The 71,237-nt window shown below is 40.8% G+C and overlaps 1 protein-coding gene across 1 annotated transcript; it reads left to right on the forward strand.

Annotated features, from left to right (window-relative positions):
• Positions 1-9,560: 9,560 nt before the first annotated feature.
• On the forward strand, positions 9,561-59,966 carry USP54 (ubiquitin specific peptidase 54). Its single transcript, XM_010195115.1, has 22 exons — positions 9,561-9,839; positions 12,561-12,653; positions 23,077-23,211; positions 25,505-25,618; positions 25,779-25,861; positions 28,212-28,317; positions 30,502-30,648; positions 32,084-32,233; positions 33,711-33,879; positions 35,824-35,994; positions 40,089-40,220; positions 40,523-40,903; positions 42,428-42,659; positions 43,518-43,657; positions 44,807-44,980; positions 48,045-48,164; positions 49,322-49,514; positions 51,762-53,218; positions 55,566-55,684; positions 56,818-56,958; positions 58,390-58,576; positions 59,308-59,966. The coding sequence occupies exons 1-22, from the start codon at positions 9,693-9,695 to the stop codon at positions 59,964-59,966; spliced, it is 5,250 nt and encodes a 1,749-aa protein (XP_010193417.1). The 5' UTR covers positions 9,561-9,692.
• Positions 59,967-71,237: the final 11,271 nt, after the last annotated feature.

The raw sequence follows: 71,237 nt of genomic DNA on the forward strand, positions 1-71,237 counted from the left end.
GAAAAAAGACCTTGAAATCTTGTTGCGGTAGCTAATGGCTGCAAAATACAGAATTTGGCAATGAAAACGTTTGTTTCTATCTGGAGATTTAATCAAGTACTGAATTAATCTTGAAGCTCTCCTTCGGAGATCCAAAGTGAAGATTTGGAAAGGGAATAGCTGGCAGCAGGAGGCTGGCTGAGCATTCGCTAGAATCAAACCAGAACCTTCCATTCCACCATATGGTTGACAGCTGCCCTGTTCCTATTTGTTGTGATTTTCTGTGTTACACAGGATTGATTGGTGGTGTTTAACTGCCTTTGAGCACTTGCATAACATTTGAAGCTGCTGTATTTTCCCTGTTTATCCAAACTCCACAAGTTCCATCTGGAGTGGGATGAAAAGCTGGTTTCACTCCACCCTTCCTCCTTCTGAGGTGACCAGCACCAAGCCTAGGGGTAGGCAGAGCACTTTTTAAATACAGGCTTGGGAGAATAAACTTAGATTTCATGTAGAAAGTAACACAAAACTTGAGGAGAAGTGCTTCAGAAATCCAAGTGTGTTAAGGTGCATGCTTTATCATGGACAGTAGCCTTAAAGAGCTGGGCAACTCTAAAGGGGAGACCTGAAGGAACTGCTAAATTATTTTGCAGTGGTTTGAATTTACTTCAGGCTGGGCAGGCTTTCTTAATTTTATATCTATTTCTTCCCCCTTCAACTGTCAGAGAAAAGTTGTTGAGGTAACAGAGCCTTTGGGCTGTGTAGCAGAAAGGGGGAGCAGTGGCTTCCGAAGGATTTTGGAAGTCAGACGCAGAGCTGTGGGCTTGGCTGCCTCTGTTCCCTGTAACCCCCACAGCAAATGCATGTGCTGAAAGTACCGTGATGCATGAGATCAGTGGTTATTAATATCGTGTTTTTGATATGAGTAAAAGTTTTATCTGGGGAGTGAAGTGTGTTTTGGCAATGAGCCCCACTCAAAGTAAATAATGTGGCCTTTGCGTCTCTCGTTCTGACCTCATCTGTCATTGTTTGTATTTGAACAGAAGCCCTTTATTGCTTGGTTATCCCACATCGTGGTTTTAGAAATTGCAGGCTCTGAGAAGAGAGATCCTTTCCTCCAGAAACTTCTAGATCATCTTGCAGGTTAAGTTATTTTTGATCAGAAAGGGCTGTAATGCAGGCTGTAGATATTTAGAGCTGCGTGTTCGGCTTTTTTGTTTATTTTATTGTAATTTGCCTTTGAATGGTTGTCCTGTTGTATTAGAGCTTTTTACAAGATGGAATTTAATAGCTTTTCTGATGATTTGGGAGCCGGCTGGGTGCTCTGAGTCCTCTTAACTGCTTTATGAAAGTCTGGATGTGGGTACCCTACTGTGGCTTGGTAGCTCTGTGGGATAAGTGAGACACTTCTCCACTCTTTTGGACAAAAGTCTGTGCGGTTGTAACTTTGCCCAGAAGACAGGTGCTCATCACCTCATGTCCGCCTTTCAGGAAGGGGCTGCAGAAATGACTGCAAAGACTTTGTAACCCTGGAGAAGCACCTGCAGGCAGTTGGGAAGAAGCAGAGAGGTTCCCCTCAAGATCAAGTAGGTAGAAATTTCCAGCCCTCCACCATCTCTAAACTTTCTGCAGTTCAAAGCCAATGGCTTTCTGCTGCTTTTTTACTGTGAGAGAAGCTCTTTAAATAGATTTGGCTGACTGTCAGGCTTAAAATCAAATGATTCAGATTAGGTAAGTGTTCACAAGATTTCATTATGCTGTTTTAAGAGGCAGTCCACTATAGTTTTATAAAACCCACAAGCATTTTGGATGAAGTTGGAGAGCTGCTTGCTGTAAAGAATATCTTTGTGCATTATAAAGCTATGCCTGACCCCGGCAGCGTGCAGAGCCTCACATTGGGATGTTTCTGCAGGACGTGGTCTCTCCACGCTCCTTGTTGGTCTGAGCAGTTAACAGGAGCATAGAGTGCCTTTGGCTTTGTTTTTCATGGGTTATTTGTTGGTTTGAAAAGTTGGTATAAGAACGTATTCTTTCTTCATAAAAAAACTTCCAGTTTTCTCCCTCCTGTCGCTGTAGAAGCTGTAAGCTGTCTGCTAGCTCGAAATGCCAACATTGCCACTTTAAGGAGCTATCTTCCCAAGAGACAATTTGGCCCATCAGTTACCTGCCCACAGTTTCTTCTAGTGGTTGGTAGGCTGTGCAAATACAGTGGTGGTGACTGAAATTACTGCAGTTTTAGTCAAGGATATGTGTTATCCCAGTTTCCTCAGTGTTTTGTCTAGTCCCTTCAGTTTTGGTTTCCATTATCTTGAGGCGGTCTCAGAAATGGCCTTCATTGTGTCTTCTGGGAAACCTGTCGTGTTTGCCACAGGCTTGCTGTACTCTTACGCTCTAAAGAAGTACATCTGTGGTTTTGGGAAAACTTCTGGTTTTAGTCTTTGGTCTGAGATAATTTTCATAGAGTCATAGAATCATTTGGTTGGAAAAGACTTTTAAGATCATCAAGTCCAACTATAACCTAGCTCCACCAAATCTGGAGTTAAACCATGTCCTTTAGTACCATGTCAGTGCGTCTTTTGAACACCTCCAGGGATGGTGATTCACCCACCTCCCTGGGAAGCCTATTCTAGGATTTAATCACCCTCTCGGTGAAATAGTTTTTTCTGATATCCAGCCTAGACCTCCTCTGGTGCAACTTGAGAACATTTCCTTTTGTCCTATCACCTGTTACTATGGAGATGAGACTGACCCCCACCTCACTACCCCCTTGTTTCAGGTAGTTGTAGAGAATGAGGCTCCACTCAGCCTCCTTTTCTCTAGGCTAAGTAATCCCAGTTCCCTCAGATGCTCCTCGTAAGTCCTATGCTCCAGACCCTTCGTTGCGCTTCTCTGCACCCACTCCAGCACCACTCCAGCACTTCAATGTCCTTCTTGTAGTGAGGGCCCCAAAACTGAACACCACTTGAGGTGCAGCTTCACCAGTGCTGAGTACAGGGGAAAGATCACCTCCCCAGTCCTGCTGGCCACACTATTCCTGATAGAAGCCAGGATGCTGTTTGCCTTCTTGGCCACCTGCGGACACTTCTGACTCATGTTCAGTCAGCTGTTGATCAATACCTCCAGGTCCTTCTCGTCCAGGCTGCTCTCCAGCCACTCCTCCCCAGACCTGGAGCACTGCATGGGGTTGTTGTGACCCAGGTGCAGGACCCGGCACTTGGCCTTGTTGGACCTCATGCGAATGACTTCGGCCCATCTCTTCAGCCTGTCCAGGTCCCTCTGTAGAGCCTGTCTATCCTCAGGCAGATCAACACACTCACCCAACGTAGTGTCATCTGCAAACTTACTGAGGGTGCACTCAATCCCCTGGTCCAGGTCATTGATAAAGATATTAAAGAGAATTGGCCCCAGCACTGAGCCCTGGGAAACACCGCTTGCGACTGGCTGCCAACTGGATTTAGCTCCATTCACCACCACCCTTTGGGCCTGGCCATCCGGCCAGTTTGGTGGTCTTTACTAGCAACTCTTAGCCTAAAAGTTGGCTAATTACTGTACCATCAGGTAGGTGGAAATGTTTCCCTGGTGCCTGAAAGATCATTTATTATAACTTTGTGCCGAGTCTGAATGTATTTTCTAACATGGTCCTAGGGTGTTAGCCTAAGGTTTCTGATACTCGCAGCTTTGTTGTAACTTTACAACATGCACAGTTCCTAGTCCGTGCAAATAGCAGAATGAAAAATAAGGAAGACCAATATGAGACAGGCATGGGCATCAGTGGTGCTGTCAGTTCCTGGTTCCACCCTGTAGGCATAAGTAGCACAGAGCCAGGTAATTAAGCTGTTATTTAAGAGGAAGACTGACAAATGGGTGTAAGCTTGACAGCAAAAGCATCACAGGCTTTTTTTCCCTTTTTCTCCCAGTGTAGCAACTAAGACTAAGAAATTGCATGCATAAAGCAGAAAGTGTTTTGGTTTGGTTTTTTGGTTTGTGGTTGTTGGGTTTTTTTTGGTTGTGGTTTTTTTTCTTTTTTTTTCCCCTCTGTTGTCCCATTTGCACTATAGAAAAATTAGAGATGAATGAAAATAATTGTACCTTTTTGTAGTTATACTGTGTCATCTAGATGGGCAAAAGAAATCTCTCCAGTATTTCTGGCTAGCTAAGAATCAAAAAAAGAGGAGTCATCCTCAAGAGGAGGAAATAATCTCTTTGGTTGTGCACCACCTAACTTGCCAGGGATGTTCGCTCTTACTATCGCTGCCCTGTTTGCTCTTTTCTTCATCCAGCCTCATGGTTAATCCAAGCAGAAATTAGCAAATACTCTCGTCATTTCGGCTGCATGGTGGAAGCATGTTCTTAAGCCTGCAGTTCTGAAAACCTTTTCCCTCTAGAACAGCCATGGGATCAGGCAGGGGGCTTGTTCCTGTGCTCCTCCATTGTCCTGGTTTCACTGGGATTGCATCATAGAATCAGTTTTGTATTCAGTGTGATGTGAGTTAGTGGGAACAAAGTTGGTAAGACACTTCATTTTAGTTTTTGGCCATCACTGGTATGCAGTGATCAAGGTCTTCAGCAGTTTTGAGTGAAATGGCTGCAGAAACTGGGGGGAGCAAAAGCTAGGGCAGCTGACCCAAGCTGGCCAGAAGGATCATTCCTTGTGGATAGGTGAGGTTATAAGGAGCCATCTGGGTAAAAACTTTCACCAAGATCCATTGCCTTGGTCAATTCTTCCTTCTCTTTTGTTATGAAAGATATTTAAATAAGGGATTTAAAAGCCATTTCTCAACTGCTGAGGCTTTCAAAGGTGGTGTGGCATGTGAAAGGACAATTTGCCCTCAACACCATTAATCTGTTCCCTACTGGCAGAAAAGCTGGGAGGAGCTTGGGGTTGGGGGCAGGTGTCTCTTTCTCTAAAAACACACATGTTCACCTACTGAAGCTTTCACTTTGTCCTGTGCTTTGAGAGTTTCTTTGGAAATAGAAGTAGCAAAAAATAAGTTCTGGACCTGTGCTCTTATTTGCCAGTGTGATAAATACTTAAGTGGTTTTTCAGCCATACCGAGTGCTAAATGGAAGCATCTCCTTTCCTAAATAGGTTGTTTTAATTCGGCCATGTGCCTGGAGTGGTTCATCAAGCAATAGCCTAAAACGTTTGGTGAGGCTGCAGTGAGACAGGAGTGTCACACTTTTTGCCCCTAAAATGAAGAGTGGCAGTGGGGCCTCACCGGAGAACAGAGGGTGCGACTTGAGTTGTTGTGTTGCCACGTGATTGATTTAGCAAGCAAATATGAGAGTGAATGGGGACTTGAACTCTGCTGTGGTTCGTGTTTTGTAGAGTGCTGTGCTCTGCTGTTCCGAGGACAGACGTGGGTTTTTCTAGGCCAGAGCCACGTGCTGAACTGTGGCCAGCTTTGCTCTGGGGTTGCGTTGCTGGAGATGTGATGGGAGAGGTGCCCTGTGCTCTTCTCTTGTCTGCTGAGCCTGTCTCTGGGGACGGGAGCCTTTCCTCTTTCCTGAAGAAAGCTGTTGGCAAACAGCATGAATTCAAGGCAAGATCTAGAATGCTGGATGTCTCCTTTAGTATATACTCTTTATCTATATATTTAATATATTAATTGCTCTTTGTTATAACATTTGTCTGACATTTTTGTAAGGCTGTGCAACTTTTCAGGGATATAGTTAGCTTTTGTAATCACACTGGGTAGATTAACTTTGGGCCTCCTTCCAGTGAATAGTCTTCTTAATATGATAAAATTCGAGAACCTTAAAAGTCCTTAGGCTTTCTGCCTCACTTCATTGTGTCTCCGAGAGAATGTTTTGAGTAATGAACCAAGAGCATAATTTCTGCTTTTGCATCTGGCGCTCCTCCTGTTTTGGTCGTATTTCTGTATTAGTAAAATTTTCAGCAATGAGATTCCTGTCTCTTTTCTGTGAGAACAGTTTTCCAAAGTCTGGTAATACCTTTCCCTTTTACTTCAGATTCAGTTTTCTGAAGTCATGCCGAGATGCCACTGGGACATAAAGTAGCTACAGCTTTTGTATCTGCCCATCTGTTCTGGTTTTTGTGGCTTTTTGGTAGGTTTTTTGTTTGTTTTGTTTTGTGTGTGCTGATTTGGATTTTTGGAGGGATTTTTGTGGTTTTGTGGGGGGTTTTGTTGTTTTTTGTTTAATACAAGAGTTATGAGGAGCTGCAGTTGTCACCTAACATTAAAATGGTAAAGAAGGCTGGGAAACTCCCGTTGGCAATTCAGCTGTAGGGGTTTTCCTTGTACCGTTAAAACGCTGTTGGCTTGTGTGTGCTGTGGACAGGGGAGCAGTCTTTCCCAAAAACTTCTTTAATTGGAAACAATACCTGAAAATGTTTTCTTCTCACTTAACTGGGGAATTCTCTGAAGCTTGTGGCATCTATCATGAAAGTGTTGCTGCGTTGTCATTTCAGAGAATACATTTAGTTCCTTCTTTAGTCCTGTGGTAGGGACCGCTGACGAGCTGGCGCAGTGTCTGGGAGAATGAGCATGTCTGGAGCACACCTGCATCTGCTGACAGTCCTGCCCAGCAGCGGCCTGCCTCTGCCCTTACGACCACTGCTGTTTTCTCAGCAATTGCGTGTTGAGTGTTTGAAGTATGGGAAGGTTTGCTTTTTTCCTACTGATGGTTCATCAGTGGGGGTGGAAACAAAAGAGGATATTTTCATAACGAAGGCTGGTTTTTACAAAAATTCCTTTTTCCTGCTTGCTTCTTGTTACCCTTTTTATGGTAGAGCAGAAGTTAAGCGGGTCTGTAATGGATCCATAGGAGCAATGTTTAACATCCATTTTGGATTCATCGGGATTCTGTTTTGTAGCTGTTACAGAACATTGTCAAGTTTTTAGAAGTTGGCAAAGCGTGAAGCTGCCATTAATCTCCAGAGATCTGGGTTTGTCATCACTGGGTGGTTACCAGCTGAAGTGTTTTCCTCTTGTTCTCAGCTCTGCAGAGGCCGTGTCGCCAAATGAGCAAACTGAGCTTGCTCCTGTGAGCGATCGCGGCGGACGTGTGGTGCAGAGCTCAGTTCTGCTGAGCCTGTGCAGATGCAGGGCAGGCAGTAAGCCTGCATCGGGGGAGAGTCCTGGCCAGCTCGCAGTAGTCTTGCTGCAACAACAGGCGAGCCACAGAGCCTCTCATCTCATTCTGGTTCCAAGACAATAAAAATCCAAAGCAAAAATGTATTCGCTTTGTCATAATTGAGACAGCTGGGCTCAAAAAGTACTTCAAGTTTTATAGCCTATTTTGGGAGCAGAATCTTATTTTGAACTTAAAGTTCACTGTTCATGCTCACAGCTGTGCGTCTTGAGCATGTTTTGGGTTGTGTTTTCCATCTTCTCGTAGGTGCTGTGGAAAGGAGAAGACAGAGTGCTTGGCTCAGGGGTTTTTGGGAGTGAGCACAAAGCCTGCTTGCCTCAGCTCATTCCATGCCGCGTTCTGCTCCATGGCTGCAGCGCAGGCTTAGCCACTGCACCTACTGCAAGGGATGTTGGTTTACGGAGATCCTTAAATTGTTGCTTGAAACCAAATTACCTCACACAGTATGGTTGGCTCATGGTTCATTAAGGGATTGAGCAAAGAAAGGGGGCTCAGGCTGAAATTGCTTTGAAATGAATCCCGTATCCGTTCAGCGCTCAGGAATGCTGCGCGACGGGCATGGGCATGGTCTGTGTCTGCAGGCTTGCAAGCACATCTGAAAATTTTGCATGGCACACTGGCAACTAAGAAGAATATTCATCTGTATAAAGATATTTGCCTGCCCTACAGCAATGCTGAGACTTCGTTAATATTTTTCTTGAGTTTAATAGAAGCACAAACAAAATATTACTAGAAAGGAATAGGTTAGGCTGCTGTAACACATTCGCAAATGTTGAGGAAGTTCTTGCTGTGTTTTGACAGGAGATGAAGAATCCATGATTGTGTGGAAGGTGATACCCTGGGTATCTGTGAAGGCAGATCGTTGTAGAGAATTGTTGTAGAGAATTACTCTCTTAGTTCATTTTTGCTGATGCACAAACTCTTTGTGCCTATTTTGTAGCGACTGCAGTTAATACTGTAATACATGTGGAATAGTCACCTTGCTTTATACCAGCCATAGTCAGTACATTCAGTTGTTATGTGTATAAAAAATGAGATAATCCTCAGTGTCATTAGGAATATCCCTGGGAAATACTATACAACTGACTGTAAATGAAATACAGGTGGGCTACACTTACAAGAACTTTAAAAACCGTTTTGCCACAAATCTTGTAGTTCCTGTCTTTAGGGATTTCTTAGGTCAGATTCTGTTTTACATTTCCTGTGAGGTGAGGAGAAAAGTGAACTTGTGGTGGGAAGAGCAGTTTCTGTGGAACGATTCTTCCAGTTTCTTCAGAGGCATCAGCATCTTTTGGAAGACATTGTATATCCCATGTGCCTAGATGAAGTAACATTTTATAGAGAGAGACATCGTTTCTGATTAAGAAAACCGTGGAGACTGTTTTGTTCTGGAGAGAGCTGTGGGCTGCTGAGTCCAGGGAGAGCGTTGTGCCCTTGTCCTTCTCGTTGTCCAAGTTCAGTGCAGAATCCCAGCTCTAGGGTGGGCAGTGTGCTAGGATGCATTCACAGCTTCACAAGTCCTTGTACTACTCTTTGAATGACTAAGAGATCCTAAAGAAATACAGTGCTTTAGGATTGTAAAGGATACCTATGAAAACTGCCATGGAGTTCGCATGAATGTTGTGGTTTATTTTTTTTTAACCTAACTTCCTCCTTAACCTTTCCAACATACTCCAGCCATCTCGCTCTTACATACTTTCCTCAGAATTCTCTGTTCTTTCCCATGTTGTTTTACTTTTTGGGTGGAGGAAGGTTTGTCTTTTTTGCTTTGTCTCAGAAGATTCAGTGTATTGTGGGAGGTGAGGCAACACTGGTCTTGGCAGAACACCACAAAACCAAGAGAGTAATTAAATGACGCAAACCTTTGATTATTTTTCTCTCTCAAGCTTTCTGGCACGGCTGGGCATTCCGATTGCAAAAGGAGGATCAGGAGAAGAAACTTATAAAGCTCACAAGCAGAACTAGAAGAACTGCATCAGAGACTTTTTGCTACTTTAAAGCTCTTCGCTCTCGAGTCCTGGAGTTGCTGCTTTTTCCCCTGTGAGGAGAATGTCTCTTTCATCACCCAAGACAGATGTAACTGAGAGGGAGCTGCCAAGGTTTTGTTTTGGTTTTGGTTCCTCTGCTCCCTTACTAATTGGATTTTTCCCATCTTCTGCAGGAGGATTATAAAAGGATTAGAGAGACTGGGATTTTTGGGGTGTGGGAGGTTGCTGTGGTTTTTCTCCTTTCAGTTCTGGGACCTCCCTGATTTGCCGTTTGTTCCCTGAAGTCACTGCCTGGTTGCAAAAGGGGAGTAGCAGCAAAACAGATGAACTTGCACGACCATGGATTCCTTCCCTTTGCAAACTTGGTATGTGGCTGCTTGTAAAAGAGGGTTTTGCATACATAAGCATCAAATGAAGAATAACATCCTGGGCTGCATTTAGAAGAAGAAAACTGCTTGTGTCCTGATGAAAGGATAAATTCTATTTGAACTCTAATTTAAAGATTGGATGTTGTTCCAGTTTTGAATTTTGGTGAAAGAAAGGAAGGGTCTGATCAAGTCAAATACTCTGCCAGCCTGAAACTGCATCCTCTACGGCTGAAACTGGAAGATGTCTTGGAAAAGAAATTACTTTTCTGTGGGCCGGGGAAATGTACAGGGCATGTTTACTCCACGAAATACAACCTCAATAGCACCCAGTAAGGGTCTCAGCAATGAACCGGGACAGAACAGTTGCTTCCTGAATAGCGCACTGCAGGTAAGAGCCCTGAATAAAAGGTTTTTTCTGTCTGTGTCCTCTGTCTGTTGCAATATTTTCTTAAGCTTGACTGTGCAATAAGTGTAGCCAGGCTTGGCTACATAATTGTGGGCCTAGGTAGAATAAAGCTACATTTGGCAATGCAGATGAGTTATAGAACAGCTTTTTTAGTTTTCATGTTTTCCTGGTGAATTTGACAGCATTAACATAGTCATCACTTAGTGTACTTGAATCTCTTGTTTGTGTAAACTTGTAATATGCCAACCGAAGATGAAAAGATATGTAGAAACTTTGTTTTAAAATAATAGACTGTTGCATAGCTTGCAGTATGTCTACTCACTAAAAGTAAATGTAGCTTTTTTGTTGAACCAGTGAAGTTCAAGGTTTGAAAATACCTATACAAGATCCTTTTTCTGTAGTCCAGTTTTCTTTCTAACTTCTGATTGGTAGCTTTGTTTAGATGATTGAGTCTTTACCTTTTGATTTAAAAGAAAAACCTTTTCCTCTGTCAAAATGTAGTGGAGTGGTGTGGCTGCTATAGCAGTATTGTCACCATTTGGGTATTCTGAATGTCTGACAGTTGAGATTCAGTCCTTCTGGCTGCAGGGTTTAAAACCCTTTCTCCACATCGGTTTCCATCCCTTCATACGACTTGTCTGTGTAGCACAGACTGTGTCACTGTGTGTTTGGTTTTTGATTGTTTGGTTTTTTTTCCCCTGTGGGCACGGTTAGGTTCTCGAGTAACTTCAGGCTGCAAGATACCCCCTGATGCAAATATACAAACAGAAACACCAGCAACCCTCAATAGGCTTAATATGCCATGAAATACAGGAGCAGGTACAAAGAGAATTTATAATAAGAGAAGTGGGGTTTCCAGTGATGTACTCAATTAATTGCTTCTGTGAAGCTGTAAGGTGTAATGATTGGCTGCTCTCTAATGTGGAGTCAGTGAACGTAGGTCAGAAGTAACTGGAGCCTAACAGCAGCTGCGTGCCAAACTTGAAGATGAAAGTGTATGACCTGGCCTTTAGTCTTCTACATAAACCGTTTTATTCAAAAGCTCAAGAGAAGAGAGGATGCCAAAAATATTTACAGTCAAAGCTGAATTAAAAAAAAAAAGCACGATGGTAATGATTTCATAAAATATATACTTCTGGGCTTTTTTATCTTAATTTTTTAACATTCAGTGCTAGTCTGAGAGGCTCTTTAATGTTACAAAAACACTTAAGAGTAAGGAGCAACAAACATTCAAGATAAACTCCAGGGGCAATTACATGGAAAAATTGGACTCATTCCTCAATGTTATTTTTTTGTCCTTTTGTGAAGTCTGCAGTAGTTCTTCAGGAATGCTGTGTCTAATCAGATGGTTCCAAGGCTTGTGTTGCCTCCCAGGCCCTTAAGTATAGGGAGGGTCTTGAATATAAGCACAGCCATGACAATTCTTAAGTTTTAGGAAACTTTATAGGTTAAATATTCAATAAATGTGTTTTAAAATAAATTAATGAAATTAAATTTTAGGTCGCCTTTGTGTGCTATGGTTAGTTAACAGATTGTTCCAGCTGAAAACACTTCTTGAAACCAGCACAACTTTTTTCAGAGTGCTGATTTTCTCCAGCCAGTTGCTCTGGACAAATTCATTGGAAATGAGAAGTTTTGTTCCTCTGTTAGTGCCAGGGAAACACTGAGGCAGTCAGATGCCGGCCTGGACCTTGCTGCGCTGTCCGGAACCTGGCAGGACGCGATTTAGGTCAGGGCTTCTTTCAGTGCAAGCTTCTGCCTCCTGAAAGGCTGGTGGCTTTGAGGCTTACAAGAAAGTCCGGTTGTTGTTAGTTGAAGGTGAAATAGCCAGCACCAGCTGCATTTATTTATAACGCGCTGATTGCAAAATACCTCAGAGATTAGGTTTCGTTGTGATTTTACAGGTATGAATTTAGATCGATGCCCAAGATTGCACAGATTTAGTGGTAAAACTTAAGAATAAAACTTGGTGCTGTCACAGCAAACATTGCCTCTCCCTGTTGCTAGCAGAACATACAACAGCTTGCTTGCCTTTATAGGCTGTGACCATACCTGGTGTTACCTCTGTACTTGTCCTGAGAGAAAGGTATGACTGCACACACAGGTTAGGGTTAGAAGGCTGCCAGTAATCGTGGCATGTGAATATGCTTACTAGTGATAGTACTGGGCATGACAGCTTTTGGTAATCTATAGTTCTGCCTTGCAAGAACCTGTTAATATGCTGGTGGTGCTCCATTTTTCCAGCATTTGGGCTTTCTGCTCAGAATAAGACTGCTTAGGAGGTGGAAGGATGGACAGGTTTTCTCCCAGCGGTCGGTGGGGTGCCCTTGGCAGCCCTGCCCGGCCCCATGATGTGGCTGCACAATGTCCCTAGTGTCAGTGCTGGGAGCGGTCATGGCAAGCGCTGTTTAAGCTGGCTTTGCCACAGGGACAAAGCAGCAAGTTTTTTAATCTAAAAGCACGTGGCAAGAAGTTCAGAGGGATGTCCTACTGTAAATTAATGTATGGGAATGCTACAGCTGAGAAAGAAAGATGAAAATGTCAACTTGCAGTTAGATAAATGGCTTCCTGTTTTAATAGTGATGTTCACTGACATTAGTGTATTTCTGGGATTATTTTTCATGTGCAACTGTAATGAGACGTTTATGCAGTATTTTATATTCTATATTCATAAAATTGACTGTGCCCTTTTTTGCGTTTCAGGTTCTCTGGCACCTGGACATTTTTCGCCGCAGTTTCCGGCAAATCACAACGCACAAATGTATGGGCGATTCTTGCATCTTCTGTGCTCTTAAGGTAAAAGTTGGAAATAAATTACAAACAATTATTTAAAAAGTTGAGCAGGCATGTTTCTGTTATTTGTTTAATATGTGTAATCAAACTTGTATCTGGAAATCTGTGAGAGCAAGGTTAATCTGATAGGGACTGGCTCAAGACACTTATGGTACTGTTTTCAAAATACGTTCAAGCCAGCAAGTTGTGGAAATAGTATAGGTAAAGTTTCAGATAAAATGACTTATCAATGCAGTGCAGATCATTGTGAGCTTCCATGTCGTTTGAAAGATCAGTTCAGCCAGTAGAGCGTCAGTTTGCTTTGTTTTTTTCTAATTTATCATTTGGTTTATAAGCATCATACTGAATCCAGTGAGCATGCTCTTCAGAAGCTAACTTTGCTTCAGAGCTACTTTAAATGTCAGCATGGAGAAGGCTGTTTAGCTTTGAGCCTTTCTGTTCAAAACTGTTGGTTACGTAAGACTAAAAGGTATTTTCTACTGTAAATATTGATGCCTGCATTAAATGACTCAGCTCTTTGTGGTCTCTGTTTTAAAAAACATCAATTCTGTTTGTAGATGGAAATACGGTGGCTGTCATAAATGCTGCCTGGACAGTAAGATCTAGACACTAACTCTAATTCCGAATACTGTTATGTACTTGAGTAAACGGTGCAATCCTTCATCCTCGTTTGTCTCTACCCATTAATTTTTAGTGCTTCTGGGTTTTTGTGCCCTCTTTTCTAAGTTTTGCTAGATCAAACCCATGGCTCCCTCTAACCTTGTGGGAGATACGAGGGTGATGCAAACACGATGAAAATACCGACTTTCATCTTCCTGAACAGTGATTTTTCTTTCCGACATTGGAACTGAGGCATTTTCTTTGATCACAAATGAGTTGTAAAATCCAACTAAATGTATCAGTTCATTGTGGGAGAATTTATGATGTTGTGAATTCCGTGGGCAGTAATGAAAAGGACAGACAGCATGTCGTATAAATATGGCAAAATAGAAAGTGCAGTGTTTAAATTAAGATCATCTGAAGATCACAGGCAGTATTTATAGTGTAATTGCTGTCTTGCTACTCCTGAGTGACTACAGGTGCTCCCGTAGAGGCAGGCTTGAAGAGAGTTTAGTGAGGTTTTGGACTGTTGTTGAGGGGTTTTCCCTTGCAAAAGAAAAGCGAAGAGGAGACTATTAAGGCATGAAAGAACGTAAGTCACTTCCTTCTGAAGGGAAATTTATCTTAGGACATTATTTGTTGAAATGATGACACAGGATGATATTTACAGCAGTATCATCAGAAGAGGATATAGCAGTGGGTTAGGAACAAGACAGCACATCTGAAGTGAGACATACAGCTATCTAGACAAAGAAAAGATGGAGTAGTAAATGTATCCCCTTCCTTATAGGAAAGTGGCAAGACTTAGGCATGATCTGATTTGGGTTCATTAAGTTCAGTGGGATAAATAATTTGAAGCTAATTCTTGGATCATACCCCTGAGTGTTGCCAAGTGATTGTTGGCCACCTTTGGTAGCTGGGATGAGGGCAGCAGGAAAAGGATTTAGAAAATTTATCAAGAAGGTCAGTTTTTGCTGTTCCGAATTTTAACCAAACAGCAAGAGACAGCAAGGAAATACCAGATCAGACAGGTCCTGCCATATGAATGGAAGTAAACTGAACTCTGAGGCAGTTGGGAGGTTTTAATGTGAAAATAACAGTTAAAAGTCTTTTCCTGAATGGGTATACTGAAAAAAAGGAGGGGAGGGGGAAGATGTTATAGGAAAATACAGATGAACCTTTGTGGAACTGGTATGCAAAGATGAAATCTGAGCAAAGATGCATCTGGATTAGCAGTACCAGTATGAGAGGGGAAGGCACTACAGTGAGACTGGAAGATGGCAGGATATCTGTATCATATGTATTAAAGCAGACATTGGGTTGAAGAGTGTTTAGTTTTGTTGATAAAATCCTTGCTTTTGATGTCTTGCTGAAGGGTACAGTATGCTATTATAAACTTGGAAGTGACAGGTAGAGTGTCAGAATTCACAGATTATATGCTGCAGCCATATGGTCATCTTTTAAATTAAGCAGCATTTGAAGAAAATTGCTGCTCTCTCTTCTTGCTCCCAGATATCTGTAAGGATTTTTTCGGTTTGCTTCCTGTCTGAAGTTCTTACCAATGCCATGCTTAGGCAGGAGGTGTTGATGTTGCACCAAATCCTCTAGTGCTTTTGCGCATTTTAGAAAACTTGTATCTGGTTATGTGCAGGATTCCTATAGCTCACAAAACCCAGCGTGCAATGAAAAACTCTGAAGAAATGCGTGAACGAATAGAGAATTATCTGTACAAGTATTTCTGAATACGGATGGTAAGCAATACTTGATAAAGCAAATAAACTAATTCCAACTGGCTTTAATCCAAACCAAAATGTTAGTGTTTTCTTTACCTACAGTCTGTTCTCCATGGGTGATTTCAGTGTGTTCTGCCCAAGCCTATTCCAGAACCTTCAGAAAGTTAACAGACACCTATTGTAAAAACTATACAGGAGAAAAAATGCATAGAAATTTGCTTGTTAGAAGTTACAGAAGAGTTTTACTTCTGGTTCCCTTTTGTTCATAAAAAAACCTCACAATTTTATGTTTTTCTGTGGGTGATACTGTGACAAGTTTCTACCTGTATTCATTTGTGTAAAATGTTGATGTGTGTACATGAATATTTGAAAATTTCCCTCCATTTTAATTTTATCAAGTCAAATAATATTATAAAGGTGAGTAATAAAGGGTGTCACTTAACTCTAGGTGAAATTTGGGATGCAGACCTCCCTTCACTCCCCCCAAAATACCTCTAACACCCGAAACCTAGGTTGTCTTGCATGCAACTGAAAAGGTAGGGATATTAAATGATGAAAGTATGCATGAGGGATAGCCACAAACTGAGGGGATGGTCACTTTCATCTACACCTCGAGCAGGCAACAGAGGTGTGGGGAAAAGGCTGTTTAAGGTACTCACTTGTTCTGTGCTGCCCTCTGGACCAGTATTCTCAAACTGCTCTTTTTCCCTCCTGCGGAGGTCTGGCACATGCCATGTGTAAACTTGTATCCCTCAAATGAGACAATGTGTTTCATATGCACCTAATTCTGCAAGCATCACCAGGAGCATGTGTCGTGTCCAAGTGCAGCAAGATCATCCTTCCCTTCTGCTCATCTCTTCCTCTGCCCCAGCCCTCCCTTCGGCTCTGGAAGCCTTTGACCAGTGTCCTGCCAAGGGTAATGCCAGCTTAGCCTCCAGTCTCTGACATCCTCTTTCTCTTGAATCTTGCCTTAGGCTTTGCTAAGATGAGGGAGAAGTTATGGCTGGATCCAGTGAGGGCACAGGAATTTGGAGCTCTGACATCCATGCTGACATGTTCAGATTCTGGCCTGGGAAAGGGGCAATACTTGGGGGGAAGCATCTACGTCGTGTCCCCCCTCCGCTGTAGGTCCCCGTTACGGGGTGCCTGGTGCCTCCTATGTTGTGCAGAGAGGGTTCATGCTCTTCCCCTGCGACGTTCTCTTCCCACTGACTTTAGAGGAAGAGAGTCTTCACTAAGCTAAATTTAGTCTTTGAATAACACCAAAGAAGTTGTATTTTTTCCACGCTTTCTTGGCTTGCTGCAACTGCTTCTAAGGATTCTGATGTCATGCACAGTATTTACTGTAAGTGCTCAGCTAGCTCTATAAATATGATTTTTAATTTTAAATTACTTTTTATAAAATGAGAGATCACAGGACAGTGATGTCATTTTTTTTTTTTGGTACCACATTGAAAACATCCATTGCAGAAATTCTTGAAGCGATCTTAAAACTTGCCGTGCTACCTGGCTGTGTTTATGTGGCTCTGAAATGAACCTTGAAATCATTCCAGATACATGTTCATCGGTTATTTGAAGGAACCTTGCGTGAACAGCTATAAAAAGGCAAGGGAGAGCTGCAGACTGTGCTGGAATCCCAAACGCTGTTCCTTAAGATGTGGCATTATTTAAGTGTTCTTTTTCGGTATGCACGCTGTCCTTACTGCGATGTGGTTTGCCTGCTGTAGCACTGGAACAGCTTTTTGATTTATTATTCATGTTGAAGTCTACTGTGTTCCATTTTATTTTCATTTTTCTAGAGCATGACTTTGCTTTGGTGTTTATCACAGCTGGAAGAAGGCAGGAAGGGGGAAATCCGTCCACTGTGCTGAGTATGCCACAGAGAGTTTGTTCTCCTTCCAGGGATTGTACTGGGAGCTCCGCAGTGCCAGGATATAGGACAGAGTGGGTTTTGTAGTTTGCAAAGAAGAATGCTCTATTGATTGATAAATTCCAGCAGGGCTGGTCTCTTCTGTAGTTCAGTCATGTGCAACAAAAGCAGGAAGAATGAGCATTTTCTGTGTTGAAATGGTGTTGTTTTCTAAGGTGGTGTTTTTAACTGAGAATAAAGTATTACAGCACTTTAAAGAGGTGGAAAGGCTGTAGTTCATGGTTCTGATCAGCCACTTAATTGAAGTGGAGTGATTTGTTAAGAAAAGTTCATTATATGGTTGAGACAGTAATAGGTTGGTTGCAAAGATTTCATCCTCTTGTTTTGTGGTTTTTTCCAAATCAGGGGAGTGTTTCAGGATAAAACAGTAGTAAAAAATAGATAAAATAATTACTTTTATTGTTTGAACTTTCTTCTAATTTTTATCTGGCACTTGCGGTTAACTGCATGACAAGCTAGGAGCAAGTACAGTTTCCTGAGTTAATGAACTGGTAATTGAAGCTTCCAGATGATGTCTGCCTCTTTTGATCTTGATCAAGCAGTCAATAAATTGTCACCCAGTTGATGTGGATGCTGTGTGATTTGGGTTTCTGTTCCTGACACCCTCCTAATCAAAACTCACAGAAGGTATTTGATTTTGGTAGTAGCTAGGGGTGCCTGACTTTCCAGTCCGTATTGGGGACCTTATGTTAATGTTCAGGGCACAGTGCGAGTAGAAACGGAAGAGAGACTAACAGAAAGGAATAATGGAAATCTAGGTCGATTTGTTATCAGACATGGAGGTTTGGAAAGACAAACCCAGATAGAGCCAAAATTATTTGCACCTTTGAAGGCAAATAGAAAATGAGGGAATGTGGGAAAGAAAAGTGAGCTAGTGGAAATACTGTGGGTGGAGGCTGATGTGACTGAATGGGCGAAAAGTGGTTTTAGCATGAGAATTTTTATTGAAACAGGTTGATGTACTGAGTAAGAGGGTGCACTGGGAGAAGAGAGTGGTGTTCTGGATGAGAGATTAGGTACTGTAGACAAGGAAAAAAAGTAATGAATCAAATGGAGTAAGAAGGGCATGCTCTTGAAATGGAGAGAGCTTAAAAACAGAAAGAAAAAATACTGTCACAATTGAGTGACAGCAAGAGTAATGTTCGTATGTTGAGCAGTGAGAGAAGATGGAGACTGGCCCGGTTCGTGTTTGTAGCTTTTGCTAAAAGGCAGAAACTGTTACTGTAGGGAATTCTAAAGCGTTTGGAGGGAACGTATTTTGTTCTTTGAAAGAAATACCACAGTGCTAGAGCTGCAGCAGCATCCCCATCCAGAAGGAGCTTCAGCACAACGCTGGAAGAGAATAAATAGTTCTGGTAAAGCTGCCAAGGGCAGAACCCAAACCTCCAGTGCATGGACACTGATCTCATTCAGTCACCGTTGTCTGTTGTCTTCGGCCATTGATTTATTCTTATGCTAGCCTGCTTTTGCATGCTTGATTAAAAAGTCATATGCACATGTGTATCAAGTCAGGGGTGTCTCATCAGTATGGTTAGATACACATCGCAGATACCCCAAAGAAATTGAATACTTCTTTCCTAGGGAGACAATGGGTTCCAAGCAGTGTTAGAGATAGTTTGGAGCAGATCTTGTAAACTGTGGGGGAACTTGCAGATATTTCAGCTTCCAAATCTTTAAAATTTAAAAGAACCCTAAAATGTCAATCCCATTAGTTACCTCAAAGAATAATTGCTCTCTTCATTCTCTAACCAAATGGAACAACTCATTTGATGATCAGGCATGTGAATTTTAGCATTCTGAAATAGAAAACCAGGTTTTAACTTGAATAGTTGTGTGATAAAAGTTCCTTGTCTCAAACCTTACGTTGTTTTTCTTTGAAGCTTTAGAAAGTTTATGTTGGTCTCCACGTTTCCCAAACTGCAGGAGATGATTCTGGGAGACTGCTGACTCTGCAAGCCTTTATTCTGACGTGTGTTCAGAAGCCCAAACCTGTAGGACAAAGAACACAAAGCTTCCAGTTACATCACTAGGAGAAAGCCTCCTGAATGGTAATAGGCCCCCTGAGACTCTGCAGTAGATTGCCTGGGATGGTTAAGGAATTTCCGGGTTTGGATGCCTCTTGAGAAGCAAGCTGGTGAAAGATCAACTGTGCAATTGTAGTTGATCTTGACTTAGTAACTAGAGAAGGACTAGGACTAAATGGACTTTGACAATTTATTCCTCTTAGAGAATGCTTGTGCTTCCTAATTCTGCTGTCTCTACTGCTCTTCCCAGACCTTGGAAGATCTGTAAGGAAGGGGATATATGGAGATGGGCTTCTTTTTTATACAGACCACGGGAATGCAGTGTAGCCAGAAGGCATGCTTCCTGTCTCAACAATTCCTTGCTCATGGTGTTCACTGTCTTGGCTCCTAGACTTACCAACATACCAAGAATAGGTCATCAGTGTAGAAATGAAAGTACTGCTGCTAATTCAATACTAGTAATTGCTCAGATTATTAAACTAATGTATGGTTGGGGTTTTGGGGGGGATTACTTTTTTTGTTTTAGTTCTGCATCCTTGATTTTAGGTACTGAAAATTCAAAGTAGGAGAGACTTCTCGTGTTCACGAAGCTTTTAGCAGTATGTCTTCATTTTGGTGCTGCTCTTAGGGATATGCTCGTTTGTGTTGGAATGGAGCCATCGAGGAGATCATCATTGTGAATGAATGCACTAATGGGGTTTTCACTACCTTCAAATTCAGGTGAAGAAGCTTTTGAAAGAGAGCAAAGTTTGGAAGTTTCAGATATGAAGTTTTCATTAAGTTCCAGAAGCAGTCGGAGAAAAGGTGCCAAGAAAAAAAGGGCAGAATCAGCAGGGCTTTCCTGGTTGGCACCCAGCTGGCTCTCAGACCTGGAAGTGTAACAAATATGTTAGCAATTAACAGTATCACTCAAGGGCAAGACCTGGAATTAACGAGAGAGATCTGACTTAGATAACTTAAAGTGATGAAACTGCAGGAAATGCCACACCTGTCCGTCTAAGGCTGAGACAAGAAGGACCTGTTCAGGAGAGCAAAAACCTGCCTTGAAAAATAAGGAAAAGGGGAAGAAACCCCGTACCCCCCTAAGGAAAAAAAAAAAAACAAACTCACAAAACAAATGAATAAAAACCAACCAAACAAAGCGCAAAACCCAAACCCCTCTGTGTTTGAAGTGCTTTTAACTCCCATTGAGGTGCTTTTGGGGCTTACTACAAGCACTGTGTTCCAGTGTGCTCTAAACTGCACTGTGCAGTGATGTGATAAGATTTGATCTTTATTAGATTAAAATGCACAATTACTCACTGGTTTTAAGACAATTTTTCCTTGTAATCTAAATAAGACTATACCATCCTGTGCTATGTCACTACAGATTTTAGGAAGCATTCTTCTGCATAATACTGAGACCTTTCACTCTTTGATTTTACATATTAGAATTCTTCACATAATTCTTTGATATTACTGAATTATTTCTGTTCTGTGGCTGTGGTAACAAATGTCACAGTTGTCTGCTCTTTATTTAACTCTGCTCTTTATTTAATGAAAGGGGTTTTTTTTGTTTTAATTTGGAAGGCTGTAATTATTTTGTGATTAAAAAGAAGCAGGATCTTGTGAAAAACAGTTTCTTATAATCGTCATGATCACTTTTTCCTTACTGAATCTCTTTATGTTAACTCGTAGGTATGTTACAGGTAAAAGTAAAGCAGGCTATTTCTTTAAAGATCAGCATTTAAAATAAGAGATTTTGTTTGCTTGCTTCTGCTTTTGCCTAGTTTGAAACCTGCATTGATTCTCTCCTCTCCACCGAGACTGCAGAGCTGTTTCAGAGCTCTCCCTGAAGTAAACCAGGTCCAGTCCGTCAGCTCCCTGCAGTGAGGTTTTGTGCCAGTCACTAGGCGAGTGCCTCAGTTTCCAGGTCTATGGAAGTGAGATTGATGATAACCAGAATCAACACGTTTCTAAAGCACGGTTGTGAATATTTTCAAGTGCTCTTAACTTGTTTAATCTAAAGTGCTGAAGCAGGATGGAATTATGTTTCATTGCTTTTTTTTTTTGAAGTCCACCGAAGTGAGAATATTTACTAATGAAACATGAAACATGCTCTGTTATCAGAGTGACAGAAATGGGAATCAGGGTTAAGTACAGAGACTTTGTCATTCTTCCCATTTTTATATCTGTATATATGAAAGGTAACCGAGGAGCGGTATAGTCTGTAGTTCATGAAGTGTGAGACTTGCTGCCTCACAGCTGTCTCTTCATTACCACTTTCCTCATCAGTATTTGATACCCTAATAAAGGCAATATTTGGAAGAGCTATAGGCTTCAGCACAGTGGGCCCTTGCCCATGAATGAGCATTATAAGGACTACCAAAATAAAAAGGAGAGAGATGTGTGTTTTACATCTGTATTAGATAATACATCAGCACTATAAATTGTACTGTTCCTGTGGCCAGTAACGGCAGGGGGACGGGGGGTGGGTTTGCTGTGGTAAATTGTACTGTTACTGTGGCCAGTAACGGCAGGGGCACGGAGGTTGGTTTGGCTGTGCCGTGACAGCTGTGTTCTGCACTCTCAGCTTCCTTCAAGCACCAAGATTGCAGTTTGGCAAAGGTTTCCACAGTTTACCTGCTTGTTTCCTGATAAGAAGCAAATAAGAATAGTTGAAGGAGAGAAAGATTCAGATTATCTGGAACACGCTGCTCAGAGAGGTTGTGGAGTCTCCTTTGACTTTGAATGGAGACATTCAAAACCCGCCTGGACGCCTTCCTGTGTAACCTCATCTGGGTGTTCCTGCTCCGGCAGGGGGATTGGACTGGATGAGCTTTTGAGGTCCCTTCCAATCCCTAATGTTCTGTGTTTCTGTGATTATTTATTACTGATTAATATAGATCCTAAGTAAGTTACTTGGAAGAAGCTTTCTGTAATTAAGAGAGAAAGTGATACATGAATCAACATCGCTACAGAGTCTCAGTATATATTTGAAAGAAAACCAAACTGGCAAATGAATTTGAGGCTGGCTTTCTCCTTGTTTGACGAAGTTTAGAAGGCAGAGAAGCCAAGTGGTGCACAACTGAAAATCATCCTTTTTTTCCTTGCAGTAAGAATGAAGCTTTTCTGCAACCTTTAGGGGAATGGTAAGGACAGTCTTACAGGAAGGGACAAACAGAGATTGACATTGATGAAGATGGTTACTTGTCATATGAAATGAAGTAGAAAGTAGAGCAGAGTGGTGATGGAGACAGAGTGGTCTTGTGTGAAAATAAGAGCTAGAAGTCTTTGCTTAAACCGAGGATCTTGAATTATACAGAATTATATTCCTGCTTTTGTAGGAGGGCACATTTAACTGTTCAGAAGATCTTTTCGATATCTCACACACACATGTACGCACATACACACGCACATTAAATAAAAGTGGGCTTTTGATCAGTTGGGAATATGAACTGAGCTTTCATGCATACCTTACCATTTAAAGTGTGGGTTATATCTTTACAGATCTACTCGTATTTATTTGCAAATGGTTACCCAGATGACCTGTGAATTACAGTTAGGAAGATGCAGGTTTATGGCAACAAGTGAAGAGCTGTCCATACGTAGGATCTGCTGTTCATGTTTTGCCTTTTGCCTTTTCCCTCCTGCGTCCTGACCCAAAAATAGTAAAAATTCTAACCCATTTCTTGGACTTACTGGAAGGCAAATTCCTTACAGTGTGCAAGCAGCAGGTTGTGGTTGTTAAAGGACTAAGACATTTGGATAAAAGTTCCTTGAAAGAGGCAGGAAGGTGGCATGTGCAGGAAGAAAGATACTGAGGTGAGAGTGCAAAAGTGAACTGGTGAGGGAGAAACAGGAATAAAAAGGGAGGAAATGTTGGTGTCCGTTGTATTTGCTTCAGGAATCAAATTTGAAGGAAGACCCAAGGGGAACTGACACTGAGGGAAATTTACCCCTAAGCTCCCCACCCTCCTTTGGATATGTGAAAGGAAAGGAAGAAAAGGATTTCAAAAGATGAGCTTTTAGGATTTTCTTTTGTATTCCCTGTGTGTTGCTTGATCAAAGTGACTTAAAGGTTTGTTGTTTGTTTTCAGGTAATTTGAGTGACGTTTTGAAAATACAGTAACTTAAGTATCATTTTGCTTTCTTCCTAGGGTATCTTCAACCAGTTTCAATGCAGCAGCGAGAAGGTGCTGCCTTCTGACGCCCTGCGCACTGCTCTGGCAAAGACGTTTCAGGATGAGCAACGCTTCCAGCTGGGCATCATGGATGATGCTGCTGAATGTTTTGTGAGTGTAACTGAAAGGTGGCTTGGCAGGCACAGATGCGAACCCCCGCTACATGATTATTTTTTTTTTCCTTTTCATTTACCCCCTCTCCAAATTCCAGCAGACCTTTCATGTGTGGCCTCGAAAAGCCCACAGAGAGATTCCAAAGCTTGAAGTGATCCAGTGAGGAACAAATATTTGATTTGAGAGCCATTGCTAATGGTTTTGAAATGGAAACATCAGTGTTACCCATTTTTACAGTGAGGGAGTGTATCTAATACTTGCAGTCTTAAGTGTGTCTTGAATATTAATTGTAAATAGAATTTGTACTGCAAGAATGAGCCACGATTCTAGTTTTAAGGATCACCTCAAATGATCCTATGCATGGTCTATGCATGTCTTGTTTGCTAGTTATTCTGAAATTGTGTTTTTACAAACTGTAGCTAAGGGAAAGTAAAAATAAAGAAATAAACAAACCAAATACAACCCAGGACAGTTGTTGATGTTTGTAAGTTGAGATAAGCAGCAGTAAAATGGGTCATCTCTCAATATTTGTTACTTTATTTGTAATCCATCTGGCATTTTTTTTTACGCTGGTTATCTCACCAGTGTTGTTGGGAGATAGCATTTACACAAATCTTGCATCCCTAGGTTTATCCACCTGCTTTCTTTTTATACTAAAACTCTTTCATGGCATCTGTTAGGTTAAGATCTTTTTCTTACCCGCATTTCCTCCTTTTCCTTCTTCAGTGTCCTAAATTTCTTTAATATAAGGAGGAGGTATTTTTGTCTTGCTAACCTATTGGCTACTTCCCTTTTTGGAAGTGATGGTGTCCATAGGGTAGCCCAAGTGTGATTGTATCCTACTTGGTTGTTAATAAATATGTTGATTCTTAACCAGAGTACAATCATACTGGATTTACTACTGCAAGGTAAAACTTCTCTCAGGTAAAGCACCTATCAGAGTGGAGTCATTGTATATGTTAAATCTTTCATTTCCCATACCTACCTAATTTGACACACTGTAAGAGATCACAGAAATGGGAGAAATGTATGTAGCTATTGTAGTTCTTCTCTAAAACTAAGGGGACTGATAATGGGCTTGTGATAATCCAAAGTATTCTGTGTTTGTAGAATACTAATATAGCAAAATGGTGCAGTTAAGTAAGCTCACTTAAATGGAAGTAGATCATACCAGTAAGGCTTCAAAGCAAAGTAGATTACATCAGCCTACACAGGAGCCCCTGTGAGCACAGTAACATCAAATCTTTGTATGCAGTCCAGCACTTGAACAGAGTTCTGTATGTAGTAGAATATGGGAACTTTTAACTTAGTTTCTTCCTTGAGAAAGCTAATCTAAATAGCCCATCTAATACTGCTGTGGGAGCTCCCACGAGGAGGTTCATTAGGTTAACCGTACAGGCACAAGGACAGTTAAAATGGGTCCAAGTTCCCTTTTTAGGTTGAGCTTTAAGGCAGAGATAATTCCATGGCTTTTCACTTAGTTAACCTTTTCAGCCCTAAAGGCAGAGATTTAATTTAAATGGCAGAAGAGCTTAGATTCTAAAGTTCAAGGGAAATTGTACAGGGTCAGAGCTCTTTTGCCTAATAATTAATATTGACCTGCTTATCGCAGGCCTATAAACCACCCAGACAGCTCATAGTGATAGTGAAAAGTGTCAGTAGACTTCTGGCACCCCCAGATCACTGTTGGCAGCAGTGGGAGAAGAGGAGATCTTGGGACAAGAATGTGTGGGAACTTGAAAAAGAGATGGAGTTATGTGAAGTATTATCTAGGAAAAGTTCAGTTTCACGCAGAATTTAGTCTGCCTCTTCATTTATCTGTTTTCCCCTTTTCTGATAGGCTGTATCTTATCTGTCATATTTCAGAGGCCTTGTGGACTGTAGAAATTGATTCAGGTTACTTTGATTGATGAGGAGAAGTTAGTGGCAACCCAGTGGTTTTAAAACTGCAGAGATACTCTTCCTGTTACATTTGGTCAAATTCATTGATGCTTGAGAACTGGACAGTATAATCAGTGACAGAATCTTTAGCTGTTCTAGTACATAAAGTATATGGTTACCTGACATAGCATTTGAAATCAGAAGTGGTAGCCATTTTCTTCTATATCAGAGAAATGCCAACTTCCTTGTTTTCTAAGCAGCTTTCAAAAATTTGCGGGAGCTTTCTGTCTCTAAATAATGCTTATAACATTATTGCATCTGACATGCTTTTGTGATTTATATTTTAACTTTTGTCTTTGTTTGAAATTATGTGATGGTTATTTTTTCTTTCTCTTCTCCCTTTGGCTAGGAAAACCTGCTAATGCGAATTCACTTCCACATTGCAGATGAGACAAAGGAGGATATTTGTACTGCACCACATTGTGTTTCCCATCAGAAGTTTGCCATGACCTTGTTTGAACAGGTGAGGTAATGATACACGCTTTATACAAGTCACCAGTTCTCAAGTTTCAGATTTTCATTCACAAGACATGCATTGTCATGGTAAAAAGATACAAGCAGAAGTGTTGCTGTAGAAATGCATGTTTAATCTTGTCAATGTATTACTTTTTTTTCCTCTTTAGTGTGTTTGTACAAGCTGTGGTGCCACCTCTGACCCATTACCTTTCATCCAGATGGTACATTATATTTCCACAACCTCACTCTGGTGAGTTGAAATTTTTACAGGGAAGAGAACTTCTCCTTTTTTATATACTGGTATTGCAGTTTGATCTTTACCTTCACAAGATTAAATGTCCAGAACATGGTTTATTCAAAGTTGCTGGAGCTTTGATAACTATGATAAAGTACATGAGGATTTAGTGGAGCAGAGAATATCACTTTAGGCATGGATCAGTGTGTCTACGTGTTTATGATTCTGAATCTGACAACTGTAGTGGCAAGGACTCATGTACATTTTGAAAGACCTTAATATGTGAACAGGTGAGTTAAGAAGCAAGGTAAGAAAAATAAAAAATAGTTTATGCTGGAAAGGACCTATGGGCATTTACTCCATCCTCCTGTTCAAAGCAGGGCTAACTTCAAAGCTGGACCAGGCTGCTCGGGGTTTTGTGTAGCTGAGTTTTGAAAATGTTCAAGGACTTCTCTGGACTGCCTGTTCAGTCTGTAACCACTCAGTATGAAACTTTATTTCCTTATATCCATTCAGAATTGCCCTTTATGCATCTCTTGCCTCTTGTCTTTTCTCTGTTTGACTCTGTAAAGAGTCTGACTTACGTTCAGGTTCTCTGCTAGCTCTCTGCAATGTTGCTCCTCAGCCATTTAGTGCCCAGCCAGTCCTGCTGCACCAAGTGTGCTCTGTCCAAGGTGCAAGACTGTCTTTTCCTTTACTGAATTTCATGAGGTTCCTGTTAGCTCGTTCCTCCAACCTGTCAAGATCCTTCTGGATGGAAGCATTCAATTTCTGTATATTGACTGCTCCGTCTGATTCGGTGTCTTCTGTAAGCTTGATGTGGGTGTATTCTGATTCATCATCCGGATTGTTAAAGAAAATGTTAAATAACATCAGCCCCAGTATTAAACCCTGAGGAACGCAACTTTTAGCTGACTGCTGGTTTTGTCTTGATCCTCAGAGCCTGAAGGTCCAGCTAGGTTTTTGTCTGGATTCTCTTCTACTCTTGCCATCCACAGCTCCCAGTGTGGCCACAGAAACGCTGTATAGGTGACCTAGAAACCTTGCTAGAGAACAAGTTATAGTCAGTGCTCTTGGCTCCTCAGCAGAACCTATCATTTTATAATAGGTGATAATTAAGTAGGTCAAGCAGAGTTTGCCTTTGGTAAATCCATGCTGGCTGCTCCGACTCACCTCCTTGTCCTTCTTATGCTTGGAGGTGATTTCCAAGGAAATTTGGTCTGTCATAGCCTTAGGTACTAGAGTGAGACTGACCAGCCTGTAGTTGCTCAAATTTTCTTTCTTGGATGGACATAGCTCTTGCATTTTCTAGTTATTGGGGAACTTCCTTGGCCGTTAAGGGAGATGGTGCATAGAGCAGTAGCTGTAGCTATGCAGTAGTTTGTTTAAATGAATGCTAGAGGAGAAAAATCTTCTCTCTTAGTAGGCGGTTGCTCGGTTAAAAGCTGCTTAAATCTAGTTGAGGCAGGAGTCTGTTATTTGCTTCTGTCTGGAAATGTTGATATGAAAACTTCTTTGTTTCTTGTCCTGCATGTGAGATGTAGTTATGGAGCCCAAAACAGTTGTCTTAAACTGCTGGTTGCTCTTCTCACGCGACTCTCTTAAAAACTACCACTTTACCAGTGTATCAGGAGTATCGTAAAGCATTCCCCCTTGTGGCTGCTACCCGCTGTTCCAGCGAGCTGTAGTTTTTCTCTAGATCACCAGCAGACAGTGTGTATCGGAATATTATTTATTAGAAAAAAACATGAAAATAAATATGCAAATGGTATTCAGTATTTAATATCAAATATCTCAATAAATCTTAACTCACCCATTATTTTAAAATCATGAATAAACAGTGATACATTTATTTGCCTCTTAAACCATTTTAAGCTCTAGCTTGTCAAACATTAATATTCTTGGATACTTACTGTCATCTTTCTTTCAACTTGGACAGTGAAATCAAGTGGGTACCATGATATTTTTTTGTCCACAGTTTTGTTATTAATGATGTACTTTACTGTGCCACTTAGTAGGGTTGTGGCTACTGAAGGTAAGCATTTTGAAGCTAATATTTAATTTTGAAATAAAATATTTACCAAAATGCTAAAGCTTCCTTTAAAACATAATTTTAAGCCAAGCTAGAAAGAGTTTCTATTTTAAGTTTTTCTTGTTTTCTTTACACAGTATTGTCGTGGAAGGTGTAGTAATTCACACTTAATTATGTGATAGATTTTTTTTCTGTACTGTAGTATGAAATATAAAAAGTGTTGTGTATGGTTCTTTTCGTAAACTTTAAGTGAAATATGTATTTATTTAATGTGGGCTTGTGTTTTTATTTTGTTATTAAACTTCTTGTTTTCATGCTTTCTCTGTACTGAAGCAATCAAGCTATTTGTATGCTGGAGAGACGAGAGAAACCCACTCCAGATATGTTTGGAGAGCTACTACAGAATGCCAGCACTATGGGAGACCTGCGAAACTGTCCAGTTAGTATCCTTAGTTTTCCTTTCAGGGGGACGGGCAGGATAGAAGAGTTTTGGTAGATAACACTGGTGTGTACGTCTAACTCATGAGCATTTTCAAGGTTTAGTTCATCATAATGATAAAAATGATAGGTAAGCGAGTTTTCTTTGGATTTGAATTCAGTACCTATCAGTTATTCAATGAAGGAAGGGAGAAACTACTGATGTTGAGTGCTGCTTTGTCTAGACACAAGCAGTGAGACCAGGAATAGACATCGTGTTTGGATGGAAACAAAAATGAATATTTGGGAGAGTTAGAAACAACAAAAAAGATGATATGGGGGAATAAATTGGAAATGCTTACATTGCTCCCAGGGAACAATCCATTCCTGCCAAGCCTGTGTTGCTGCTAGAAGTACCGATCATAAGTTTGCTGTTCGGCTTCACTGAGAGTTGTTGAGGGCTCCAACAGTAGCATTACATGGAGCTGCAATCATGCTGCTTTCATCCTGTGGTGAAAGTTCTGGTATCTTACCTTAAGAAATGGAAGTGACAAAGAATTTGAAGGCTGCATCTTTTTGTAGGAGATTTCGGTATGTTGACAGTGGTTTTGATTAGCTAGGCTTTTTTGCATGGTGTTTCCACAGTTCTTCCCAGTTTCTGTAGTGATTATCTCTGTTGAGGGTAGCATGAGTCATCTGTAATCATGGCACGAGAAAAGAAGTGTTTATTTCTTGTAAAATCTTTTCAGCAGTACCGTGCTATGGCACAGATAGCAGAACTTTTGTACCAGTCACTGTAGTTATGTGTACACGATTGGCTGTTCTGCCTAGATAAGATTCCATTCAACTTCGTTTCTACCTATCAGTTGGAATAAACTGAACTGTTGACCAAACTGCTGTACCTGCATCATACAGCCAAAATGTTGGTCGGGGGGAAGAGAAAAGGACTGCCGCTTCCCACTGCCAGAGAATATCCCATTAGCGAAGGGTTTATAGTGTATCTGGGCACACAGCGCTATATGTATCTGCAAGAGCAATGCCAAAGGCAGGAATCATCACAGAAAATGTGAGGAAGTATTGAGCATTTTTTCTGAGTGAGGTTTGCTGTTCAGAGTGTGGAAGAGATTGACCAGAAAGTGTAGGCTGTAGTTGTTGAGTGATGACTGGCATTTAACCACGTAAAAGCAATTACAGTACATGTCCAATTGGTAGTCTCACACTGCTATTCTTAAAAATGTTTTGTTCTACTGTGTGGTAAAAGTCTGACAAAACTTGGCTGAATTAAGTCCATGTATCAGTTGGGTTAAGAAAAATACTTTTTTTTCATGTAAATATAAAATGATTTTATTTTTTTTAAATCATAAGGGCTTGATTTCTAAAGCAAGAGTTTGATATCATGTTTTACCTTTTAATTTGAGTATGTCCAGATCCAGGGCTTTAGGTAGGTATGCAAGAAGAGTTATCATCAAACTTTTTTACATCTTGATTAATGGATAGGGCTTCACAAGCAAGCTTGTCTCTGAGAAGTACTCTGGCTAGCGAGAGAAGACTGGCCAGTCAATAAGCACTGGTAGTTATCTAAAAAGTAAAAAATGGGAGGGGAGAGGGAAACAGGAAATAAAAAATTAAGAACTGCTATGGGTTAGTGAAGTATCTCTTATTCTCCTGATCTTCCAGCTGCTACTCTCATATTTATATGAATAATGACCTAACTATCCTGTCTGAGACAAAGTGCTTGAGGTACCTTGTAGAACAACCACCCGATCTGAACAGCAAAGCAGCACCTCGAAGGTTTTTCTGACACTGTCATATAAAGCATCAGTCTCTGGAAATACCATTTTAAATCAGAGATTCTGATCAAGAGAGAATGAGCTTTCCCTCCAGCTCCTCTGAATGTTCTTGGAATCTTTCATATATGCTTACCTTTTCTTTTTTAATAAGCCTACTTCTGTGGTATACCTTTTAATCATTATCAGTAGTATGAGGAAGAATCAGCAGTGTTCACTTTAAAACTTGCGAATGCCAGATACAATCCTCATCTGCAACATAAGAAACTCGTATCTTGATAATGAGCATATTTTATCTGCTGTGTTTCACCATTATCTCTCTGGAACACGTGCTTTTGAAACTTGTACTTGTTAGTGTCTTGCCCTAGCACTATAATAAAAGGATTATATTCAATGCTGTGTTTGATTTAAATCCTCAGAGTAACTGTGGGGAAAAGATCCGTATTCGTCGTGTGCTGATGAACTCTCCACAGATCATCACCATTGGCTTGGTTTGGGACTCGGACCACTCTGATCTGGCTGAGGATGTGATTCACAGCCTGGGCACTTGCCTTAAACTGGGAGATGTGAGTTTTTTGTATTTTGACACTACCTGCAAACACAGTCTTTCTCATGGTAGTTTAGAGTAGTGGACTGAGAAAAAGAAAAAGTCTCCACCTTTACCTTTTTGCTGTCCATAAGTAGAGGAATCGAGGGCAGATCCAAGAATCTGACGTATTTCTGAGTATTTCACAAAACCTGTGAAAGTACTACTGTAAGTGCATAGTCTTCAGTTTTTGAAATGACTGAAAATTAAAAACTGCTTCTGAAAACAAAGCTTGTCTGAATCAAAAAATGTTTTGAAGTGCAAGGAAATTTTGGATTGGGGCTTGTGCTATTTCTGTGAAGATGCATAAGTACTCTTTCATTTTGAAGGACATAAGTTTATTTCCATTTCTTTTGAAGAGAAAATGTAGTTTGGGATTGTTTTTTTTTTTAAAAAACTTGTTTAAATTCTTCTTTCATTGAAGTGTGTGGTCGTAACACGTAAGAGTTATTTATAACTGAGCATAATATATTTATAACTGTGGTGGTGGCTGATACTGTGTGATTGAATGATAGATTGAATTAAGTAGTGCTTGGGATCCGGAGGTTTTTTCCCCTAGAGGAATCACTTATTCTACAGTAGCTGATGCTTTAGAACCGAATTATTGATGTAACAATTTGTAGCTGTGTCTTATTGTAGCATTGAGGTATTACATTCAAGTAATAATAATAAATACACACACACACACACACACACATGTCTGTAAACAGAATGCATTGGCCAGTGTATAGTGTACCAAAATCAGTGCAAGTTTGCAAGTTAATGGAAATGTGATTATGAAACAGTGTGATCCTTGCATAGTAAAGCAGTAATGCACTAAAAAATGAGTCCCGTGCATTTTTAAATAAAACATGGTCAATGAAATAGTCAGAAAATAATTTTTTTCTGTAAGCTGAATTCTTTTGACCTACTGATGTCTTCAATTAATCTTTCTTGTGATGTTGTCGTAAGTTTGTCTTTGCTTAAGTCGGAAGACATGCCAGCTGTTCGCTGTCAGAACTGCTTTGTTTCTACAGAGCAGAGAGGAATGAATGTTTTAAACAGTATTTGATATAATCAGCAAGCATGACAGAGACAATACGCGTTTTCAGAATAGAACCACATTTCGAATTTTGAAAAGAGATTATATCATTGCTGTAAATGTCCTCTTTTGAGCACAGTCACAGTCTCCAAGACTGACTCGATTCTTGAGCATCTGGTGAGTTGGTAGGAGTCTGTTCCCGGTCTGTATCACTGGATTTGCTTAAACATTGGTTAATTACTATAAGTATTTATTGCCTTGTTTTCTCTTTTCTTAAAGTAAAAACCTGACACGTCTCTGTATTACTTTGAGGTCTTCAAACATAAGGCAGTATGTAAAATTCTGGGCATTTTATTAATTTCTCCTTTCATTTTTCTTACCTTCCTTCTTGAAGCTCTTCTTCAGAGTAACTGACGACAGAGCAAAACACTCAGAGCTGTATTTGGTGGGAATGATCTGTTACTATGGAAAACACTATTCTACCTTCTTCTTCCAAACTAAAATCCGCAAGTGGATGTACTTTGATGATGCTCATGTCAAAGAGGTGAGAAAATAATTGTTTAGAAAAATAATGTTAGAAATTTGTTAGCTACTTGTGTGTAGATCCATGCTGGTTTTCACAGGTTTTGATAAATTTTGGCTATTTTTCCACTCAAGATCCGTAACTCTGTTGCTCTTTTTTCTGAAGGAAGTAAAGCATTCTCAAAAAGCGTGCCATAAATCTCAGAAGCCCTATTCTTAGTTCTGTTCTGTTGGCTGCCCGTCTTGCTTTTGTGCTGTTGTTTGAAAACCTGCAGTTTGCTTGTACACACATCTAACGTACATCTCTTTCCTTTGCTGACAGGCGGTATAGCTATTTAGTGCCTGCTTTTTGGATTCTTTCTTGCAGTTTCTAGACGCCAGTCTTCCCTGGTGGTTGCTGCAACAAATTTTCTGCTTCTTCTGTTAGTACTTTTTCTTTCCCTTTTCAGCAGGCATGAAGTCCTTAACGTTAAAGATACCAGTGCTGGGATCTTGGCACACTGTTGTTACATCCCATTAGTTTGTTTGGCATTGTTTCACACCACTCTCCTTTTATTCCTTGTACTCGTGGAAGCACAAATATGAGAGGGGAAAATTTTGTCCTGTGGTCATGCCAAGCGCAGTCTCAGAGGGAAAACTCTAATCCTTGCATTTGTTCACAGTCTCATTTCTCTGCAGCAAAACTTTACCAAGGATAGGTACTGCACTGCTAGAATACTCGTATATGGAGTGATTTTTTTTTTTAAATAGGTGTTCATTGTATTAGATGAAACCTGTGTTAGTACATGGGGAATATTTTTTTTAGATTAATATAACTGTATGAATTATTGCGTGGCCTATCAAAAATGCCTGCAGAGGTTCTGTAGCAGAAATATTCACACACCAGAGCGATTTAGCTTTAACTTGAATTTGCTGTCGTGCTGTTGATGTCTTTTATTGTTCATTTTGTTTATTCTGATGGATTAATTAAGAAATCTTGTTAACATTCTTTTTTTTTTTGATTGATGCAAAGTTAGAGCGTTTCAGAGGATGAAAAGCTTTTTATGAAAATATCTGAAGGAAGGATTGTTTTTGTAGTCTTATTTTTAGGAGGAGTTGTAGTTTGTTCATCCATACAATGGTGAATACCTTGATTTTTATTTGGGTTGGTTCCAGGGTGTTCCAAGGGTGTGTTTTTGACCAACTGGTGACAGAAGTTCTACCTTTTTTTCAAATAAGGTGAATCTCAGAAAGAGGAGTGGAAATGCCAACTTTAAGAGACAGTTTACTTTCAGTTATATTTTAGATTTTAGATCCCTTTTTGATGAGTTTTCCAACATGAGACCTGCAGTCAGAATTTTCATGGTGAGTCCAGTGTAATACTTGGATGTAGAACATGTTAAAGAGAACATCAGCAGAAAATCGAACTCTGAAAGAACTACGGGGGGGAGGAAGACAGCTTATTATAGAAAATGATGATGGAAAACCTTTCTTGTGCGTTTTTGTTGTTGTTAATTCAGATTGGTCCAAAATGGAAAGATGTTGTGACAAAGTGCATAAAGGGTCATTATCAGCCATTGCTGCTGCTGTATGCTGATCCCAGAGGAACTCCAGTGTCAACACAAGACTTGCCCCCTCAAGTGGATTTACAGCATTATAGCAGGACTTGCTATGATAGCGAAGACTCCGGTAAGCAGTTTGGACTCTATGGCTTATTGTGCTGTAATGCTGCATGTGAAAAGTTTCTCTTCCGTTTTGGATGTGGTTTTTTTTAGCAGAGGTCCTTGTTGCTTCTCAAAGCTGGTCTAGAATTCCAAAGAGGACTTCCACTGTTTCATCTTTGGTCCTCTCTTGGATCGGTCCAAGACTCTGTTGATTGTTTGGGCAGTAATCTTTTCCAAAAACGTTTGGAGAAAGAAACTGGAGAGGAAAAAATACAACAAAACCTACCACAAAACGAACTAAAACCCCCCAAAACAAACAGTGAAGGACCTGTTGTGGCATGGACATAGAGAGGAACAATAGCTGATGAGTTCAGCGACTTAGTTCATAAATCCATTAGCGTTTTTAACAGGAAAGGAATGAAAGCAGAGATGCACGAACACGTAAAAATTAAAGGAAGCTGCAGAATTAAACTCAGGAGGGAAGTTAAGGGGAAGAAACATTAAGGAAATGTCATAAAGGAGTCCTTTGCTAGGGTGGTAAAGGGATGTGGGAGGAAGGGGAAGAAAACTGCTTTATTAAAAAGGAGAGAGGACAGAATCAGTGCAGCTTATCTTCAACCTTTGGCTTGTCTTTTACTCAGATAAAAAGATACGAACTAACTTGTGGGAGAGTGAAGGGGAAAGGATTGGCAAAGGCTCATGCCCATAGATCATGTTTACTTCTTCATTTTTCATGGTCTGTTTTGCATTAAAAATTATCTACAGCTGTAGATATGTAGCACTTAACATCTCAGAGGCCTTCAACACATTGCTGCTACTTGAATTCTTTATTAATGGTAGTCCATTGAATTAGGAAGTTGTGTCTTTCAGACACAACAAGGTCTGCTTTCAGACACAATAAGGTCTTTCAGAGGTTAGAACTTGGTCTGCTTAAGGTATCAGGACAGGCTGTTGGTTTACTGAAGTTCTGGATAATTTCGGATATTTTGTCACACCGTGGTGGGTGGAGGCCTCATTTAAAGAGGAATAGATTCACACAGAGTGAAAACAAAACAGAGTCTAAGTTTTATTGTAATGGCTTTGCAAAGGAAGATTGTTTCTGGTTTTGGATGTTTGTAGAGAATACTCTGGATTAGAGATGGGTTTATAAGTTGCCAAGAACAGCAAGGCAGAACTAAAACCAGAAATACAGCCTTTCTTCCAGGACTTTAGCCTATTTATACAACTGTAATGTCAAGAATATTTTATGGTTTTCCTGGCTAATAGCTAACTTTATGCTTCCTGGTCAGTGAATCTGTAGAGAACATCTGCTCTCTCTTTATTTTTGTGTTGACAATCTACCAGTCATGAAATAAATTTCCAACTCTTCTTAAAATAAATGCAAATAAAAATACTGTTAAGACGACCTTCACTTCTCACTTAACAAGATGCCTTACAATTTATGAACCTATCTTCTGGTTCAAACAAAAAAAAGGAAGTCTGGAGGAGGGGCAGCAGGGCCTTAAGTGTTACAAGCACTTCTACAAGCTTCAGGTCAATTACAGTACTCTAAATTTGCCTTGCTGTTTTTCTGGTTGATCTCCAGGAAGTACAGAGATAGCCCTTCTGCTCATTGTCTCTGCAGTGTCTAATATTATTGTGTTCTAAAATGACTTCAGGAAGCTGAATAAAAATATATATATGTCTAAAGGTGTTTCCTTTCAGATAAAATTCAGAAAGCTAGAGTGAGTAACCTGCTCTCTTGTTTCAAAAACACTTGGTGAGCCTTCAAGGCTTACTCCTGTAGTCTGTGGTGCTAGATACCAAGTCTTGAGAATTTGAGCTTGTATGTTTGGTACTCTGTTTTTCTGTTAACTTTGAATAGTTTCCTCCGTTCCATTCCTGTTTTCTTCTTTCTTGGCCTCTCCTGACTTTTCTAATGGCCCAAAAAGATTTGACACTGCTTCCTTGATGTTGCTTCCTTCCCTAGGGAGAGAACCTTCCATCTCGAGTGATACCAGGACAGATTCCTCTACAGACAGCTATCCTTACAAACAGGCACACCATGAGTCTGTGGTCAGTCACTTCTCCTCTGACTCACAGGGGACAGTCATCTACAATGTGGAGAACGATGCAGCTTCACAAAGCAGCAGGGACACAGGTAGCAGATACTGTTCTATCTGTGCAATCATTGTCATTAAATGTGATGACTGTAGTGGATTCCAATGAAAAATTTCTCTATATGCAACCTATAACGAAATAGCGAACAGTGTTTAGTATCCTAAATGTTTTTTGTTTGTAATAAACCATTGGCATTCACAAAAAACAGGTAAAATTTTAAGTGTCTTTTTGACTCTTGTAGACTTGTATCTAGACAGGCAAACATTTACAGACATGTTTTCTGTTATCCACAATCCCACCTGCTCCGTGACGGAATTCTGTAAGTCGGAGTCTGTACAGCGTCATTGTACAGTTTGCGAAGTGTTGTGTGTGCCACTTACTCCTCTACGGGCAGTTACTTCACTTCAGGAGTTGCAGCTGTCTGGGAAAGGTGCTTTCGCCACCAGAATCTTCCATACTTGGGCACTAAGGACTTTCTGTGTAAGTGGGTGTTGGTAGTATTTACTGCACTGGGGAGGAGCATAAGATGATTTCCTGCCTGTGCCATGGAAGCAAATTAAATGAAAATCTGCGATGGGAAGACAATATGTATATATGTTCCTTTGGGCAGCTGAAAAGTCTGCCTGAACACTCTTCAGTTGAAAAGAGGTTAACTGGAAATCTGAAGGCTTAAATCTCCTCTATTATTCATGCCCAGATGACCCTAGTCAGCCTGTGTCTGCATACAGTAACTTCTAATGTGACTTACTACAAAAAGTAGTACGTGAGTTAAGTTCAAACTTCTCAAGCATCAGGACTATGATAAGCTAAGTCTGCTTGAAAAATTACTTTATTGTGCCTTAAATAGACTTTCTAAGAAGACATAACAGTTGAATCAGTAGCTGCTTGTTGCACCAGTGTCAGCAGCTACCCTACCACTTTGTCCTTTTAGTTGCAAAATAGTTGCTGTCTTGTATCGTGACGATGTGTGTGTACTTGGTTCATTTGAAACAATCTATGGAACAAATGTTTTTCATATCAAAATTCAGAAAAGATGTTTCAAGCTGGTTTTCTTCAGTACTCTTTCATTCTTCATCAGAGGTCCAAGTAACTGTAATACACGTTTTTAGATAGCTAGACAGTACTTTCAGTGTTTTAGCAAATACTTAACGCTGTAGGTTCCAGTCATAGTCCTAGGTAGCGTGAGAAAGAAAGGAAAGCTGGAGCAGAAGTTGAGTGATGAGAAAACAAAGTTCATTTTGATCTTCAGAATACAGAGAAGACAAATTTGAAAATGCTACTGAAATAATGTTTGTATAGTCTGCAAAAGCGTCAGAGTTACCCTGCAAAACGTGCCATGCAGAAGTTGGCAGGAAAGGGAGGGTAGGGGGATGGTTGCAAACACGTAAGCATGACGTTCAGCATGTAACCTTTTTGTTTTGTCATTTTTAGTGACTCTCTCCTTTTCTTTTTCTTTCTTCTCCTACTGATTCTATCCTATGTTATTCCCTTCAGCTTAGCCTGTCTCACCACCTGAATTCAGTTGTCCTTATCTCCCCTGATTCACCCTTAGCTTTAGTCAGTCTGTCCCCTTAGCTAGCCACCTGTCTGGGTGTTTCCCCCCTTTCTTTTTTACCTACCCAAAACCTTTCCAAAAAAAGTCAATCTGCCAACTCATACAACTGCTCAATCATCAAATGCTGATCTGTGGGGCTATAAAGAAGCCATCCACATTGACCTGTCAACTGAATCGTTCTGGGCAAGAGCAGGATTCTTCATTTAATGGCCATTTATCCACTACTCCAGCCCAGAAAATTATGGACCCTATCCCAGATCGTCCTCCGGGGAAGGACCACCATTGGGTTGTATGACCTCAGGCACCCGGGTGCTTCAGAATGGGGCATGAAGAGCGGCTGCATAAGCCCTCTCTTGCACCTGCCAACCTGTGCTGCTGAGAAAAATGTGCGTATTCTGGCTGCCCTATTCATGCAACTGAGACCTCAGTGGGAGGGAGTAGGGGGTGTTCTGTTTTAACCTGTTTAATTTCTTTCTCTTCACTTAACATATTCTGAGACATGCACACAACCCCTATGAAAACAAGCTTTTCCTTTGAATATCACTGTTGGCTAATGAAGCCATCCCACCTCTGAAGGATGCAATATTTAAGTGATACATTCAGCAGGGGACACTTTTTAAGCATATTATTGGAAACTCAGACACAAATCCTGGCTTCTTATTTTAGTGAATTAAAAAAAGAAAAGTAAGGTGTTAACTTATATTCTTGGGATTGTAGTTCTTATATTCATGCATTATATTGGATTTAGTTTTTGTTTCAAAGAGTCTAGGTAAAGACAGCAAAGTCTGTCCCCTGCAGACTTTTTGTTTCTTGACATCTCCTCCATGGCTATTAAATGTCCTGTGACAGCAGGACAAAAATTGTGATTTATGAAAGAAGGAGGAAAATATTTATGCGGAGCCAGCAGCCTTCATGCTACAAGGCTAAATTGGGGTCTAATTAGTCTATGCAGACCCTAAGCTAGCTCCAGCAGCACTAAATGTCTTCAAGTGCTCTAACAGAAACTATTTAAAGGATGCTAATCAAGCATTCCTACAAGACTGAAAGAACTTTAGGGGGAAAAATGTTTAGCTAGAAAAGTTATTGTTTCACTCTGGAGTGAAACACAAGCCTCCTCTGTCCTGAGGGGAAGCCACTACAAGGTATGAGTTAATACTGTTCTTTCAGTCTCTAAAAGATGTGTGGCAGTCCATGCTCTAAAGGAAAAAAAAAGAAATTCTCCCAAAGCACTGACTCATGCTCAGTCACCTGAATGCTGCACATTTTCTGTCTTCACTGCAAACATATCTCTCTTACTTCCTTAACTTGTTTTCTTTTATATAATCTGCTTGTTTCTAAAGAATTTGGCTACAAAATCACTCTCCACTTTGCAAATGAATAGGAGTACAAGTCTTGCCTACCTTCCTTTTGTTGCTTGGATTCCTTCCCCCTCATGTATTGTAGTGTCTTTTGAAGCAATTGTAGTTGAAGTGAATTATTTTTTTCAAGCTTTGAAGCTTCTATTTTGTGTGTAAAATCTGCTTCAAATGTTGCTGATTTTTATGTTAATTTCTAGAGAAGGGGAAAGGCTCAGAACAGCCAGCCATGTAGTCTGGGAGCTGTTAATCCACCATTGGGTAGTAGGGATTTTCCTTTCTTGTCATACTGTGCAAGATGAAAGTTGGTGATATAAAGGCTAGAGAAAAGTCTTTGTAGCTTATTCATAAATTCCCTTCTTATCCTGCATCTCTGCTTGGGACTACTCACGTGAGTAAAGCCATGCGTGTGTTTGTGCTTGCAGGTTTAGGACTGTGAATGTGTGAGAACCGTAAAATTACGAAAAGACAATACAGAAAATGTGTGAATTAAGAGTATTTGATATCACATTTGATGTGAGGAAATGGTGAATAAATTGTGTGCAAGAGAAAATACTAGCACTCAGACACATGAGCTGTAGTAAGGTAACGTTGTTGTGTGTCAGCTGATCCATGTTGATGGTTTGTGTGTATGCTCCTAGCTTGTGGCAGATGTGAATTAGCTGGCTGAGCCCTTGAGAGCCAACTGAGGCTTCTTCACTGTAAACTAAGCTAACTCGGATTACTTAGTGTTTGCCACAGGCAAAGAAAGTGCAGATGGACAGTTAGTGCAGAGCAGCTGGTGATGTGCAGTAATTTATTATTACATGGTAACTCACTCATGTGTTTGAGTCTTCGTTCAACAGACTAATGTCAAGCAAGCTGTCCTCAGGAATTTCCTGTTTTGTTAAAACTGAAAAAGCCTTCGGACAGCAAGAAAGTGGTGTCCTTAGCCTGTTAGAAGACAAGGCAGAGTCAAATTTCTCCCCTCCCTGTGGATGAGCTCTCATTATCCAGAGTCCTTGGAGGGGCTGTATTGCTCTTTTATCACCTTTTAAAACAGAACACACTCCCCTCCTCAAGACAAAACCAAAAAATTTGGATACAAAAACTTACCCAAACCTGCTAGTTAGCATTGGAGTGTCTGCAGCTACTAAGGACCAAGAGAGCCCTTCTGCTCTTAGTGTGCAGCACACTCAGTCCAAAGGCTCTTGTCATCTCTGCTGTGTTCTTCTGTCCTTCCAGGGCACCTGACTGACAGTGAGTGCAATCAGAGACATGTTTCCAAAAAGAGCTCGCTGGCAGACCGCAAGAGGAGTTCTAGCCGGTCTCGGCGAAAAGGAGACGAGGCTCAGTCATCAGGATACCATAGTGAAGGCAGGAGATGTTATTTTCTTTAAATATCAATATCTCTTTCTGCATGTTTTTAAGATCTCGGTGTGTACATGCATTTCGCTCCTTGTTCCTTACATATTTGTCTGTATTTTGTCATGTTTTTGCTTTTTTTTGGTTTGGTTTTGTTTGGGGGATGTTGGTTGTGGGGGTTTTTTCTTATTATTTTATTGGTGTTTTTTGTTCTGTTTCTTACTTTTCAAAGTCTGCATGAAGATGCTGCAAGTGGGGATGCTAGTTTAATCTGAAGTTATTTTTGTGGCTTTTGCTGTCTCTGTAAACTGCAGGAGAAACTTTGAAGGAGAAACAAGCCCCCAGAACTGCCCCCAAACCATCCAGCAGCACCAGCAGGCTGAGGGAATTTAAAGAGACAGTGAGCAATATGATCCACAGCAGACCACAACAGATTTCTCAAACCATCCAGAATTCTCCTCGTGGAGGGAGTAGTGCGGATCAGGCAGAAACACGACCCTCAAAAGGCCTATCTGCACACTCCCGAGACTGGGAAACAGAGAGCACCAGTAGCGAGTCTAAATCCAGTTCATCTAGCAGGTACCGGCCAACTTGGAGACCCAAAAGAGAGTCTCTGAATATAGACAGCATCTTCAGTAAAGACAAGAGGAAGCATTGTGGCTACACTCAGCTTAGCCCCTTCTCTGAAGAGGCAGGTAAGAATTTGAGAAGAAAGATTTCTTTCAGGATATATGGAATTTATAATCCTCCACTATCGAGTTTTGTTTAAGTGGGAAGGTGACATTTTGAACGTGGCATTTAGGTGAGTGGTGAGTCGTGTCCTTGAAGGCTAGATTCCGTGTGAGTATTCGTGTTGGACGTAGGATAACTCTGTTTGCTTTCTGTGTCCTAAATTTCACAGGTAAGGAAATAATAATAAGGGAAACATTACCATTTGAGCTGCTTAAACGGACACAGGGCTAGACTGCTAAGTATCTGGAAGTTCATCTTTTGGAATGGCCTTTTGTGTTGGTCTGGTTTGGTTTTTTTCTCTGGCTTATCATGCTGTTTTTGCCTGATGGCTCAGATTATGGTGTGGCAAGTACCTTGTGTATCAGTGCTGAGTTCTTGTGAGGATAAGCGGCTGGCAGCCAGTGATGATTTATCTGGGACCATGTTACACTGTAGCAGCTATGCAACTTGTACATAGAGACTTTGTCCTCAGCTTTGCTGTTCTTGAAGGTAATAAAATCTGCTATGAAACAACTTTGGGTATCTTTTGCTGCCACAGCCCCCTGCTTTCCTTTACCCAGTCTGCAAATGAATGTGAGTTATTTTGCTCTCTATCAGGAGGAGGATACTCCTGAAACTGTAAAGGGTGCGGAGAGCAGGTGTTTACCAGTTCCTCGGTTTTACGCTGCTGGAGATGCTGTGCTCCCGTCTTAAGAGTGCTTGAAGGACAGACAGTGTGTGGATGAGAAGGAAGAGGTTTGTGTGGATGAGAAGGAAGAGGTTTGTGTGGCTGGCAGGAGAGTTGTGGTTAGTGAGGATGCTGTTGTAGAAATCTGGGGTCCCGGGGACAGGGAGAGACAGGTGATACCAGCTGGAAGGAGCTAAAGGTTGACAATAATTGGGAAGCATAAAGAAATATATATAGTGAAGATGAAGGAAGAAGAGAACACGGCTCCAAGGAAAGGAAGCAAGAGGAGCAAATGATGCAAGTGGGAAGACACAGTGAAATCAGTTAGGGAGAATTAAAAGAAGAAAAGGTTTTCCTGTCCTCTGTGAACTAATGTTATGTAAGTCTCATCAAATCTTAAATGGCAAAATAATGTAAAAAGTGCAGCATCTGAAGTAGATATGACAGAGTACAATAACAAATATAAACTGGGAATACAGTTGGGTATACTGTAAAATGATCTTGTGCAGATGCAATTAATTATGGGGAGGAAGGGATTTTCTTTCCAGTCTTGATTGTTACCTGGGGGGGAGAGATGGTAAGTTATACTAAAGGGGAGAAATTTCAAAATAAATTTGTTTAATAGGTTACTGTTTAATATTACCAGCAATGCTGTAAAAGTATTTGTGTTTTTTTTTTCTGCTTAACGTTGCTAGTTTTACACTAAATTAAAGGCAGCACTTCTGGTTTAAGCGTGGTTGAGGAGCTAAAATATGTATAGGTGATTTGCTGGTATTGAAGCTTGGATATTCCACCAAGCTACATTCTTTTGTTTGAACAGGTAAAGAGCTTGAGAATGAGGTGAAGGAACACGCTGTTCAAGAAACAAGATCAAGCCAGTCAAATGTCAGATACAAGCGTGGTGTACTAGGCCGGGGCACCCAGCATCATATGGTGGATCAACATCCTCATCTAATACAGAGGATGGAGTCTGGCTATGAAAGCAGTGAACGCAACAGCAGCAGCCCAGTCAGTCTGGATATGCCCTTGTCGGAAAGCTCAAGCACCCACAGGTAGATTTCAACAACCTTCATTATTGGAGTCGTTGTAGTCTTGATGTCATTTTTTGTAGTTACGTAGTGATGTAGAACTGTTTTCTAAAAATGGAAAATGGCAGTCCTAGCTTGTCATAGAAGTTTATTGAGGCAGGAGAGAAATACAAGGAAAATAGAAATCTGAGTGAGTTTGATTCCTTTTTTTGTCAGTATATTGATAGCTTACTGCTAGTGGAAAGGAAAAGAAGTCGAGTTCAGTTGAATGAGAAGTGTTGACTAAAATGATGCATCTGAAATAGTTGTACCCTTAGTCTTAAGATTTTAAAACTCAACTGAAATATCAAACTTTGTGCTTGTCCTTCAAACAGCTCATTGACCTTTTTGTTTCAGTTAAACTACTGCCTGATAGAAGTTTTGTACAAAATCAGAAATCAATAGCCTTGTATAGAAATCTGACATTTTCAGTTTGAGAGGTTCGTTGAAGTCGTCTTGCAAGACACTTGCGATATTTATACGCAAAAATAAATAGGGAGCACAATGTGTTTCTCTCCTTGGCTTAGGAAGCTCCAGGCAATCACAGTCTGAGACTGTTTCTGGCCAGAGTAGTAGCTTTTCGGCTGTAAGAATTGTTGAGTACAGCTATCGGACCACAGTTTTAATAGGCTTTGCATACTCTCATGGAGGAGATTGTCCTCCCTCATGTTAACTTCCTCTTCTCTTGTTTCTCCCAAGACTATATTATGGTGGACTTTTAAAAACAAATGAAATTAAAATGCAGTTAAATGTTTGTGATGATTTAAGAATTAAAGGTAGCTGTATAATTTCTACCAGAGAAATTTAGTAAAATGGTAATCTATAATTACTCTTTTCTTGAAGGGATGTTCATATGAAGCGAGGAGGTGGCTTGATTCCTGCCTGGCGTAACATCCCAAAGTCTCACAGTAGCAGCATCTTGGAAGTGGAGTCTACTTCATCAATTGGGAGCTGGGCAAACAGCCCACACACCATTGGAAATGGTAAGGTACACTTCCGTGGTAGCAGTGGGTTTGTAAGGTGAATTGTGTTGGAGTTGTTCTTTACTTTCTAAATCTTTATCTTCACAGTGAAACTAGGAGGAAAGGGAAAAATAATGTTGAGGAACATAACAGAGTTTTAAAAGATACAACTTACCAGATTTACTAAAGAGGGTTGCAGAAAACTGTATTAGAGTATTCCTTTGATCATGTTGCTCCGGCGTCTTTTTGAGTATTGACTTAACTGATAAAGTAAAGCTATTTTTCCCGTTCTTTCCCATAAATTAGTATTCTGCCATCAGTAGAAAATATCTTCCTGAGAACAACTCACAATAACTTAAGTATAAGTAGGATTGATGACTCCTGAAAAGGAGCTCATAATGCTGTACGACCTTCAGAATCCTCAGAAATGAGAGTGGATATTTGCGAGATGTTTGGGCTAAGGCTGAGCTTTTCTGCAGATATGCATTCTGATTATTTACCGTTCTGAGCAAATACTTTATTCCAGAGAGTGGGGAAGGGAAAGCGAGGGGGGGAGACAGTTTCTGAATACAGGTCATGCTTGAAGTGAGAATGACTGCTCGATTGCCACTGTGACTAGGATATTGATATGCTTGCTTTTCTTCCCGTTTTCATCTGCCTTTGCAGTTAGATGAAAAGAGCATCTTGGTTGGAAACCATGTTATTTACTAAAACTAATGATCTGGCTAATTTGACATAGAACTATTTACAAATTATAAGCACAGTAAGAAGCCTCGAGATTTCAGTATCGGCTGAGGGTTATCTCTTCCAGTGATTCTTTCTGCTCCGTTTTCTGTTTCTTGGGTCAGTGAATCTAGGGCTGGGCTGTGCTTCAGGGGTGCTTGAAGCAATAGTGCAGCATTTTGCCAGTCACTGACACAGAGAAGGCAATTGGAAACCAAATGGCTTGGGCAGAGTTTTAAAAGTAAAATTTGCCGAACAAAATTTGTGATCTGAAATTCTGTAGTCCTTGCTTGGTCAATCTGCTACTTTTCTAATGTTAATTGTATTCTCCATTAATATTTATTTATCCTTTAAAGATACTTTAAGAGATCTTACGATTAAAAAGTGTTTCCTTTTCTTTGTGTGGTGGGTTTTTGGGTTTTTTTTGTTTTGGTTTGGTTTTTGAAGGTGGGGAGAGGTTTGTCCCTTTAAAGAGTGAACTGGATGAACTGCAAGAGGAGGTGGCAAGGAGAGCACATGAACAAGAACTACGCAGAAAAAGAGAAAAGGAAATGGAGGCAGCAATGGGCTTTAATCCCCGTCCCAGCAGGTTCATGGACCTGGATGAACTACAGAATCAGGGTAACTTTTTGAATGCAGTATATTTTGCAAGATTGTAGTGCTAAAGTTTTTTGAACTTAATTTCCTATTATAAGTCTGTCTGTCTCTCTCTCTGTCTTTTTCTCCGCCTCCGTTACAATTTTGTACCTTCAGTTAGTGAAAGACCATCAATTTCAAACCTGTAGGATGCAAAAAACCTGTGTTTGGTATTTTGACCAGATTCCTTCTTAAATGAAACAATGAAGTAACGCAGAGTTGTTTTTGCTATACTTGCAGCTTTCCGTTTTTATGTGGTGTTATGCACCATTACTAGTATTGATATCTAGATTTAGCTATGAGGCTTCAACGAACATCTTGGAATGAGCGCGGATGTTTGTGCCTTTCGGATGCCTCAATTCCACCCACAGCATAGTTTGTCCATTTAGGCCGTTGTTTTGTTTCTGTTTGTTTCTGGTAGCTTGTTTCACTGCCCTAAGCAATTCTGATTGTTTCTGCCCTTGTACTTTCCACGCTTTCTCTCTGCCCGGCTGTGCAGCCATAGCACAAGGGTGGGAACAAGTACTGTGGCAGGCTTAAGCTGGATCTAATGTCGAAAATCTGAGCTGGGCTTAGCTTATATATCTTTTCTAAGGAAAAAGAATGGCAAAAAAACCCAAACAAATACTAAGATTGATTATATTTTCCATTACTCCTCACATTTCTGGCAATGGTAGCAGCAGTAAAGGTTTAGTTGGAAGGATGAAGCTGCAGCAGAGGGAACTTGGTGACAGGATTCACATGTAGCACCTTTGTTTTAGCCCTTGGTCTCCATCAGCCAGTAAGGGGGGTCAAAGAGAAGATGGGATGAAGTGCACCAACCCAGTTGAGAGTGAAGCCTGAAGCCTGGTAGAGCATTTAAACTGGGGAGCTGTGGTGGGTCAGCAGAGCCAAGGAAGGTGTAGTGCACACCTAGGCTCTGCTCCCACAAATGCATGCGTGATTGGGCCAAACCCACGGTGGCCTCCTGCATTGCCAGGCCTCCTGGCATCCCCGTAATCCTTGCACAAACTTGTAGATAACAGTTGAGGTGCTGGTTTGCTGCTACAGGACAGAGAGGAAGGAGAGGGGCACTCTACAGCAATGCCAGCTCTGGGCACAACACAACCAGTGCTCTGCAGCCTACAGCCATGCTAACTGCTCAGCAGGCAGAATGTCACTGTGTTGATGGCAGCTCAAATAGATGATCTCTATGAGAATGTCTGACTGGGGGAATGTTTTATATTTTTTTGCTGACAATAAGTGAGCCACTTGGTTATTCTTTACTGTCCTGCTGTCACCTGTCAGTAACCAGATGAAAAATTCTGAGGTACCAGAGTACATGGGTATCTTTTTTAATTAGTATTATTGTTTACTTTTGTAACATAAATGCTAATGATGTAAAAATTGAAAAGTAAACCTCTATTGTTGAGCATGAGGATGTTTTCTTCTCTGCTTCTCCTGCCTGAAAGAAAATTATATTTTCTCCAATATGTTACCCCACTTTGATCTCTTGTTGTAATAGTTTGTAGAAGCAAAAATTGCTTAGCTTTTCCTTGTTCAAAAGAAAGTAAACTGGAATAATGCTTAATCAAAAAAACCTTCAATGGAATGTTCGAGGAGTTTACAGGCATTGACTTGAGATCTGAGAAAATTTTTGTTTATTCATTTTAAGCCTTTCCCCACCACAGTCAGAGATGTAGTAGCTTAACGTTAACAGACTGCTTGGCTGCCTGGAAGGCTTGCTTGTGTGCAGAACTCCAGAACACTTGTGACTCATTCTGCCTCAAGTCAACTGCTAAATTCATGCAAAGAAAGCTAACTTTAGTATACTGGCCTTGATTACAAGCCTCAGTAGCCTGGATTTTGAAACTGAATATGCTGCTTGATTAACTTACTGCTCTAACAACTCTAACTTCTCTCCTCAGTACTTGCTTTTCTTGTGAGTTCTTTGCGGTTTATGGAATAAGAGAGTTTGTGTTTGCATCTGTGCACAAGGTTGTTTGGGGGAGGGCCAGGCCATAGCATATGTTATGCAAATTGAGAAAACATCATTTTCTGTTGGCTGATAAAGATATTTGTGTTTTCTACCACAATGACAGAAATGTTCCATAAAAAAACCCACCCCAAACAAAACAAAACAAAATGTCAAGTTTTATTTTCTGTTTTCCCCTGCCTTATTTGGATGTGTACAGTTTAGTGCATAACTTGCATAATGCCTAATAGGTGATACCAGTTTGTTTGGGCATATCCTCCTCTCAGAACTTGATGTTCTGATGCCAGGACATGGTGTTTCATCTTTCTCTTCTGTGTCCAAGGGTGATTTGTCCTTCCCTTCTCCAATACTGTTTTCTGAATTGTTGCAAAAAGGAATTCTTGACAATTGTCCCTTTTTGGCTTCTTACGCCTGTGTTTTTCCTCATAAAGCTGCAAGACTTGGGTTTTCATATCCCTATGACTCTTTCAGCAGTCGAGCGTATGTACCAAACACGGGTTTGTATAAGTATTTTGTGCAGATGTTTACATTTGCACTCAGGTCTGAGTTTTATTCCTCAGACATCTCAGTTGTTTAAGTTTGTTTCTAAATTGTATAGGAGTAATTCAATATCCAAAGACGAGACAGATTATTTTTGGCAGGGGACTTAAGATAGTGTGCAAGGAAAGCCCTGACCTGCTATATTTCTTTTACTACTGTATTTTGGTTTAGATTTAATTCTAAATTTAGATTAATTCCTACTTGACAGAAGCCATCTGAAATGGCGCTGTGACATGTCCATACCATTTTTTAATTTAGACTGCTGAAAATAAGGTAATAAGCCAGTACAACTCTCTCAAGTGAACAAAATTTGAGGAAAAAATCTGGTTCACATTGTTTTACTGTATGGATGTCAAGTGTATCGGGTGCTCAAGTTGTACTTCTGCTTAGGGAAGGTTAGGTCTTGCAGTCTGGGATACATGCAGCCTCTGCAAGACTCTCTGTGTGGAAGAACTTGGCAATCACAAATGGGATGAGGGTAAGTAAGGGTTCTGCAATGAATGAAACCAAAATGAAGGGTGCTACCCATTGCAGGGAGGAGTGATGGCTTTGAGAAGTCGATACAGGAGGCAGACTCAATCTTTGAAGAGTCGCTGAATCAGGAGCAGAAGGGGGATTGTGCTGCAGCTTTGGCTCTCTGTAACGAAGCTATATGTAAGTAACTAATCGCCTGAGCTATTGCGCTTTTGACAGTTTACTAATATCATAGAAAAAAGCCTGAAACATGGAATCATGTTAAATGATGAGGTAGTAATATGGGGATCCAGCTGATCTTTAGGAACCTGCAGGGAGACAGAATCTTTCAATTTTTCAAGCATTCCCCTTTAGGAGTTTTTAGTCCTATTCCTCCTCATCTCCGTTTTCTCTTTTTTTATGTTTGCATCCATTTTCGTTGTTCTCTACAGCGCTATGGCAGTAACAGCACTGGGGTGCTGATGTGCCCTTTTTGATGCTAAATGGTGCATTTCAGCAAGCGCCTGGTAGGTAACTCCCCCTGCCACTTGGTTCTCAATTAACAATTTTTCCCTCAGAGCGAATTACAAAGGGCATTAAGCTCCCCTGTTTCTTATGGAGAGCATAGCATAGGAAGAAAATGATAGCTCACTCTTGAGTCCTCTAGATTGACAGCAGTGAGCTGTGCTGTACCTGACTTTCATGAAGAACAAAGCATTAGACTTTAAAGTGCTTAAATGCATCGTGACCTTTGAGAATGTGTGCTATGTGATTTCGTTTTATTTTTGGCCTTTTTCCATTATGACTGGCTGGCTGTCTCACCCCATGCTCCCCTCTGTCTGTATAGAATGGCAGCAGGCAGAGTGGGTAGCTCCTGTGCATTTGCATTTAGAAATTGGCTCTTACGGACTGCAGAACAAGGAGCACAGCATACAGCAGTTGTGATGTTGGCTTCCCTTCCAGCAAGGTATATGCTGCATCTCAAATCCCAGCTGGGTATTCCTGTACATAGAGGGAGTCCCAGGAACGGAGGATACAGGAGAAGGGTAGATGACAGAATGAAGCATCAATGTAGTAGAGTTGGAAAGAGCTTATATGAAGGGGATGAGAAGTTGGGCTTTAAAACATGGATAATTTTTTTTTTTACTTTATTTTGGTTTAGTTTTAGTTAACATGTTTGGACACCTGGCTAAGCTGAATGTGCATTAATGGAAACAATAGCATCCTTGTGAACTCTTGTGGCAGTATTTGCATGATTCATGTTTTATGTTCTTGCTGCATCTTTTTTCCTTTTTTTTTTTTTCAATTTTATTCCTTTTTTCCGTTTGTTTTCTGCTATGTTTTCTTTTGCATTTTAGCTAAACTAAGACTTGCCATGCATGATGCCAGCGCTAGCACTCACAGCAGAGCCCTAGTCGATAAGAAGCTGCAAATCAGTATCCGAAAAGCCCGGAGCCTCCAGGATCGCATGCAGCACCAACAACCATCGCAGCCGCTGCCGCCGCCAACCTGCCACCCACCACAGGGCGGCACCATGGCCCAGTCTACAAGGTAGTCCAAGTATATCACCTAGACCCAGATCTGAGCTGCATCTATGAGCAGTGCAGTCTGGAAAGAAACAGCAAACTATATGTATTCTCCTGGGTAGTCCAAATCCTAGCGTGTTACTTGCTATTCCTTTCTTCTTTAAGTTAAGTCCTGTTATGGTCAACTCCCTTCTTTTTCCACCCCCCTCACCCCAGTCTTTCTAGAACAGTTCAGTGTGCTCGTGTTCAAAGTGTGATCTGTGATAGAGAATTGTAGCAGTCAGTGCCTGGCAGCATTGATATTTTGTGCACCACGGGAAAGAATACAATAGACAATAACCTGGCTAAAAAGGGGGGTGTGTTAGGATGAAATGTGCAACTGTTTACAGTCTGGAGCAGTTTCAGGACTCTGTCAGTAAAAGTGTGTGCTACAGTAAAAATCTTACTACAATTACTTTTATGTTGGAAACAGCAACCAGCGTGTTTTAGTGTTCTGTAGTTTGAAAAGTGTTAAAACACTGATCTTTTCTTTCTAGTCTACTTCTCTAGTGGTGCACTGGTACAACTCTTGGATCCAGATCCTGATCCTGTCACCTTGAATACTTTCCCCAATGCCGTATCATTCTTCATTTTCTTTCTGTGCTTCCCAGCATCCTGTAGCCTGGCTTAGCAGCCGCTTCAGTGTCTCTTCATGATTCTTTCTTCCATACTGACTTTAACTATAGCATAACTAACTCTCTGCTGTAACTGATCTTTTCTTCCTACCCTCTTTAGCATGCATCTTAATCCTTATTTAATCCTTATTTCTTCCCATGCCATTCCCTCCTAGCACTAGACCATCCCTATTCAATTTCTAGGCTGTTTCTTGGACTGTTACTTTTCTTCCCTCTCCCATTTCTTACATGTTGTATTATCAGAAGCTTAGATGAAATCTCAGATGAGAACCCTCTTTCTTTCCTTTTTTAAAATGACGCATACAGCTATATACTAAAACTCAGTTAATTTGCACACCTGCCAGGCTATAGTTCATAATGTTCTTTTCTTTTCCTGCAGTAGCTGAATTGTATGTAATGAGGGCTGATCTTTTTGTCAATCAGGAGTCCATTATATCCTCTTTTACAGGAGAAATGCAGAGACCCTATTATGCATTTTGGCAGATTCTAAGAAAGCGAAGGAAACTTTCTAAACTAATTTTGTTAATGCTGAACTTGCTCACTGCTGCTCTCTGAAAAGAACATTACTTTTGCAAAAAGTTATATCCAGCCAAACATTAGTATTGCAGCCAATGAAAAGAATCTTATTCTCACCCAGAGTTCTGTACTCTTGCTGTGATAGAAATACCGTTATAGACAGGGCAAAGTTTGCGATTGCTCACAGACAAGGTCATTCTGCCACACATCTCAACTAGGTCTTCATGATAACTTTAATTCTATGCATCTCAAGGTGGAAACAAAGCAGTGATGTTACAGTTTCCTTAAGTTCTCTGCTGGAGCTGTTTATGGCCTGTGATTTTCTCACAGGCACATGGACTTGGTATTGTTTTTTGTGTCTGCATATTAAAATGCTAATTAAATGCAGAAAAATGCCAAGGACATATATGACCCAAGCATATAATTGTCTTGCATTGGTACATAAAAGAATACAAATTATTTTTGAGAAGTATACTTAGAATACAAATTATTACAAAAGAATAGTTAAGTATTTAGCTTGAAGTTTATTTAATGTGTTGGATAAATCTCTCAAAAGTCAGAATACAAAGACAGGAGAGAGAGATTTCAACCTGTTCCTTCCATTTGTCAAGTCATTCTTCATGAAGTTGCCTGGAGAGAGGGAACCTTATGGACAAATCGTCAGTTTGTGTTCAGATCACGAATGTGTCCAAAATATTTTCAAAAATATCTTAAGATGTTAACGTTGGAAATAGTTGTTATATTTTATATAAATGCTGTTTTTACTACTGTTACAGTTATCTCTACCCACAAGCTCAGTCTGCTCATTGAAGGGCCTAGGGTGCTTCACAAGGATACTTTATATAGAGCCTAACTCTTAAAAATATTAAATGGATTCAGGAGAACAGTTACCGTAGGAAACCAGCATTAGAAGCAAAGAGCTAACATGTATGTGTCTACTGAATCAGTGCAAGTTCTTCATCAGAATACAGTCTGCAAAGAAAAGTGTGTTGAGGTATATGTCACCTAGTGCAAGTTCTGCACCCTGGGGATAAACGTAAGCAATGACTACTTCTAATCATTTACCCTTCTGTGTGTTTTAGTGAACAGACTGGCCCGCTCCAAGTACTGCTGAGCCAGGAGTTACCACTGGAACCCAACAAAGAAGTGGAATTTGGGTCCAGTTCTTTCTTCCACCCACCTGCTTCCTGCCATGAATTGCACTCATCATTATATCCAGAGTCTTCCTCCTTGCCCCCTTCTGAAAGCAATCCATCCAACAAGATCTCTCCAAACTTCCAGTCTGCTTCTGCTGATTTTCATGACCAAGTTCCCTCTTTTCCCTATAGGCAAGGGTTGGCAGAGAGGTCTGCAAGAACTGAGAATGATGCCCACCATAGTGTGGAATTTGCTGACACCACAGCCACAGGGCCAAAAGACTATAGGGAATGTTGCAGTAGCAGCAAGTTAGAAGAGGTTCATAACATAACGCCTATTCTCACACCTCAGTACAAACCCAAGGCTAACACAGTAAACTCTGGGTCTTTGCCTACACTGTATCCCTGTCCACATCCACCACAAGCAACATCTCCTGAAAAGGACAGCCAGCACATGCCTTGTTCCCAACTTGCAAGCTCTCCAGTGCAGCCCAGCATTGATCATTTAGGGGCCTGTCATGCAATGACCCCTGCAACTTCATCCCCTACACAGCAGTGCTCGTTGGATCCTTTGCAGAAAACAAATATGTACTCCAGAGCAAACAGCCATGAGATTTTATTACACTCGCAGGATGAATATGGCACAGCAGAAGGTTGCAAATCTGAGGCTTTTAGTACAAAGGGACATGTTCGCTCTTTGGCAGAGCAGTTTCAGAGAACACATTCAGTCTCCCAGAGAAAAGGTACTCATGAAAAAGGCTGGATTGCTGCAGTGTGTCAGGATGAGAAGTCTCCAAAGTTAACACAAAAATCTTTCATCAACACTTCATCCTCTGATTACAGACAGCTAATTCATCAAAACCAAGAGAACAAAAACCAGTCTTCTGAAAAATTACACTCAACTGTGGATATTAGGGACAGAGTAGTTTCTTTGGAGGGTTTTAGTGCTCAACATGTTGCTTCTAAGATTATTTGTTCTCGCAGTGAAGAGCTGTGTAGAAGAGGTGGACAGAACGTAGCAGACCCTGCGCCCTACCTGGAAAGGCACTGTCATGATGGAGGAATGAAACAGGTGGATGATGGAGCTACTGGTAGCATGGTTGCCTCTATGCCTGTGGACCGTTGGGTGGATAATGTTACTAGATATTACAGTTCTCAGAAGGCTAATAAGAATACTGAATGGCTTCCTGTACCTGGGAGGAGTCTACCCCTTTCTGATCAGAAAGCAGTTGGAGATGACTTGAGCAGGATCCCAGTACCTCTGCATCCACAGTGGAATCAAGACACAGAACAGGAGCTCTCAGAACTGGAGTCACTCTATCAGACTAGTCTGCAGGCATCTCAGGCAACTAGGCCTTTCTTGGGAAGACAGGACAGTGCTAGGTATCCATTTGACCAATCAGGTAAGAATTACGCAGCTGTTTCTTTGGTTGACCTGCCTGGGTAGTACAATATAGGTGACGGTATGTTTTCCAGTCGATTTAGCTAAATAGGCATGAATTTGTGCACAGATGCAGAAAGATTCAGGTTGCGGACTCTGAGAATGTTCTAACTATAGAGGTAGAGGAGCAGTGTGGTAGCACTGCCTGGGGAGGCTGTGGAGTAGCTGTTGATCTTGGCAAATGGAGAGCAACATCTGTTAAGAGTAACATAGAAATAATGGATCCTATTTTCAACTAGGAAGATAGCTGCTTATGTCAGGCTGCTGGTTTTTGCCATTTGGAAATTCTACATCACCTCTGGATTTTATTAAACTATTCCTGTGCCTGAAGTTAATGTTCTCCACATTTGTGAATTTAACTGATTGTACTGTATCTGCGAATTTAGTCTGTACCTGGTTGAGGTGAATAACTTTTAAAAGTGTTTCCAGATCTGAGAGTTGAACGTGTGTTTTGCTACGGACTACCTGCTTTAAGTTCTGGAAAATTACTTGTGAAAGCAGCACTGGGGCTGCATGATGGGTACATGATCTGTGCTAAGAACTTTCAGACCTTGTGGATTAGTTGGTGCTGAAAGCAAATGTGCAGATTTTGCTGCTGTTAGTGAGATCATCCAGCTGTTGCTGAAGACATTCAATTAGAGTCTGAGGACAGCAGCCCAGTTGTCCTTAAGCTGAAATCTCCTGCCTGAGATAGGGCAACCTTGATTCTCTGCTTAGCACAAGTGAAACAAATTTCTTTGTAATCCATGTCATAGCATTAGAGCTATGAATTTTCTGGTCAAATACAAAGCAACCTGAAACTTGATGGGTACCAAAGTTTCATATTTGTTTGTTTGTTTATTTAAATATGTACACATGACAGGTTTTCCCTTGCCCTGTACCTGTGAAGGCAGAGCCTCCTTTGCTCCTGACAAATCAAGCCTGGTCGTGACTAGAGTGAATACTGCAGTAAACTCTTGAACAGGTTTTTATTCAACACCTCAAGTTTCTATGAGACTCTCTTGTCTTGCTGTTCACTGGCAGACCAGGTGACACATCTGAAAGTGGCCATTTCCCATTTGTTGTCCTTTGGGTTTCTTTCAGAGTTAGGCAAGATCTGACCTCACAACCTCATTGATACTCTCTTGCATGGGCTTGAATCAGAAGGTCTTATGTGGTCCTACTTAGCTTACTGATTTTTGGAAGCTCTTCCTGGAAATCTAACAGGATAAAGCCCAGTTGCTTTAGTGTTAGCTGGAGCTTCAGGGGTCTGTCATCAAATGCCCTGTTTCTTATGCTGACATTTTTCCTACCTATTTTCCCACTACATATGTGAAGGATATGAGATATGGATATTCTTCTAATGTGAAGTTGGTGTTTGAGATCTTTGCTGTTGGTTTGCTGTGACCTTCAGATGTTTCTTCCTAAGTTCTTCAAATTCTGTATAAAAACCAGGAAGTTTGAACCAGTGATGAACTGGATGAGAATCACCTGAGTTGCTCTAGGTCAGCTCTTTCTCACTTTTAACTTGGATTACCTATTCATTTGCAAAAGCTTTCTGCCCCATATCAGCTGGTTTTGTCAGATCTTTGCATTCAGAATCATAAGAAAATGCTTCTGTTTCATTATGGGAGCTTTACAACAAAGATTAAAGCAAAGACCTGATCTTCCAAATGCCACCTATATGCAGAAAATGTGTCATTACCAGCACATCACCTTTCTTCCTTTATAGAGAGATTCCCTGTGACCGTTTTTATTAGACCATTAATCTGCCTATTCCATGAGAAATGTTAGGATTACAGCTGGTTGGTGGGGATTGCACTGAAGTGAAGTAACTGTAGCAGTCCTAGTTAAAAATAACACTTGACTATTTGACCAGCACAAGTGGCTGGCAAACTGTAGCGCTGGGTGGGATCAAGCAGGTGAATGTGTGGGGAACTTAAAGCTGATGAGTCTTGCTTGTTCCAAGTGATTTTGGGTAACTTGCTTCTGGTGGTTGATTTTCTGTCCCTTTAGGCCCCCTAAACTATCCCAGCTCTGTATCAAACAAGTGCTGGTGTGCAGTTAAATCATTTAACTGTAAAATAGTTCAGTTAACTGCTCCCCAGAAGCACGCAAAAGGGCAAGTGAATCATGAGTATCCTGACAGACTGTCTCCCCTCGAAATGTTGTGAGTTAGCTTACGTATTAATGTTCAAAGGCTGTCTGATGACTTCTTGTTCTGTGTGTATAGTCTGTCTGTCTTTGCTGGAGTCAGACCTAAGGTAGTCAGAAATGTGCTGTTGCGTGCTATCAGGCGTTGAATTTAACCGCAGCATTTTCCTTCCCAGTCTCTGCGAACCTGACTGTGAGGAAGCTGTGTGCTACAGCTGGCATGGGTCTCTCGAAAACTCCAACAGCAGAGATCGAGCGCAGTCTGTGTGGATCCACTGCCTCTTCTGCCTCCAAGGTGATGCATAGTTACTTAAGATGTGCCAGAGGGGGAAGAGCTTGGCCTGTGCAAGTGAAAAGATTTACAGTGGGAGATGTAGAATGTATTATGAAAAAGGTACTGGGGTCATTGATATTAATGTTAGAGAGAATTTTAAGGGCAGTCTAGCTCAGGGTTAGCTAAAAAATGAGTGAGTCGTGCTACGTGCAGCTTGCATGCAATTGAATTATCTAAATTCTGACTTCGAGGAACATATCTCTGAAAACTTTAAGATCTAGTCTCTTTGAACATACTGACATGAACTGCCTTGCACCTCAACTTACAATATTGGCATCTTGATGTTACCACTTGCAGGGGCACAGATTTTTTATTATTGTTTTTTTTTTACACTGTCACTGCATGTTTTGAGAGTGGGGGTTAATTGATCTTTGGTACAGTTAGTCGTTGTCACCTTGCTGTGGGAATAGATGCTTGTTCTTTTTTCTTTCTTTTTTTTCTTTTCTGGGGTTAAACTGTTTAAATAACTGGTAGTTACGTATCAGTGCCTGTACATGAAAACATACAAGTGTTTTCAGGGGGAAATTACTTTTCCTATAATACTTCCATACTCATTAAATGGTCTTGCATATATGGAATAGAGAAAGAGAAAGAAGGCACAAACATTGCCCTTGCAAACATAAGGTTAACAAGCTTCCAGTACTCGTCATATAATCCTAGATTTTTTTTTTCACTTATGAGAAGGCTGCAGTACTTTATCATAGGATGGCTGTCAGTTGCAGCCATGATTATCTCTACAGGAGCAGTGATGCCTGTAGCAGCGGTCAGTCCTTTAGGTAGATTACTCCAAGTAGAGACTTCCTATTCTGGCTTTAGAAAAGAACGTATTTCACTTAGACAAATTAATCGGTATATATTTACTAAAGAAAGAAAAATTATAAGGAATAATATTTTTAATCACCAGATCCAAACAGACCCATTTGGTTTAAGTTTTCAAGGAAGTACCTGAACGGGGGATTTCAAAAACAAAAGGTTATGGGGTTTCATTGAAGGATAAGTAGTCTGTTAGATTTATATTGATCTCGTCCCTATAATTATTGTTCAAAATTGATGTTATGGAGAGCCTTTTCTGAAACGTGTGCTATTGTCTGCAGGTCATGTATACCAGAGAACACAGCAAGGAACGAGAAGAGGAGGAAATGTACAGTGCAGAGAATTTCCGTCGCATTGCTCGCAGTCTCAGTGGGACAGTCATCTCAAACAGGGAAGAGACCATGGTCTCTTCTCACAGCTTTGTAAGTAGAAGGATATGCAGCTTTGTAGAGAACCATCATCTGTGTGTAGGCTTTCTGTTTCTCTTTCTGCATTTAGAGCTTTTATTTGAGTAACAAAGCCATCTTCTTCAGGAGTCACTGCAGAGTAGTACCTGCTGCAGCTGGTAAGCGTATGAGCTAGTATTGCTTGCCAGTATACAAAGACATCCAGTATAAACATTTTTTTAGTTTACTTAATAGCTTTCTTGAAAATTATACACCTATACTTTTAAAAAGACACCACTGACCATGTGAAAGTTTCTGCTTTCTTGTGTGGGTATATTCAGCAAGTAGTATTTTTAGAGAGTAAAAGTAAGCATAAAGGAGAGACAATTCAAGACTTGGTACATAACATGCAGCCAGTTACATACAGGAAGTAACTAAAAATAGGGAGATCAGTATTTTTTTTCCACTTGGTTATCTCTGTTAAGTAGTCTAAGGTGCAAGTTAAAACGACCACTGAGAAAAACAGTAACAGATTGTTGGTGTTTAGCACCATAGGCAGATATAATGTGAAAGTTTGGCTTGGATTGAGTTTTTGGTGAACTGTGCTTAAGTTTTTATTTTAAACCAACTACATAATAAGTGTAGAAGAGTCTCAGTTGCAAAATCAGTTATGTAGACTGGTTGGTCTGATTCTCTCTTTTTATGATGTGTACCATAAGTTAAGAATGTGTCAACTTCTGAATGTTTGCTACTCAGTGTGCCTTAGTTGAGGGCATTAATGCATACCTGGAAGTGCTGGCAGAAGCAATTAAAACCCTCTAGCTGTAAGACACACCGTCCCTTCCCTCTGCTGAAGGTTTTTGTCCCCACAACAGAAGCAGATGATAGGATGGCTGTTTGTCACCACTCTTCAGGTTGGTCACTGGGCTCAAGTCTGTCATGGTTTGTTATCGTGCCGTTCAGCCATCCCTACTTTGGGGTAGGTACCCCCTCGTAGAGGGACATGGTACAGCACTGGTAGATACTTCAGCTGCAACAGGTAAATCTGTTCATAGACTGTCAGTAGAGCTTCCAGTAAAGCCTGCTAGAAAATAGGAAGGAAGTATCAGCAATACCCTCCTTAATTTCATGGCTTGTGTAGCATGGCAGTTCCAGTGCTGACTGGCCTGCCACTGGTCGGTGGATTCAGTTTGAAAACCAAACCTCTGTGACTAGTTTGTGTTTGTTTTGGCTTTTTCTCCTTGGTATATTTCCAGTCAAATGATCCTCCTAAGTAGCCCACCACTGCAGTAAGAGCCTTACTGGTTTAATGCAGATTTTATTTGTATTTCTTTTCGCATACAGATGCATGGTTTTCTTCCAGTGACTCATCCCTTTCCTTGGATCAACACCATCTTTGCTTGATTCAACCCAACTCTGTGTTTACTCATCATTATATGTTTCTTCTCCTTTCTCATTTTATAAAAGGAAGCACCAAATACGAGGAAAATGCCAGTGGACACCAACCACCGTTCTTCTAGCTCCACTTCCCTTCCTTTCCCCCATGATCCTCCTGTGTTTCCCTTTGATCCCCAGCACAACCCAAACCAGGTGCAGCACCTACCCCATGATGCACTGATGCCCAGCATGGTGGGCAAGGCACGTAAACAGTCAGGTAATCACAGGATTTTTCGTCTTCCTTCGTGATCAGAAATATTGCTGAAATACAGCTCTACAGATCTTGTCTTTCATAATGATGTTTCACCATCTGCCTGAATTCCTCCAGAAATCTGGAAGAATGAATCACATTCTTTTTCTCTGCCCTTTTGAGTTGTTCAGTGATTCTGTGCTAAGTGGACATACAAAAGGGAATAGTCTTTATGGAGACATTATGATGACTTCATATAAAATCACATTCACATTTTTGTGAGGTTATTTTCTTTAGTGTAAAAGTAGCAGAAGACCCAGCACCTTGTTCTCATGTATGAGAGTACTTCAGCAAGCTACTCATTCTAGCAGATCACACATGTAATTGTGGAAATAGAAATAACTAATTCCTGCATTTCCCTGTGGCAGCTATCACAACCAGATTGATCCAGCAGCCTCGAAATATTTTGCTGGGCTCTTCCTTGATGACACAAGGGCTATTAAAGAAATCTGAAGTCCGTGACAGCAGCTGTGGTAGGATAAGGAGGACATGCAGTGAGTCAAGTCAATGCTAGGAAGCATACAGCCAGCTTTTATTCAGAATTGCATGTCAACCAGCAAACGGATGTACTAGTGATTTAATTGTACTTCTGTCACCTGTTGGCCACAGTTGAAAGTTCTGGGAGGATGAAACAAAAAATATAACTAAGCAGACCTTTGGGTTTTGTTTTGTTTTGTTTCGTTTTGTTTTTCCTCCAGGAGATCCCAAAAGCATCATCCAGAAACTTTTGGTTGTGCCTGACAGGGGTGAAGCTTTCCAAGGTGAAGACTACCCAGGTGTGGCACTGAGCTATGGGAGTCTCCCTTATGCACCCAAAGGCACCCTCTCCCAGGGGCAAAAGCCTCTTGGTAATGTGCATTTAGGAGGTGGAGCATCAAGTGTCTCTGGCCGTCGGCTGAACGTGAGCTACCCTGCCAGGCAAACAGCCACGTTACCAGATAAACGAACGACGCTCGGGGGGAAACATGCTGGCCAGCCAGGCAAGAGTTTACAGGAAGGCTTCCTCCAGCAGCCTTCGCAACATCAAACGCATGAATCTTATGCCATCGGTTGCAGGCTACCAGCCAGCGCAGACTACAGCACTTTAAGAATACCACATGAGCCTTCTTGGGATCCCGGTGCCTCTCAAGGTTGTCCTGTGCCCCCTTCTTGCGCTAAGGCCCCGGGTCCAAGGAGAGTTGATATGCCCCCAGAAGACGACTGGCGACAGAACAGCTACACCCCTCAGCCTGGCAGAAGGCGAATGCTGCCAATACATGTGATGGATGGGACCTTTTCTTCTGCTTCGGAGGCACACAGAAACATGCTGGCTCGAGCAGCAGCGGCTACTGGCACCATGCGAAATAATGGCTGGTGAGATTCCGTCCACTCCATGCACCCTGATAAACTGCTCTGTGAACAGACTGTAGCTGTTGCCAGAGCATGGATTACGTGGAGACAGCAAACTCTTTTAATCAGTATCTGTGCCAGTTTTGTCTTAAAATGTAGCTACACAGTTTGTGGAAACTAATTGCACTGTATTTTATTTCTGACACTACTGAACTGCTGTCTGGATGGGGAACCTTTGCTATTCTAGTCCTGACCTCTCCTAGCAAAAAAAGTGCTTTAGGAATGGTAAGCTTCAGGGGCATTGGTTTACGGGTAAGTTGAGAAGTATGTGCATGTTTTGAAGGAAGACAGCCACTAACAAAAGGACGTTTTTAAGGACTCTTTCATGAAATGTAGCTTTGGTAAATTCTTCACATAAAAAAACCCAATCCTTCTGTTTTTCCTCTCCTTCCTCTCCCTTGTTCCTTCCTAGGGGAAGAAAAAACCTGACACACCTTCTAGGTTCCAGTAAATCTGCACTTGGCAGGCTGGCAGTTAGTAAAGCAAACCCAGTTTTCAGTGTGCTGAGATCTCAGGCAGAGATCACACCTGTAGTTGCTGCTGAGGAAGTGGGAGGGAGACATTGTTATCAGTAAAACCGAATTTCCCCACTTCCTTAAGGCAAACTAACAATGCTTCAAACAGAAAAGACTGTTAATGCTGCACGCCTAATTACACCAATGTAAACACAGAATAAGTTTAACTATTTTAGTGTCAAACATACTTGCTTTTGTAAGTATTTTTCAAATAAATCTATGAAAATAGTTCTATTTACCTGTGTATGAGCTTTCTTTGCTATTTGACTTTACTCATCAGTTGGCCTGAAACTGCTGATTTATTTTCTTATACACTGCCAAGCATGAGAACATTGTTTATTCTAGTTCATTACCAAAATTTATGTGATAAATATTGAGTTAGATTGGAGGATGTGTCTAATTTTGTCCCTGCATTTGATGTGGACATCACTGTTCTGCCCTCCTAATGGACCGTAATTAATGGACAGTGTCCTTTGAAAAGTATTTTAAAACTTCTTTTTTAGTGAGAAAGCTGCAGAATCCGTGAAAGATGGTAGTGTATGCAGATAGGACTCTTATACCAAAAAAAAGTCATTAGGAGTTATCAGTGTAGTGAAAAGTGTAATTTTAATAAGAGTTGCACTCCTGCTCTTGCAAGTCTTTCCAGGTGTGGTGGTTATGAGCTGTTTAAAATTGTGGAGCGTTGTGTTCCATGCCAGAATGGAGAGCGGGACTGCAGCTGCGGTGCTTCCAGCCCAGCACCCAGCGGAAGGTCTGGACTGCCCTCTAGCGCATGGTACTCCGTGGTGACCTGCTCTCCCTCTTGCTCTCGGTGAGGGTCTCTGTTTGAATTTCACGTTTTGCACCTCAGTGCTTGATGGAATTTCATCAGGTTTTGCTGTTAAGTCTAAAAGTGAGTCTGGTTCACTTTAATAAATGTCGTTTCTCGGTTTCTTGTTTCTAAGTAATTGCTGTTGTGTCTGTTACTGTTACAACCTCATGTAGCTACCTCATGCTAAATTGTGCACGCTTCTTTGTACTTAACTGCCCTCACTGGCTGTAGTTACCAGAACAAAGCACTCTCTTCTTCCACCCCTCCATTCCAAAAAAAGCCCTACTGACTTCTGACTTTTTCACATACTGGTTTTGCCAATGTAATAACATGAAACTTACAACAGTACTAATTTTTTTACTGATATTTCTAAACATAAAATAATGGCATATTATACTGAAACAACTATTTGATTAAGGTTTCCCATCAGATACAGAATTGTTCGTGTCTCTGGCTGCACATAGACATGCCGTAGCCAACTGCTAAATTCCTAGCTGTAGAAATTGTGATTTTTAGGAAGTGTCTGCAATGCAGTGGTGGGTATTTAGACAGAAACATTTCTGTTGCAGTTCTCTGTCTGTCTGTCTCTCGTACTGGAGTAGAGGGAATCTGGGCAGAAACAGCACCTGTTTGCTTTCAGCTTTTTGTTATGTTAGCTTCAGCAGTTGGAGACAGCTACAGTAGCCCCAGGATGCAAACAAGGACACAGGTAAGTATTTGGCACTTTGCTTGACAACAGCTCTAAAAACTTCAGGTTGCAGAGTGAGATTTAAGTAGTCTTGAACTCAATTATCTAAAAAAATAATTGCCAAAATAAAGTACAAAGTCACCTCTTCAAGAATCAATACACAGTATGAAAGATTTTCAAATCACAGAATCTTAGGAGTTGGAAGAGACCCCAAAAGCTCATCCAGTCCAACCCCTGCCAGAGCAGGATCACCCAGACCAGGTCACACAGGAACACGTCCAGGCGGGTTTTGAATGTCTGCAGAGAAGGAGACTCCACAACCTCTCTGAGCAGCCTGGTCCAGTGCTCTGTCACCCTCACAGTGAAAAAGTTTTTCCTCATGTTCAGATTGAACCTCCTATGCTCCAGCTTGCACCCATTGCCCCTTGTCCTGTCATTGGCTGTCACTGGGAAGAGCCTGGCTCCTTCCTCCTGACACTTGCCCTTTACAAATTTATAAACATTAATGAGGTCACCCCTCAGTCTCCTCTTCTCCAAGCTAAACAGACCCAGGTCCCTCAGCTGCTCCTCATAAGGGAGATGCTCCACTCCCTCCATCATCTTTGTGTCTCTGCGCTGGACTCTTTCAAGCTATTCCCCGTCCTTCTTGAAATGAAAACGTGCATGCTTAGTTTTTTTTTATTATTTATTTTAATTCTAGCTACTGGGAAGGAGGATGTAGACTTCCATAAAGCTCTGCAGAATAATTCTGAGTGGATGTAACTCATTTTAATCATTGGTGGTACCCAGTTTTTCCTCAGAAAGGGAACTGTTGTTTTGATTCCAGGTTTCAAAACTGATTTCTAAATGTCCTGTGTATATTAATTACTTAATATGAAGCTACCTTGACCAGACGCCTGAAAAGGAAATGCTGGGACATAACCTCTGAAATATCCCCATACCAACCAGTATATAAGTATATCAGAATAGAAATAAATGAAAGTAGATTCAGCAACATATTTAACACAGGAGAAAATGTGAAGCTGGAAAAATATCTTGACTTCATCTGTAGCTTGTGCTTGCAAGTCTTAGTGAGGTTAGTAAGTTAATATTTACCTTGTAATTCATTTGACTGACTGCTAACTTGTAAGTCTCTCCAATAGTATGTATTGGATATTTAAACCCTAGAAAAATCAATTATGTATTAGTTTAATAGCTCATTAAAGTTCAGTGTTGCCTACAAGAAGGGTGAGGAGAGAGCTTCCACAAAGAATTCATCAGCTATTTTGGGACAGTCTTCCTTAGAGTTCATGAAGTTTGTAAGCTTTGATGCAACATAACCAGTTCTTTCTTCATAAAACATCTATCACTGGCTGCAGAGTAGATTGATGAATGGAATTAAATTAAATGAAACCCCTACACACTCAAAAAATTGTTAAAATTATTTCAGTCCTAGTAAAACCAAAATTCTTATTCCTTATATTTGTACGATCTCTCATTGTATTTGTAATATACATTTAGACCCAACTTCTGTAGGGGACAAAGAAGAGCGATCATAGCATTAAGAGTAACTTAGTGTTCCAGCAGTAGCAAATTTGTATAAATATAATCATTCTGTATATGGAAAAGGCACTACCTAGCACAGCTTCTTCTCTTGAAGGCAACAGAGTCTGTGCACACTGTTTATGGAAGTGGTACTCAGATCTGCTGAGCAGCAGATTTGTTGAAATGAAGCCTGTGCTGGAGTGGGCAGCACTAGTGAGTTAACCAAAATACACTCTGTTTTGGAGAAGTGAGCTACAAAAGTGCAAGGTAAGTGCCCGGTCATTCCTCAACAAAGGCTGCTTGCACTCATGTTAAAATGTGGGGAATTTGGGAACAGGAAAGGAACTCTCTTACTGATATTTATGATTGCTAACATTGCTGAAATTGGCTTACCCGTGATGGTTGGAGCAGGATGTGTAAAGCATAGGTAGGATTCCAGATAGTGGCAGTCCTGCAGGTTTTACATCTCGTGTTGTCTGGGGAGAGGCCCATGGTGTGGGGTGTGGGGACAGGAGAAGGAAGAAAGCAAAAGTCAAGAGCAAGAGGGTGGATTGGAATAGGAAAGAACAGATGGGTGAAGATGACAGACTGAAAGAAGATGTGTGCATTACATCCCTTCACTCAAAGAGCACACAGTAACTGCTCTGAGTTCTTTCTTTAACGGATGGTTCCTGTGCAGAAAGGGTCCTTGGCACCAGTCTGCCACTGCAGCTTTTGAGAAGGGAAGATTGACCGATGCAGAGAGTTTGTAGTTGTTTGTAGGAGACTTTAATAATGTTTATGACACAGTAAATGAAACTGTGCAGAAACACACACATGCCACTGCTGTATGTATAAATAGACAGACATTGGGCAAACAGTGTAGGTGAAGTTAATGTTTATCCCAGCTGGGGCAAAGATACAAATGTGCTTAGGTTTTATAAATGCCTCACTTAGCATTAGATGCGTTCTGGAGTCTCCTACCACTGTGCTGTCTCCTGTTTAGCACTAGGGGTGGCAAGAAGCACAAGTGTGAGATTGTCATCCGTCTGTGCTTGCTGCCTCTAGCATTTTATCACATAGTCCAGAACCCTTTGAAGCCTAGTTGGATATCTGTAATGCTCCTTTTATGCAAGTTCGTCCACCACTACTATCACTGATGGAGTTACTTTTAAAGCTTCAGAAAATCTTTTAGAAAAGGCTTGTTAGATGATGATTTTATCCTCTTGCACTACTGCTGACATTATTTTCAGTCTATATCGTTCTAGTTCATGGAAGGATTTTTTTATCCTTTCAAACAAAAAAAAACCAACAACTTTGAAATGTTTTTAAGATTGCTGTTTGATGATTGGAAAAATACCAACTAGGAGCAGCTATACAGTCGTTTCAGAACACTGAATACGTTTGCTAGCATATACATGGAAGCAGGTGTAAATGAATTAGTTCAGCTGAAGAAACCTGAACTTCCTTATTGGCATCAATAGAATTGTTTTAGTATTCATTCTTGAGTAAGTAAGCACTAAATATACTCATTAATAAGATCGTGTCTATTTGTAAAGTAGCTTACATTAGGTCTACTGAAGGAGGGTTATCTTGAGTTTGGAATGGCCCAGTCCCAGATGATTCACCGGTACATCTTAGACTTGAGAAGGTTTATTTGTGTATATATCACTAACCAAAATATTTCTAAATATGAATACATGAGACAAGGGAGTACAATGAAACTCTACTTTAGTAATAAATGTAAGAACAATTTAATGTAGTTAAATTCTAGCTTAACTTTTTCGCTAGTCAGACAAAGTGATTTTGATGGCAGTCTAGGGTTACCTGTCGTTCCATTTTTTTACTCAAGATTTATACAGGTTGTTACGTGACTGTCAACGGAGGGAGTTCCTGCTAATTAAAAAAAAAGAATGAAACATTTCGAGATTGTCTTAAGTAGTTTAAAGCACGCTAAAACGAGCATGTTAACTTGCACTATCTATGTGAAGACTAAATGGCAGCTGAACACAAGTAACTTGCTTTGGTTTACAGATCTTGACTTACTAACCTTGCATTACTTGGCTGGAATGCTGCACATCAGCCTAATTTAACTAATGAATGCATATTTCTACTTCTCTTGTCTGGCAAGGTGTTTGTTGTGATCTACATAGTTATACAATTGTATAACCTACCATCACGTTTTATTTACTATTTGAAAAATCTCCGGGTTCGAGTTCTGTTTGCTATGTTTTGTCGCTTGAAAATAATTTGCTTTCAAATTCCTGCAGTTCCAATACAGCGTACAACACAGCTTTCTGTAAAGGTTCAGGCTGACTTCTTTTTTATAGATATAAAATGCATCAATCAAATGCAAGTTAACATTATACCATTATCAGCTACAAGTTTCTATAAATCAGGCATGTATTTCTAAGAACATTTAAGAAGAAGTAACTGATTGTTCATGGCCCTATGGATTAATTGTTCCTAATTGGATGAAATAATGCATAAATAATTTTTCCATTTGCTTTGGTAGTTCAGTTCGTTTGTCCAGATAGAGGAAAAACAACAAACCTCAACTCAGTTGACAGTAAAGAATCATTTCAGTGCTGTAGACTGGTTTTGGTTTACTCTCCTGAGAGGCTTAAAAGAAGCTCTTGAATATAGCTGGTATAAGTCAAGTGTTTATGACACCTTACTCGTCTGAAGAGGGAGAGGAAGGTATGTGTGTGGGAGTCTCAACTGATTTTTCACAATAAGCTGCTGATATGAACACAAGGATATAATTCACATGAAGAGCTGAGACAGTAGAGACCAGAAAATAAAATTATAACAACATCTCATGTTTGGGTGGGGGGTGGTGGGGAAAGCCCACATCTCTACAGTGGCTTCATGATTTTTCTAGCTGCATATAAAGTTACTGGGACAAAAGATGTAGTAGAAAAGCTTTTCAATCCTTATGTGGGATTTTTTTGCAATATCCTTTTCTGCATTCAGAATATCATATTCATGGATAAACATGCTTTATCAAAGCTTACAAAACAAAACAAAAGCCAACAACCCCACACCATAGTGGTGGTTTTACACCACAGTTCCTGTTATAGAGCAACAAAATAATTGCTTTTTAAATAAGGTCTTATGTGTAGACCAGCTTACTTTGAATACTATGTCAGTTAAGTATCTTTCTTGTGGAGGCACTAAAAAAACTAGAGAAAACACAAAGGAGGGCAGCAAAAAGCAGAGTGAACTCAATTTTTAAGAGTGAGTAGAGGTGACTGGATCATAGTCTATTAATATCATCCAGGTAGTAAGATAAATGAAGAGTGGGAATTGCTTGGTCTCGGATGGCAGGAGAAAGAGCAGTCGCTGAAGGCTAAGGAAGGAAAAGTTTGAACTAGATAAAGAGGGCAGGGGAAGGAATGCTTTAAGCAGAGCAAATGAGCAGTGTTTTCAGGAACCTAAGGAAGAGTTTGAGGTACTGTGGGTCCAGAGATGCAAGATTTAAATTAGCGTTGTGTCCAGTAGGTTTTGGTACAAAAAATATCAGCTAAAATTCTACAGTCAGGCTAAGTAGCACAGGCTGGTTTGCCTTAGCCAATTGTTTACAGTTGTGATATGATGGAAGGAATGACTGTGGCCTTGAGTTGCTTTGTAAATGTAGTCTGTGCTTCCACAGCCTGTTCATGGAGGTTATTGGGGAATGAAGGAAATGTGTGCAGGGAGGAGTGTAACAGAGTAGAACTGTAATTGTCAGGTACCTTGTAATTTATACCAGTGGCTATCTGATAATTTGACGTCTTGTTTTCTTTTCTTTTTAAGTCAGTGCAGCTTCTCAAGACTGGATGACATTGGCAACTAGAGTATTCCAGTGATAATGATTTTGTGCTGCTGGAGAAAAAATGGCTCAAGACTGTGCTCTCAACCTTTCTGAATGATGCCCGCATGTCATGGATAATAAGATTTGCCTTTAAAAGCTGGCCTGGAACAGTAGGGAAATCTTGTGTCCTCTTAAGAGAAAGCTTTCAAGTATTTGTATTGAAACTCAATACAGCAATATGTCAAAATGTATTTAAAATAAAATGTGGCAGTCTCACAGTTTATACCAGCCACAATACCATTTCTGGCAATTCAGAGAGGACAATTTCAAGCAGTCACTAGGGAGAGTCAATGAAATGGAACAACCTCTTAAAAGTTTTGTCTTCCTCATCTTACTCTGCTGCTTATAGCACGTATTCCCCTCTCAGACCTGGTTTATCTCTGCAAGATTTGCTCTATGCATCTTTCTCTTGGGATCTGGAATATATCTCTCTCTCCTGTGATTCAATTTCCTTCTTAGAGTTTTCAAAAAGTCCTTGTTGGGTAATTAGATGATTCTGGGACATTGCATTGTGCCAGTTTTAAAGATAAGTCGCTGTTAGAGTCAGAAGGGAGTGTTCCGATCATCTGACCTCCTGCATGAGATGGTTACAGAATTCCACCTAGTAATTTTCATGTCTAACTTCTGCCTGAACTTCAATAAACAGCACTCATTGTCTGAGGCAACTATTCACTAAAATACAGTTACTACTATGCCTCACAGTACTCAGTCAGGGGAGGTGTCAGAAAAGTCTCCGTTTTAACGTAACACCTCTTTGTTTAAACATCCTTTGCATACAGCTTCAGTGTGTAAAGCTTTGAGATGGAGCAGGAGGAAGATGGGGATCATCTGCATCCCAAATGGCTCCATTCCCCACGGTACAGAGTAAGATGGATTGGCTTGATTATTCCACGTGCTTCTCTTGCTGAATTGTTTCTCCGTTATGAAAGCAGTTCTTCAGAAAGCAGTCCAGTGCTAGCTCCAGTTTGGAATATCCAGACAGGATAGGAATTGCTCTTTTTTTTTTTTTTTTTAATTTAGGTATTAAAATGTGTGGAATGGTATGGCCACTTGGTGGCAAAGCTGAACAGGAAGTAAAATGTGACTCTGCTTTTCAGAAATGCTTTCATTTGTTTGACATTTGTGTGAAACTGTCAGAATTATAAAGGCACACTGACTTCCACCTGCAAGGCCACGTTTCTGTTTCTAATCGTGTTCCTAAGTTCCTACAGTCATAACACTACCTGTGGCAGTAGTAGAGATTGTTTGATTCCTTGAAGACAAGATGTACCGAATCAGTCGGCTTTGCTTTCACCGTGAGGTGAGCTGGGGCAACGTGAATGCCCCTTCCAGTCTCTCTAGCAGGTTGAGAGACAACACTACATGAGAAAGCGTCAATGACAGCTAAAGGGCTTCGGTAGAGTTCTGTAGCTCTCTCTCTCCCTAATGTAGGTGTTGGTATTGTCCTAATGACAAAGGCACATGCTCTGTATTTTAATGAGGCAAGATGGAATATCTGTATGAAATGGCAATAAAAAGCCAGGGTAACTGTGCTAGCGAACTTCTCTTTCTAGTTGTTGTTATAAAAAAGTCATTCAAATTATTATTTTTAATGTTTTAAGGAAGTGTGGATTGTAGGGAGACATAAGACCATTTATCACATCAACCTTATGTATTAGGGAGGGAGCAGAGACACAGAATCCATCAAGACTTCATGTGTATGAGCCTTTTCTTTAGCTGATGCCTGGATATGACTGGAAGTGTTGCAGCACGCAGAGCACTAGATATGCTGCCCAGAAGATGATAACGTCCCCTTCTGGCACAGCATCATAACAAAATAAAATAAAATGATGCTATGCTTTTTCCTCAACCAGAGTCCTGACTCTTTCAGCCCCTTTTACCTCATCCCACAGGAGACAAGACCCGTGTCAGCTGTGGGCTCATGAGAGAAGTGAGCAACTGCAAGAAGTAAGAGGCATCTCTCCTGCAGCTGCACTTCAGGTGAGGTGAAGAGGTGATTGCTGACAACACTCGGCAAGGTCTTGGGCTCCCTGTGTATTTGGAGATGTACAGACAGATTAATTTCTTTATCATATGAGAATCTCTCTGCTGTTTCATGCTGTCAGACATTCAAACCGCATTTATTAGTGAGCTTCTCTTGATTCTGAATAAGAGACTGAATGCATTCCCCCTGCTCCATGCTCCAGCAGCTCTACTTTAAGCTAATGCTAAGTCAACGGGAGCAACATTTACTTCCTGCCCGTGCTACCCCATTTTCTGGCCACATATTCTGAATGGATACACGCACATCCTATTGAAGCAAATGAGCTTCGGTTCTGTTTAAAAAACAGGCCCTTTAAGTTGGTTGTACAATGACAGACATTTGCAGAACATGTAGTATAAAGTACTAATTCCTGCTACCGGGAAGCTAGCAATTAAATCCAAAATAGTCATCCAGGATTTCTTCCATGATACTCTAATGTATCCCAGCTCTTTGTGTGTGTGTGTGTATGCATGCATGCAGACATTTTACTTGTGGACATGGAATTAATTCTGTTTTTCCAAAACTTAACAGTCTTACGAGTGTCATTAATAACCCAAGGGTTTATAAATCTGAGTCCCTTAAAATTTTCAGTCGCCTCCTTGAATGTCTTCACAGAGATATTTCATTCCAAGTTTCTTGCTTGGACTGTCTTAGCCATGTAATAAAAGAGGAAGGTCAAACCAAGCTTTTGTGTAACCTGTCAATTTTAATGTATTTTTGCTTGAGCCAAACAGCTTTTCATGCTCAAGATGACAGGTACTCGCCTCAGATGTCATCCTTTTTCCTTGGACCTCAATGAGGCAAGTACCAAGACCTTGCTGGAAACTATTACCTCCAAACTGTTTATCTTTCTTAAATTCCTGATTTATCGTGTTAAATAGTTTGCACAGCTCTGTACAAATAATGCATAGGAGCTGCATTATTAGCTGAGATGCAAAGCAGCAACTCTTCAGATATATACTGCATTTGGTTAAATCTGATTATACGTTTAGATGTCTGCTAGATCTGACTGGGTTTATTAGCAGATACTGAAGTGATGCCAAATTAGGAGATTGTTTGGTTTGGTTTGGGGGTTTTGGGTGTATTTTTTGTTTGGGTTTGTTTTTTAAACCTGTGCTCTCTGCTAAAGTGCAGTCCTACCATCAACCTGCACTGCTACAACTGAACATACACTAAATTGGAAGAGAAAGGATGAAATTAACAGCTAGTAAAAAGGACTGCAGGAACTACTTGGGCTTTTTTCATTAGTTCAGTTAATTTACTATGAAATGACCAGTTTACTTAGATTTAGTACAGTTCAACCACCCTTTCTTGCAAAGCCAAGCCCTGTCTTATGCCTCTTATGTCCTATTCCTCTACACAAAATGTGCATGTTTTGTATATGAGGACAGGGCCGTGCCCTACTGCATTTGCAAAGAGCCAGGCCCATGGTGCAGTGCAGTTACCTCTCCATGCAGCTTTGAGAGGGGGCAGGGACTGGGAGGGGGCACAATGTGCTGTGGTACCCAGGGCTGTCAATGCTCTGGGCTGCCTCCTTTGTCTACTGTTGTTCAGCTCAAGGGTGGAGCAAAGGCATTTGGCTGAATTATCGGGCAAGCTGTGCCCAGGTTCTTCCTTAGGGGCTATCACCTTTCTCCAGCTCCGGTGAGGAGGTGGAAGGCCGTGGGCCCTTCCACAGGTGGTGTAGGTGACAGGCATCCCAGTGAGTGAATGGATGCAGCCCCTTGATCTGAGAAGGTGCCCAGGGAGGACCGAGGACCCCCGTTCAGTCCGGCCGGGGAAGGCGTCCGCTCCGCACGCCCGGGCTTTACCGCTCAGCACAATGCGTTGCCCCAGCCCTGCC

This window comes from Mesitornis unicolor, unplaced genomic scaffold (assembly GCF_000695765.1).
Source record: "Mesitornis unicolor isolate BGI_N332 unplaced genomic scaffold, ASM69576v1 scaffold292, whole genome shotgun sequence".
Taxonomy (NCBI): domain Eukaryota; kingdom Metazoa; phylum Chordata; class Aves; order Mesitornithiformes; family Mesitornithidae; genus Mesitornis; species Mesitornis unicolor.

Bases quoted from the DNA above. Each gene is read 5' to 3' on its own strand.
- USP54 (XM_010195115.1), top strand. From the start codon at position 9,693: ATGTCTTGGAAAAGAAATTACTTTTCTGTGGGCCGGGGAAATGTACAG. The intron at 9,840-12,560 runs GTAAGAGCCCTG...TTTGCGTTTCAG, and splicing joins TCCTGAATAGCGCACTGCAG to GTTCTCTGGCACCTGGACAT. The intron at 23,212-25,504 runs GTGAGTGTAACT...CCCTTTGGCTAG, and splicing joins ATGATGCTGCTGAATGTTTT to GAAAACCTGCTAATGCGAAT.